Source organism: Ceratotherium simum, chromosome 25, assembly GCF_057802395.1.
Source record: "Ceratotherium simum simum isolate JZ-2026a chromosome 25, ASM5780239v1, whole genome shotgun sequence".
NCBI lineage: Eukaryota > Metazoa > Chordata > Mammalia > Perissodactyla > Rhinocerotidae > Ceratotherium > Ceratotherium simum.
This window is the reverse complement of record NC_141924.1, coordinates 12,807,613-12,877,223: the sequence shown is the minus strand read 5'-3', so window position 1 is coordinate 12,877,223 and position 69,611 is coordinate 12,807,613. Positions and strand designations below refer to the sequence as shown.

Below are 69,611 nucleotides of genomic sequence, written 5' to 3'. Positions count from 1 at the left end.
CGAGTTTTGATTAAATAATTCTCTAAGCCAAGTCCTCCTGTCCCCAGGATTGTCCCAAGCCTGCCCTGAGGGGAGAGACTTCCTGGCTATTTACCCCAACAAATGCCACGAGGTGGATTTGGGGTGGGATCCACTTCCCCTCTGGACGGGGTGCCTCTCCAACCACCTCATGCCCAACCCATTTGTCTTGTCGACTTGCTAAGTTTCTGCCGGTGTCTTTCCGATAAACTGCAGCCCCATTTCAGTTAGATTGGGGTCCAGAAGGCAGGACACGAAGCATCCTTGGCAGAATGGGAGACACCAGGAAGGGGAACTGGGTGTAAAAGAAAAAAAGATTGTGTGTTTGAACACTTGGGCTTAAGACAGGGACATAGCAATTCTCTGTAGGAAGGTCAGCGTGGTGTCTCCTTACCCTTGGGGGGGGGCATGTGGAGGTGATTCTAGGCTGAAAATAAAACGATGAGGTTTAGGTGGATTCACAGATAATGAGCTCACTACAGAAGCGTTGTTGGAAACAGGATCTGAGAAGTCATAGGAAGGAGCTGTGCTCTCTTCCCGGGTCCCAGGGCTGGAGCGTGAGCCTGGGCCGCGGGTAGCCGCCTTTGCCCCAGGAAGCCCTGCCTGGGATCAGAGCCGAGATCAGAGCTCCAGCCCGACTCAGCCTCTACCTGGCTGTGTCACTTTGCGCGTGCGACTCGCTGTCTCTGAGCCTCACTTTGAGGTCTCCTCATTTGTAAAATGTGGGTGTCAGGTGGCATTTGCCCATCTGTGCCCCGAGCCTAGCCCCCACGTGCCTGGGGTCCCCCGGCACTCTCTGCTCTGCTGACATCCCCATCAGCAGAGCCCCCGGCCCTGAGGAGGCCAAGTCAACCATCGGCGTCCTGAACAAACTTCTGGGATGTTAGAATAAATCTGAGACATTATCCACCAGAAATGGAACATTGCTGCAGTTTTATTTTTATAAATGTGAGTCTCCCAACTTTAAATGCTGACATTTTTCTGGGTAATAATAACAATTTCTCCGCACCGTTAGCACCAGATCGTGCCTGGGCTTCCTCTCCCTCACTCCTACGATGCTTAACGAACACTCCTGCTCAGCCAGCCCATTGGATAACGTGCCCCATTTTTCGGTGCACAGTAGAACATCATTCAGGTAGAGGTTTCTGACAGTACCTTTCTAGAAGGAACTCCGTCCTCAGGATTAATGGCTCAGGCAGATCCCCAAAGTCTTCATCAACTTCTGAAAATAGTTTTGTTTAAATTTTATCCTCCAAAGACTCCAAACCTAAAGGAATGGCCTTCCTAAGGCATTCTTGTCAACTCTGTTGTTTTGAGGTTTGAATAATAAGAACAAAACGTGTTTGGGGTGCTTATCTGTAACACTGTCTTCCTTTCTTCATTCTCCTCATTGTCTTTATCGTGTCTGCCTCAGAGACAACTTCTCCTGGACATTATACTCAATTTTGAACTTTTTTTCTCTTTGTGAAATCTAGATGGAGCAAAGTTGACATTTTGCTTCTTATTCTCCCAAGATGTGAACAATTCCTAAACAGAAACTTTTCTTGAGGGAACTATGGCCCAAATAGAATTAAACCACTAAAAAATAAAATAAGATTCTTAAAGGGATTCTGTTCTGTGTAAGGAATGTTACTACTCTAAAATTTCTATAGAGATTAGAATTATAATTAAATCTCTATTTTCTGCCTTTTATTATTTAAATTTTATAAGCTCAAATAGTCTATAATATTCTTCCTAAAATTATCAAGCAAATACTCTCTCTCTTAATATTTGTATTAACCATCAGTCTAGATCCCTATTCAACTATTTAAAGTTCTTAATTACTGTTTTTCTTTATAAAATTAACAGCTTTCACAATCAGTAATTAGAGCAGCATTTTACTCTTGAAATAATAAATACGTGTTTATACTTCAACGGGCTGATTCAACTTCAGCATAAAAAGTACATAAGCAAACATGGCAAGGAGAAAAAAGAGATACCTATAGGTTAAAAAAAAGCAAAACTACGGTATAGTGTTCAGAGATGCACGCTGGATGATAAAACCATAAAGAAACGTAAGAACATGACAGATGCCGCCTTAGAAGTTGGGATGCTGGTTTTGAGGGGCTGCGAGGTTTGTGTGGGAGCAGCGTGGGGAGTGTTCTGGGTGGCTGGCAATGTTCTATCTCCTGTCCTTGGGGGGACAATCACAAGGATATTCACCTTATAATAATTTATCAAGCTTAACACGTTTCATGTGGTTTGGGGTACTATGTTGTATTAAACAATAAAACCAGTTTTTAAAAAGGATAAAATTCCAATCTGGAAATTAAAAAAAAAACCCGGAATATAATATATGGCATTAAAGGCCCTCCTTTTAGAAATTCCTTTCTCCATCTTCCTGTGTTTGTTCGTATTTTTCTCTTCTCCATCTGGCCCTGGTGCACCCCTGTTCGTGTTTCAACCCTCCACTCTGGGCTCATTATATATGTGAGAAACTTGTTCTGTCTCTCCTCTTGTCTCACCTCTCCCGTCCCCGAGGCCTCCCCCTCATCCCTCTGCTGTAGCTCCCACCACGATGAGTTGAAATGCTCTTTTCGTTCATCAGTCTCTCCCGTTCCTCTGTAAGCAGTTTAAGAGCAGGAGCCTAGCATACTCAGACGTACAGTAGACCTCCAATAAATTAGGTTTAAACTTAACACCCCTCTCTGTTCCAATAAAATCTCAGGTTCCACTTCACGATCATCAATGATTATTCAAGGAGGGCAATGTATCTTTTAAGAAATAGTCAGAAAAGGGGTTTCTGTATGAAGGTGTTACAGGTTGACTTGTCAGTCCAAAAATCTACGGGGTTACACACCCAGTGTGCAATTTCTTTAGGGAATGGGATTTCAGGTGACTTTCATTTTCCCTGTTGTGAAACCTTTTGTCATTTTCCCATAATAAGTGCACATTTATGTAATAAAAGAATAAAATACAATGTTCATTTAAGATGATTGTTTCAATTAATTTGCATTCAGTGAACAGTTAAAGAATATGTAAGATATTTTCCCTGCAAATTATATCAAATGCTTGCGTATGTTTGCAAATGAATGTTCAGATATAACACAGACTCCTGATACGCGCTGTGGTCAGCTGTTTCCAAAGATGGCGTCAACGGTCCCTCCCAGCACGCACGTCTTCCTGTACTGTGACTTTCAGCTCCTCTTATTAACAGGTGGAATCTGTTTCTCCTCCCCTTGCATCTGAGCTGCCCTGTGAGTGACTTCAGCCAGTGGGATGCAGTGGGAGGGAGCTGTGTGACCCCTGGGACAGGGCCTGACAAGGCCTTACAGCTCCTCTTGCTCTCTTAGAAGTCAGCCACTGGGCAAAGTAGTCCAGGCACCAGCTGCAGAGGCCACGTGCAGATGGCCCAGTAACAGCCAGCGAGGCCAGCCCTCACGTTCCAGCCCTAGCCGGGCTCCCAGCTTAGTGCTGCCGCATGAGTGAGCCCTCCTGCTTCACGGAGCAGAAGAACCAGCCTGCTGAGCCCAGCCACCCACAGAATGATGACAACCAATCAGTGCTTGTTGTTTTCAGCCACCAAGTTTGGGGGTGGTTTGTTACACAGCAATAGGTCGTTGTTCTTTTTTTTTTTTTTTTTGTGAGGAAGATCAGCCCTGAGCTAACATCTGTGCTAATCCTCCTCTTTTTGCTGAGGAAGACCGGCTCTGAGCTAACATCTATTGCCAATCCTCCTCTTTTTTTTCCCCAAAGCCCCAGTAGATAGTTGTGTGTCATAGCTGCACATCCTTCTAGTTGCTGTATGTGGGACGCGGCCTCAGCGCGGCCGGAGAAGCAGTGCGTCAGGATCTGAACCCGGGCCGCCAGTAGCAGAGCGTGCGCACTTAACCGCTAAGCCACGGGGCCGGCCCTAGGTCGTTGTTCTTAAGACAGACATTGGTTTGCTGGTTAGACTTGGAGTAACCTCTGGGATCACATGGTTGGTCACACAGGAGCAATACCAGAAATGTCTCCGAAGACAGGCCCTTGGCCATCTGGCCTTTCCAGCCCCAACTTCAGAGCATCCTTATTTCCCAGTCACTGTCTCCCTCTTTCTATACCGTGTCAAGTATGAGCTGGAGTCCATCCTCCCGTATCCCTCACCCCATCAATTGATCCCCTCTTTGTCTTGTATCTTGTAGATTTCTGGTGTGTTTCTCAGACCTGAAAACATAATCAACTCTGTTTCTTCTTCAAAAAAATGCCCTGCCTCCTCACCCCAACCAAGTACCCATGGTAAGCTTGCATGCCACCTCCTTCCTCCCCTTCCAGCGGAGCCCTTCCAAAGAGCTGTCTTCATTTTCCCACTTCCCATCCACCACGATCTGGCTCGCGCCCCCACGACACCCCAGCATCGTCTCTGGCCAACACTGTCTAGGAGCTTCATATCGCCTCATCCAACGGACTCACCTCCGCCTTGACTTCTCAGACTCGGCGTCCAGCACTGTCACCACTCCTAGTGCCTTAAACAGCTCTCCCTTTTCATGCCTTTCACCATACTCTCAGTTTCCCACCTCCCTCTGACTGCCCCTTCTCTGTCGCTTCCCGGCCTCCGGGTCCCCAGCCTCTCCCCTCAGCACCAGTGTCCCCAGGGGTCTGGAACTCCACTCCTCATCCCACCCCCCATGAACACCCTCCTGCTTTAGGCTCTGCCTGCAGGTTCCTGGGCTCTCTTGACTTTCTCCCTGTATGTTTCTCTAGTCAATTCTCTCCTCCAACCTGAGAGCCGAGAATCCAGCTACGTGTAGGACACCTCCCCTTAGAGCTTCCACAGACACCTTGAATTCGACATGCCTGACCATGACCCCTCAACCCCCGGCTGCGTCTCCTTTTATAAATGGCCTTGCCCTGGGCCGCTGGTTCTCTAAGGCCAGAGAAGTGCCGGACACACAGCTACTCACGGGCAGGGGTGGCCTGAGCCAAAAATGGGGAACTAGAGAGGAGGCCCCAACATCCCTCCGCCAAGCCACACGCCTTTACCAAGGATGGGTCAAGGAGGCAAAGGGGACACCAGGAACTGAACTGTGGTCACAGGAAGAGAAGACCTCGTCAGCATTTGTTCTATCCAAAGACAGATAAGATGCTGTCCCCAGGTGAGGAGAGAAGGAAGAGCCAGGGGCTGGGAAACATGGCGGCCTTCCCTCTCCAGTGATGGGGCTATGCTTATGAATATCTTCCGTATGGGCCTCTTAGCCAAGAAACCTGTGATTTGCAACCTGGAACTGTGGAAAGAGTGCTAGCCTCGCAGTCACACAAGGGGTTGATTCCTGCTCTGTCACCAAGCTGTGTGACCCTAAACAAGTTGCTCTATCTTTCTGAGTCTGTTTCCTCATCTGTAAAAGAGGAACAATCATAGTTGCTTCTCTACTTCATAAAGTTATCGTGAGGATTAGTGAGATTAGGACACCCGCCCTTCTACGAGACCTTGAACTGTTCCCTGGGGGGCCTCTTGAGGGTGAGGAGAAGCCAAGGGAGAAAAGAACTTTTGTGTCTACGGACCATAGAGGGTGCAGTGGGAGCCCGGGGAAGAGGCCCCGTGTTGGGGTCTAGACACCCGGGCCTGTCCCTGAATGTGGTGCTTTGTAGGGGGTTAGGGCCACGGACTGGAGGAGGGTGTCCTACCCCTGGGCCAGCGCCCAGGAGCTGTGCTGGGTCAGGAAACACTCCAGACCCCTCCTGGGGGCGAGTCACCATGGACCTGCTAGGAGCTCAGCCTGCCTTGTGTCCCCCAACACACACACACACACACACACACACACACACACACACACAGAGTTCACTTCAGTACTCCTGATCTGTAAATGTAACTGTGTCTGTTCTGCTGCCTGAACTGGGTGTAACAACTACTTGGTTTTCTCATTGATAATGAATTACATGAAATCTTTATCAGGTGTTCATTTTGTATCTGCATGATTTTATCCTCTTTTAAGATTCATCAGCATTCGGTGGAGGACCAGACACAGAAAAACAGTGATGCAATCTGTGACATCGAGGCAAAGGCCGTGGCAGTTGATCCCCCCAGGGAAGCGGTCCCAGAGTCAGACTGGCCGGCTTTTGCCGCAGCTGAGGGTCCAGCATGCCGGCCACGGCCCCCGACCGGGAGCCCCTCCCTCCTTGGAGTACCTTGAAGAAACAAGGCAACGGGTCAGTCAGGGCTCTTCCGTCAGGAAAGAGACAGATGGGATGACGGGTATGTTCATTACCATGGTTGTAGTGATGGGGAGTCCTGTCAGCGTGGGACCCCAGGACCTGAAGGTTCCCTGCAGCCTGGATGTACTTGATTCCACCATGTTCTGAGCAAACCCCAACCCCTTATCTCTCTGGGCCCTTTCTGGTGTGAGGCAACCCTGTGTCTATACAACCTCCATCCTAATCTCTCAAGACACGTGCTTACCACTTCCTCTGCCTCATGCAAAACTATTAATTCTAAAGAATCAAATTATACAACGGAGAGGGAGCGATCAAAAGGTCTGGACTAACCACAGTCCAGGGAAAGGCAGGTTCTCACACTGGCCCCCAAGGTCTGTGCGTTTGAAGCTAGAAACTCAGGATGCAGAGGCTGGGCACCCCGTGGGACCTGGGCAGGTCCTTGCCGGTGGTGGTGACTAAGGGGATCCCCAGGAAGGAGAACGAGCCCACGTTTGCCTCGAGCTCCCTCCCATCTCTCTGCCAGCTCCCCCGACCAGGGCCAGTGCTGCAGGCTTCCCATTGCTGTGCAGGACCGCAGCTCAGCCTGGTCTCTCTGAGCCCAGCACTCCACACCCACCTCTCCCTCTCTTCCGTCGGCACCTCCACCCACCAGCCCTGGATCAGAGGCAGCTCCGTGCCTTGAGACACACTCACGGAAGCTGTCTGTCCACGTTTCTCTGTGCTCGGTGGTGACCTATCTGCCTCCTATTCCTAGGTCCTCCTCTCCCCTTGACTGAGCCACCTGTGCCCCTCCCCCACTGCCTAGCAGGAGGCTGAGATCCATCCTCAGCTGTAGGGCCCACCCCTGGGCCAAGGCAGGAGGGATGCACAGGGCCACTGCAGTTCCTAATGTCCGTGGGCCTCCGTTCTCATCCTGGATCCAATCTTATTCCCGAGAGCTGAGGCCGCCTTGAGCCAGTCTCTGACGGCTGAATTCCTGCCTTCTTCCCCGTGCCAGAGTCTCTGTCCTAAAAGACTCAAGAGAAAGACGTGCCTTATTCTGCTTCTCCCCAGCTCCCAGCGGTGCTTCCTGCCTCGCACCCTGTGTCCTGGATGTGAGACCCTCTTCCTCCTGGAGGCCTCCTCTCAGAGCCTCCATTTAACAAGTGATTACTGCTCACTTCTTCGGGGCTTCCACACCTCTACATATGTGGTTTCCAGACCTGGAGTTTTCACTGACATTTATAAGTAAAATTAAGAAAAAAAAAAAAAAAAAAAAGAACAGGAGAAGGAGAGTGCTAACTTTTTATTTTTAAATCAAGAACAACTAAAAAGAAGCTATCATTTATGACCAATATCATTTTATATTTTTTAAAAAAGCTATTTTAATACAAAGGAAGTGGAGAGAATTCTAATCCAGATAACAGGATGATCTCTTTCAAAAAAAGGCAGGTGACCATTTAGATCTCCCTCATTTTCAGTGAGAAGTTTATCCTGGACCAGTCCTGGTCTCCACGATGACTTTGGAAACTTGCCTTGGCCACAGTGTTCTATCTGCTGGCCTGACAAGTTTGACCAGAGACGCAGACCCACTCTAGCCCAGGTGACAAATGGAAACAGCATTATGACCAAGAGGTTTTACGAGGTGGCATTTATCCTGGTGACTTCACGGGCGTGATCCATATCCGGCCCCTCGCCTCCCAGGCCCAGAACACCCGTTTCCAGGGTCCTGGAGTCGACTAGACTCCAGCAAGTCAGCTCCAGTTTATGAAACTCCCAGAAAAATGTTCATCTGTCGTGAGCAATCCAATAGGCGAGCAGGACGCAGTGCCAAGCTGGCCGGCTGGCACACCCGCAGGCCGTGGGAAATCTGCTTTCTAGCAGCAGGATGTCACTCAGCCTCGAGCCGCGCAGTGAGGGCGTGGCGTGGCACCAGGCTCTGACCGGGCCAGCGGCCGGTTGCACTGAGATCAGGGGCTGGCAGAGCACACCCACGGGCCAGTATGTCCTTCCCCAGAGAGGGCTGGAGGCCAAGGCGAGCAGCCTCTGTTCTCGTGTGCCACGGGGTGGGCCGAGGTCAGGGATGCCTCCCCTCTCTGGACTTCGATTCTTTTTGATCCCCGTGAAATGCCACCAGTCGCCCACCACCAATAGATTGAGATGAGTCAAAGAATGTCCCTCTTTATTGCCTATTCGTTACTTTTCCAGACACAACCAAGACATCTGGCACTGTTTCCAGGCCTCTGCTTGGAGGTGGCATTCTTCAACCTCCTGGGCAGTCTCAGAGTCTGGCTTTATACCAGGTCGCCTTCTGATGGTGGCACCACCAGTGGGATCTGCCCCTGGCCCAAGAGGCCCCTGCAACAGCCAGATGGAGAAGTTATCAGGGCCTGCGTGACACCCAATCATGAGTTCCTTTTATCTCACTCAGGATAATGATGCAATCACTCGTCTCTAATTTTTAAGAGAAGCAGATACATACATAAACAGCAAGTAAGTGGGATTCCAACCACAGAGGGTTTTTTTAAACATAATTTTGAGAGGGCAGCTTTGAACAAAGAGCTTGTAGACATGATGTAATTCCTTCTTATTAGAGATAAGCACACTTTTCTTGGAAGGACATGGAGCCCTTGGCATAGCCTGCTTAAGAAAAATAGACAACAGTTATCAAGAAAGAGAGAGAGGAAAGAAAGGTAGGAAGGAAAGGAGGGAGGGAGGGAGGAAGGAAGGAAGGAAAGAAGGATGGAAGGAGGAAGGGAGGGAGGGAGGGAGGGAAGGAAGGGAGGGAGGAAGGAAGGAAGAAAAGAATCCTTTTGAAGTGTAGTCATCAGCGAAGATGGTATCTTTGTCTCCCAGTCACTGTGGGAGGGAAGGAGTCTAACTTCAGCAGGCGTCTTGTTCCAAGTTGTAAAACTACCTCCTGTCATAAGATCAGAGAAAGGTTACGTCTCCTTTGGGTAAAGCCAATTAGCAAACACAGATGCCCCATGATCTCCCTCTCACACTGGCACTTAAAATCTCTCCCACAATTTTGTTCCAGCAGAGTTGATTCAGGCTTGGTCCTAGTCTCTCTCTCCTATTGCGACAGCCTTGATAAAGTCTTCCTTGTCTGTTTAACTTTGCCGGGTACAATTTTTGCTTTGGCGATTCCCAGCTTGGTGACATGGAAGCCATGGTGGTGGGACAGTCCCTCGGAACCCCAAACCCACCAGGGAGACCACTGCCTGGGTTATGGGGACACTTCTAATGTCATGAGATCTACTTGTAGAGTCTCTCCTTTCATCTATTGTGCCCACTGATTTCCTCAGTTGGCACTGTTACTGCCTTGGAATGGATTTTACTCAGTCCGCTATTCCTTTAAAACTCTGCTGGCTTTGATTTTCCAATATTTTATTGATGATTTAGTGTCTACATTTATGAATAAGGTTAATCTATAGACCTCTTTTTGTGCTAGCTTTATCAGATTTTGAGACCATAGGAGAAAAAGGTAAGAATGATGATAATAAAAAAGCATTGCTTTAACATTGGGATTTCAGGATTGAAAAGCTGCCAAAACATCACGTGTTTAAAAATTCTGTTACAGTAAAAAAAGAACAGAGGGCTGTCTCTCTAAATGCTGCAATCATCCGCTGAGGCTTCATACTCTCTAAATATCACACTTATTTAAGAAATTTGCTAAGCTTGCTGCTGAATCATTTATGTATACTGACATAATTTTTGAACCGTCATCAATTTTCATGAATTATATAATTTATCCTGAGCAATGTTTCACAGGCATTTGAAATAACTAAATTATTCAAAGAGTCTTAACATGGGTAACATAGAGTAAATTAACATGTTTATTAGCATCAGAGGAACTCATTTTTCCTGAAAGACAGAAGTTTGAGTTCAGGTAAAGCAAAATGCATTGGCTTTGAGGCTTTTGCCTTAGTTTGAAACTCCAGCCTGCAAACCCGTTTCTGATCAGCTGCTGGCCGACCTTCATTCTAAAAGAGACCTTCAAAAACAACAATAAACCATCACATGGAGACAGAGATCACACTGGTGGCTACCAGAGGGGAAGGGGGGAGGGAGGAGGGCGAAAGGGGTGATTCGGCACATGTGTGTGGTGATGGATTGTAAATAGTCTTTGGGTGGTGAACGTGATGTAATCTATGCAGAAATTGAAATATAATGATGTACACATAAAATTTATATAATGATATAAACCAATGTTACTGCAATAAAAAAAAAGAATGAAGTAAAGTGTGGTAAAAAAATAAAAAATAAAATAAAAAGAATCTTCATTTTCCTGATCTTATGTTTTCTTTATAAAGAGGGCCTTATGTGCTTTCTCCCCACATTTTAGGAATGTGATAGATGCACTGAATGAATTGGGAAGTTTTCCTTCTGTCTTTACCTTTCCTCTGCGATTATTTAAATAACATGGGCATTATCTGTTGCTTAAAAATCACTTGCCTTAAAAGAACTTAGGGCCGGCCCTGTGGCTCAGCGGTTAAGTGTGCACGCTCTGCTACTGGCGGCCCAGGTTCAGATCCCGGGCTCGCACCGACTCACCACTTCTCCGGCCATGCTGAGGCCGCGTCCCACATACAGCAACTAGAAGGATGTGCAGCTATGACATACAACTATCTACTGGGGCTTTGGGGGGAAAAAAAAGGAGGAGGATTGGCAATAGATGTTAGCTCAGAGCCGGTCTTCCTCAGCAAAAAGAGGAGGATTAGCATGGATGTTAGCTCAGGGCTGATCTTCCTCACAAAAAAAAAAAAAAAAAACTTAAAAACCTGAAAGAACTTGACTGTTAAATTATCTGAGCCTGATGCATTTATAAGAGGTTATTTATTAAATATTTTTCCATTTTTCTCTATGATTATTTTGTTTTTTCATATTTTACCATTTAGAAGGAAACTTGTTGGTTTCTAAAAAATACTCTTTCTTTTTCTTCATGACAGCTAGCATTCACCTCTCAAGGATCTGTGTCCAAAGCAAAAGCCCCCTCCAGACCAGGAGCTGTGCCCATCTTCTGCGGCATAGTATTCATTTAATATGCTTCTGTGGCATATTATTAAATTGAGCATCAGATTAAAACCAACATCAGAAAAGTTCTCATCTTTTTTCTTTTTCACTAGCATTTCTGCTTCTTTTTAATTGTCTTTGGTACATTACATTCCACAGGATAATTGTGCGTTCCATCTAGGTTTTCCAAATTATTGGCATAAACTTGCACGTAATATTTCTTATAATTCTATTAATTGTCTCTATCCCTATGACAATATCTACTTTTCTCATTTGTACATTAAAAGCTTTTGTTTTCTCTTTTAAAAATTTGATGTAGGCAAGGGCAGGAGTAAGGCTTCTAAAACACAATAAAATTATTGACACAATCTATGTGTAATAGATACGATCATTAATACCCTCAATGCAAAATATTTTCTAATCTGGAAGCAGAAAGAATCCTATTAACACTCCACTTTGGTGGGTTGTTATCGAGTTCCCTTGAGAAAATTCTCTACATGGAGCCTTAGACCTCATGATTCCAAATTATCAGGACTTTCTTCTTCTGGTGGGAAGAGGGGGATCTTTTTCTTCTTCCTTCCTTCCTCCCTCCCTCCCTCCCTCTCTTCCTTTCTTCCTTTCTTTCTTTTTCTCTTTCTCTTTCTGTTAACTGTTGTCTATTCTTCTTAAGCAAGCTATGCCAAGGGCTCCATGTCCTTCCAAGAAAAGCTTGCTTATCTCTAATAAGAAGGAATTACATCATGTCTGCAAGTTCTTTGTTCAAAGCTGCCTTCTCAAAATTATGTTTAAAAAAAACCCTCTGTGGTTGGAATCCCACTTACTTGCTATTTATATATGTATGTGCTTCTCTTAAAAATTAGAGACGAGTGATTACATCCTTATCCTGAGTGAGATAAAAGGAACTTGTAAATGGAAGTCACATGGGTCCTGGGAACTTCTCCATCTGGCTGTTGCAGGGGCCTCTTGGGCCAGGGGCAGATCCCACTGGTGGTGCCACCGTCAGAAGGAGACCTGGTATCAAGCCAGACTCCGAGACTGTCCAGGAGGTTGAAGAACCCCACCTTCAAGCAGAGGCCTGGAAACGGTGCCGGATGTCTGGCTTAAAACAACACCATTTATCATCTCGTCATCTCTGGATCAGACCAGACGCAGCTCAACTGGATCCTCCAGCTCAGGGTCTCTGGCAAGGCCACAGCCAAGGTGCCAGCTGGGACCACAGTCATCTCAAGGTTCACCTGAACCAGGATTCACTTCCAAGCTCACTCAGTGACTGTGGGTGGGATTCAGTTCCTCGTGGACTGTTGAACTAAGAGCCTCAGTTCCTTTTTGACTATTGGCCAGAGCCCCGCCACCCTCAGTTTCTTAACACATGAGGCATTCCATCAGGCAGTTCACGACATGGCAGCTGACTTCACCAAACTTAGCAACTGAGAGAGAACAAGAGAACGCCATTAGGAAAAAGTCATGGCCTTCTATCAGCTCCTCTCCGAAGCGACATGCCATCCCTTGTGCAGTATTCTGTTGGTTAGAAGCAAGTCCCTAGGTCCAGCCCACACTCCAGGGGAGAGGATTACACAGCGGCATGAACACCAGCAGGCAGGGATCCTTGGGAACCATTTTAGAAGGCTGCCCACCATAAGTCTGAAATAAAACCAGATATAAGTGGGAATTTACTATAAGACAAGGACGTCATTTCAAATCACGGTGAAAGGATGAACTATACACACAAAAAAATTGTTGAGATAATTAGCTCTCATTTGGAAGTTAAGTTCCCTACCTCACACCATTAACCAAAATAATTTCCATATTCGTTAAAAAAAATCTAAAAATAAAACAATATAATACCATAATGTACTAGAAAAAAAATACAGGCAACTGTTTTTATGATCTTCAGGCGGGAATGTCCTTCTAAACATGACGAGAGTGTACAGTTCATGAGAGACGGGAATCTGTGTGGTTTTGTTATTATTGTTGTCTTCCCAGAACAAGAAACTGTATCTGGTACATTGTAGATGTTACAATAATACTTGTCGAAAAATGACTGAAGGAATGAAACCTAAAAACCCTAACAGAAAACATGACAGGCTTGACTATATACGATTTAAAACGTGTATGTGGCGGTGAACGCTAAAAGGAAAGTTAAAATGAAACCAAAAAGCAATCAACCGGGGGGGGGGAATGTTTGTGCAAGGAGTTTGGGATGGAGTTTGCTGCCCCAATCATACCACTTGCTGCTATTTTCCCCTTCCAGGTTCTTCCCACCAGAGAACAGGAAGGATTGAGCCAAGTGGCGAATAAAATGTTAGCTTTATTAATGACCGGAAACTGTTCAACAAGCCCAACTTGCAAAGCTTCTGATAAAATAGATTAGGTAAAAAGGAAAGTCTTTAAATTCCTTCCCTGAAGCTAGACTCTGTAGCCGGTAAGCAAACCCGTGGGGGAGCTGGGTCTGTGGTCCTGATTCACCAGCCTGGTTACAGGCAGAGACGCTGGAATGTGGTGGGCAGGCCCCAGAAGAGAGGGAAGAGGGGAGGGCCCACTGTGACTGATTTTAGGCGGCTCAAGAGAACTAGAGGTAGATGTGGACATGCCTGAGGGGTGGCCTCCATAGCCAAGTGTCATTTCCTCCCTGGAGAAAAAGAAAGAAAGAATGGAGGAAGAGGATGGAGAGAGCGGTTAGAATCCCTGTCCTCTATGGACCTCAGTGAGTGAGTGCGTGTGTACGTGTGTGTGTGTGTGTGTGTGTGTGTCTTGGAGGAGGAGGGATGTTCTCTCTTCCCAATATTTCACGACAAACGTGGCCCACAAAGGATCACTATCTACATTATACAAAGGATTCCCTTAAGAAAATAAAGGAGCAACACAAAATTCAAAGAGAAAAAAACAGATGAGCAGGTAATTTACAGAAGAAATACAAATGGCCAATAAAGATGAAGCAGAATGAGGGGCCGAGCCGGTGGCGCAGCGGTTAAGTTCGCATGCTCTGCCCCAGCAGCCCGGGGTCCGCCAGTTCGGATCCTGGGTGCAGACCTACTCGCCACTCATCAAGCCACACTGAGGCGGCGTCCCGCATAGAAGAGCTACAGCTCTACTGCTATGATACACAATTATGCACTGGGGCTTTGGGGAGAAAAAAGAAAAAAGAGGAAGATTGGCAAGAGATGTTAGCGCAGGGCCAAACTTCCTCAAAAAAAAAAAAAAAAAGATGAATCAGAATGAGATATTTTCCCCCTCACTTTCTTTCCCCGACCACCTCACTCTCAGTGGAGAGAAGACTTCTGGCCATTCAAAGATTATTTTTTGCATAAGAGCACATCAAAGTCATGCTATAATAGATGTTCAATGTGAGCAAGTTTATCAGCATTCAGTAAGGAAAACAGAAACCCTTCTATGCCTTTTGAGTGTGAAAGACTAAATACAGGAATGGGGGCTTACACAATTTATGTAAGAGAAGAGAGAGGAAAGATCAGAGAAGCTACACCAAAGATCCCAGCCTCAAGCACCAAGTGGATGGTTCTTGCAAGTTGGCCAGGGAGCTGTGACTTCCACACGCACTCAGAGTCTGGCTGCATCTACCTCCAAAGAATAATGATATCTCTTCCACCTTCACATCCCACAGAGTGCCTCTCACTAGCAAACTTTGATCCTGGACCACATGGGGAAAGGGATTCTGGGAATTGTAGTTCCTGCTTCTCCGCTGTAACGTACAAGGGATCTTAGACAGCGATAGTGGCGATGCCAAGGTGATTCAGATGGTCCAGCACAGTCCAGCAGGATCCACACATGCACCTCTTTACTCGTATTTAACTTTCCAAAACAGGCAGTAAGAACATCATGCTTCTGCATAACATCATCCAACCATCTCTCATTCAAATGAAGGTGTGTTCACTCTCTTTCCAAAGACATAGATCTCTCTCCAAAGTCGCATCTGTCTCTTATCCTTTCTCAGCTCAGTCACAACTTCCCTTTAATGTCCTATAACATAAATGTTGAATCAAACATACCTTGTATTAGATAGAGAGGATTGGGAAAAAGAAAAGAGTTAAAAAAAGAAAAGGAAAAAAGTCAAAGAAGAGCAAGCCAATTTTTGGAAGAGTGTTTTTATGAGCAGCTTCCCATTTAACGATGTATTTCACACTAAGATGTGTCTGAGGAATCCCTTAAAAGAACTTTATATCAATCACATACTGAAGCACAGGTAAAATTGACTTGACTTGGTGGATGCTGAGTGCGTCAGAATGCTCTGTCTCAATGTTTCAATAAAAACAAAATGAAGTATAGGTTTAACACAAAAAAGGAGAAAATACTGAATAGCACCTGCACAGTCCTTGTTCTGCAACTGGCCATGTGGACATAACTGGAATTACAACTTTTTCTCCCACCACCCATTCTGTGTTCTCCCTGCCCGCAGCCAGCACCTCCGCACTCCTGCCTCTTTACCTGGCAGGGTGACCCTAGCCGTCCTTCAAGGTGGTCCTGCCTCTCTTGGGTTGCTGTCATTTCTTACTAACTTTTACCACTGAACATGTAACATTAAGAAGCATCCCAAACAATGCCCTGGGTTCCAGACACGCTCTTCCCATCTGCACAATCTTCTTCCCCTTGATAGTCACAACCCATCCCTCCGAGAGTACACTGACTCCCTTCCTGCCTGTTGGTTCAGGGGCACGAGAAACCCCAAGAGGCCAGGCCGCAGTCTCGGCTTCCAGGACAATGGAACTCTTCTTTGATGTCCCGTGTTAGAAGCATTCCTCCCTTGGGAACTAAGATCTCTAAACCAGCAAAGCCCAAAGTTTCCGAGACAGGAACAAAATTTTTGCTAGTGGACCATTGAGAAAGGGCAGCCTCAGTTCTGGCCCTTGTTCCTGGACCAGTAGGCTTCAGAAAGTCTGGGCACTTCCCTTTCTCTGATGCACAGTCCCTTTGGAGAAGGTTACAAAAGACATTTTCCGTAGACGTTTTTGGCAGTGTAGGAGGGTCCTTCCTCGAGGGGATCATCCCATCCCCTCAATCAAGGGGCTCTGGGTCTGTGAGCTGGCTCGGATGGATGGATGAGGGGGCATAACTCCCTAGGGAGGTGACCCACGTCACACGTCTGTCCACTAGACTTAGAGCTTTTCCACTTGTACAGATTAAAACTTTAATACCCCACTGTTTCAGTCCTAAGCACACCGTGACCAATTAGCTTCTGCCAAAGTTCCCTCAGGTCACACTGTACTTGGACTACTCACCTCTGCTCCCCATCGTACTAACCAGATCCGCCTTTGAAGTTCTTTCTCTTGGCCACCACTACACCTGGATCTCATCATGCCCCACTGAATGCAAGGAACCCACTTCAAAGGGGGCATCTCCCACGATCGTCCCTGGTCTGCAAAGAAAAACCACTACAGAGCCTTTCAAGGAGGCTGGTGTTCCTCTCACCACTGAAGCAGGAATTATCATATTTCCAAAGGTCTCTATGGCATGTGGTCTATTTGATAGCAAATGATACAAATAGACTAAAGAGATTAAGGAGTCATGGTGATGCTAATGGTCCCTCAGTCAAGCGTTTGTTTCTCCTGTCTTCCCACAGTAAATTACACTTTCCCTTAATGTCTCTACAGAGGCTGCAGGTGGAAGGGTGATCACACCTGAAAGATCCAGCTAGCTTTATCAGGTACCAAGGGCTTGCCCGGCATCACGAATGATGTCCTGTTATGAACTTGTTCTAACGACGATTCACTCTGAGCAGACACCCTGGATGCTCATTAGAGAATATTTTTGTCTCGTGCAGCTGTGCATCTGCACTGCAGTGCAGCTCCCTGTCCCCGGATGACTGATGGGAACCAGGCTTCTCCGTCCTCATAGGCCTCACCACGTCTCATCACACCAACGTATTTTTATTTTTTTCCCCAGCTTTATTGAAATATGAATGACGAATAAAAGGTGTGCACGTTTAGGTTGTACAATGTGATTTTTTAAGGTGTACAAAGGGATGATTTAATATACATATACATTGTGAAATGATCACTACAATCAAGTTAATTAACACATCCATCACCTCACATAGTTAGTGGTGAGAACACTTGAGATTTACTTTCTTAGCAAATTTCAAGTCTACAATAGAGTATTATTAACTATCATCACCAGGCTGTACATTAGATCCCCAGCACTTACTCATCGTATAACCGAAAGTTTGTAACCTTTGACCAACCTCTCCCCATTTCCCCCACCCTCAGCTCCTGGCAACCCCCACTCTACTCTTTGGTTCTTTGAGTTTCCGCATAGAAGTGAGATCATACTATATTTGTCTTTCTATGTCTGGCTTATTTCACTTGGCATAATGGCCTCCAGGTTCATCCATGTGTCACAAACGGCAGGATTTCCTCCTTTTATGGCTGAAAAATATTCCATTATATATATTACATTTTCTTTACCCGTTCATCTGTTGAGGGTTACTTAGGTTGCTTCCATGTCTTGGCTATTGCGAATAACGCTGCAACGAACATGGGAGTGTAGATATCTCTTTGAGATACTGATTCCATTTCCTTTGGATATATACCAAAACGCGAGATTCCTGCATCACGTGGTAGTTCTATTTTTAATTTTTTGAGGAGCCTCCATACTGTTTTCCAAAGTGGCTGAACCAGTTTACATCCCCACCAAGAGTGCACAAGGGTTCCCTTTTCTCCACATCCTCACCAACACTTGTTAGCTCTTGTCTTTTTGATAATAGCCATTCTGACAGGTGAGAGATGCTATTTCATTGTGGTTTTGATTTGCATTCCCCTAACGATGAGTGATGTTGAGCATCTTTTCAGGTACCTATTGGCCATCTGTATGTCTTCTTTGGAAAATGTTCAGGTCCTTTGCCCACTTTTTAATCATGCTATTTGTGTTTTTGCTATTAAGTTGTATGAGTTCCTTAAATATTGTGGATATTAACCCCTCATTAGATGTGCAGTTTGCAAATATATTCTCCCATTCGTAGGTTGCCTTTTCATTTTGTCGACTGTTTCCTTCGCTGTATAGAAGCTTTTTAGTCTTACGTAGTCCCACTTCTTTATTTTTGCTTTGTTTCCTGTACTTTTGGTGTCATATCCAAGAAATCATTGCCAAGACCAATGTCAAGGAGCTTTTTCCCTATGTTTTCTTCTAGGAGTTTTACAATTTCAGGTCTTACATTTAAATCTTCAATCCATTTCAAGTTAATTATTGTATACAGTATAAGATCCATTTTCATCCATCCAAATTTAGACAAAGAGGCATCAAGGACCCCACATCTGAAAAGAATCACAAACACTGGGGGTCAGATGCCCTCTTTCGGCTCTGCAACCCCAAATCATCCACAACGTGCTCTGGCCCTCCCCCTCCCTCTATCCCAGAAGCCTGGTGGAGAGGAGGGAAGACGGTCAGAGACATGAGTGCTTGGCCATGTAGGAAGAGCTGTGGCTCTTCTCCTCCCTCCCCATGGGGAAGGGTGGGTGTTCCCCACCACCCCAAACCAGGTGGGCCTGCCTCCTGAGAATCACGAGTGGAGGCTGGGGGTGCCTGTGAGAAAGGGAGACGGACCCTTCATTCCACAGTTAGGTGACTGTGTCTGCAGAGGACCTGCTGTTCTGCCTTCAGAAACTCTGCTCAGGGAGGAAAGGGAACTGGAGAGAGATGATGGGCGGAGTGGCAGGGGCCGTGGGGCTGCCTCTGCTCCCCCATCTGATGCACAAGCATGAGCGACCTGCCAAAAGTTCAAGCGGACCCTGATGATGGTGATGAGGCTTCAGTGGCCACCCAGAGCCCACCCACGAGGGCAGCCCCCTGGGTGAGGAGACCCTAGCAGGCAGAGGCTGTGGGGTATTCCACGGAGGACGGCAGGACCTGAGGCGGGATGGGGAGGGCTGAGCCCTTGCACTCCCCCCTCATCAGGACACCGTGTAGAGGAGATGTGTCCACGGAGCATGCACCCCTTCTCCCAGAAGGGGCCCCGACAGCTGGTCAGAGCCAGCCAGAGAAGCAACAAGTAACAGAGGCTGACCACAGAGGCACTGGAAAGAGGTGCACCCTTCTCCAGCCCTCCCACCCTAACACACCAGCTGGAACCATGAGAGAGAGGGGTGAGAGAGACCAAGCGACCAAGACCTCCCCTTCCGGTTCTCTCAGCCAGGAGTCAAGCCTTAGGGGGAGGAAGAATGAGATTGAATGGGAGTGGACCTTGAAATGATTAACAGCGGCCAGAGAGCTGGGGAACTTGCCCAATGTCATTAAGGGATGTGAAGGGGAGAGTCCACATAGCCCGTGAGGATGGCACAATGGGGGATAATAAAACTGCCTAGCGTTTGCACCTGCTGAGAGCAGACCGTTCAATGAACTGGCTCCTAAGTCACGCTAAAGCCAGACTTAGGAATATTAGGTTGCAAATGTTTAAAAACTGAGATCTATCTGTACCCACAGACTTGAAAACATGACTAGGTCATATTAAGCGAACAAGTAAATTGAAGAACGTGTGTAGAATATGAGGCTATTTAAGAAGGAGATAAAGCACGTTTACACGCGTTTATACCTGTACAGAAGAAATTGCCTAGGTGCTTAAGTAGAGAAAAATATCTCACAGGGTATGTGCCAAGTCATCGGAGGAGAGGAAATACTGTCACTCCCTTTTACAGCCTTAAAAAAAAGTGTCAGGGTATGGGTGATTCGTACTTTTTTGTGTGTGCTTTTTCTAAAATAAAACGTGCTGCATTTATAATCAGAAAATTTTAAGAAATAAAAAAAGAAAACTATTAAAAATGAATGGAGAAAAATGAATTGGATGAAAATATAGGCACAGAAGAATGGATTAGATAATTCCTTGGAGACTCTGTTGCTTGAGAAATCTCCACGCTTTCTGGAAATGGGTTGATTCCGGGAGCGACTCGCGACACCCGGTTCCTCCGCCGCCCCCGCCCCCTCCTTCCGGTCCTCGCTGAGCCTCGGCTCGGCTTCGTGCTGCCACCTAGAGGTCGGAAGCAGACATTACTTCAACCCCCGTCTGTAGGGGCAGCCCCGCCAGCGGCAGTTTTCAGTTTCAAGCCTATTGGTTTCAGGGCTGAGGATGGAGCTTCGTGGGAACTTCCAGTGTGAAGACAAGACAGCAGGAAAGAGCAAGACAGAATGAGATAGAGGACACCTGTGTGTGCATTAGCAAGCATTTCCAAACCCCGACGTAGAGCATTAAACCAAGTGTGGGGCCCTCCTGAGCACAGGGCCCTGTGTGACCACGTAGGTTTCACACCCACGAAGCCAGCCCTGCTTGCATACTTGTATTTGGGTGTGTGTGTGTTGGTGATGCTTTTGTATGCCGTGCATATGTGTCTATGTGTGCAAACACGTATATTTGGGTGTATGCATCATGCCGAGGTGCACCTGTCTGTGCCTGTGTGTATACACGTTTGCTTAGTGACTGTGTATGTCCATATATGGGGTGTGTGTGAGAGACAGAGAGAGAGAGAGAGAGCAGGTTCCAGTGTTCTGGTACACAAGAGCCTCAGGTCCCTGACTCAGCCACTGGGGAATGGCAAAGGGGATGGCTTCCTCCATACTACCTAGAACAGGTGCCCCCCACTCCCCAAAACTGCAGAACTCTCGCCCATAATGACTCCGTCCAACCCGCTGCAGTAAGAGACCTGACCAAACTCCAGCCTGGCTTCTAGCAGCATGAGACTGTGTCCCTAGGATGACCTCAGCCCCTACTGAAATGCCTGCCCGAGAGAGCTCACCTGCCAGGAGAATTGACTGCTTGTTCCAGCCCACACCTGATGACAGGTCCCTGCCCTCCCCGCCTTAGAGGTCTCACTAGAAAGGACTTACCATTGTGAATCCTTCCTCTGTCCCTTTGAGACATCTATGTATCTCCTACCACGCAGGAATTGGGTCTTTCTTAAGGACCTGAAAGCCATTCCTTTGACGTGCAACCATCAGGAGGACAGGCCCCGGCCCCCCAGTCTCTGAGGGAGGACAGAACCCCAACATTGATGATTGTCAGCTGGCAGACACAGCGGACCTAATCTCGTTTGCAGTGATGGACCCTTAGTGAGTTTTCCCCTCCTCCCCTCCCTATGCCCTCATTCTCCCTAAAACCCCAGTCACCTCTGCACAGACCTGAATGCGCTCAGCTCCTTCCCCTGCTGGCAAAGTTAGAGCACAATCTGTTTCCACCACTTTAACTCGTGTCCAGCTTCGTTTACCTTTGACACAGCCGCCCTGTGAGGTGGGCTCGCTGACTGCCCGTTACCGGTGAGGAGCGGATCTCAGAGCAGGCTGGAGCGACTCGCCCAGGGTCTCAGCTATTTTGCAGCTGAGCCGGCATCTAGGGGGAGAATCCTGAGACCCCTGGCTCTGCCCACCGTGAGCTGAGTTAGCAAAGGTAATGAAGTCACTGAGAGGGCACCATTTACTCTTCACTGTGTGCCCCAGTTTCCCCGTTTGTTAAATAAGAGGGTACGGGGGTGGGTGTCTCTAAAGGCCTTCCAGCCTTTGCCCTTGTGCCCATCTTCAGGGAGGGAGCATGTGGTCTAATGAATCCAGGCCCACAGTCCAAGATGCCCTGCCCACACGGTCACCTGTAAACATCACTCAGGTTAATTTTCCTCGTGGACGGTGCCCGGCTCTTACTCTGATCAAATGTTCTGCAGCCTTCTCTCCTCCGTCAGCCAGCTTTGAAAGATCGCTGGCACTTCATTATCAGGAAGAATTTAAGGACTAAGAAATATGAAAACTTCTGTGTGAACTTCCTCCTCTGGACTCAGACTCTTTATACAGACGTTCTAGAAGCCTCGCCCCTGCCCACACTAATTTCTGAGGAAACCATTATTTACACTTCCTCAGAGCAAAGTAACCTAGTGGTTAAGGGCATGGAGTTTGGAGCTAGACCGCCTGGATTCAAATCTAAGTTCCAGCGCTTACTCGCTGTGAGACCTTGGGCAAGTCACTGGCCCTCTCTGTGCCTCAATTTCTAGATCTGTAAAATGGAGACAAATAAAAGGCCCTACCTCACAGGGGTGTTGTGACTGAGTTAACGCTTGTAAAGCTCTGTGTCAGTGCTAGCTATCATTCTTAATGGGGTCACCCTGGGTTTCGATTCCTTTAAGTCTGAGGAAACACAGTCTTTCCACAGTGACTCAACATTTCTGTGGTAGACATTAGCCAGGGGGCTGGGGAGTGGTGAGTTACCCTGAACAAAGGGGTAAGTAGACCTAACAGAAAGTAAAACAAAACCTGGGGACAGCCCCTTAGGAGTCCCAAGCTAAGATAAATGGAAGGAAGTGTTGACTGAAATAAAGCGTCTAGATGGTGTCAGTGAAGGAGTTTATTCGAGAATCAGCGTGAGGAGTTTGGCCCCGGGAGACAGTTCACAGAGCGCTCTGATGGAGCTGCTCCGAGAGGGTGAGTTCAGGCGCAGCCTCTCTCTCTTTCACAATCACTGCACATGCACAGAAGATGAAAAGAAAAAACTTACAACTAGATTTTTTTAAAAAGGGGTAGAGTCCATCTGGGCTTTCCTCTAGAAGATACATTGGAGGGTGACACAAACACGAATTTCTTGGCTGTACATCAAACAAGTTCAGAGATGCTGATGTTCTCTATGTGTGGAGGGAGGCGAGGACCGGGGTAGTTAATTAGTCCCTCAGTCTCTAAGAATGCAGCTGGGAAATGTGAGGGCAAGGTCCCTTTCACCTCTTCCTGTTGTGATCTGTCCAGCTGGCATCTTCAGTCCCGAGATGTGGGGTTGCAAGGTCATTTGATGCAGGCTGAAGACGGTCTGCAGCTGCTTCACAGGACAGCATGGAGGTTATTGTAAAGCCACGCAGGTTGCTTGCTAGATTCGCCTGTTAGAGCAGGGAGAGGGTCCCAAAAACCTGTCCACAGAAGAAACTTATAACCATGAGGGCTTGAGGGCTTAGGGCCAGCCAGAGGGGACGAGCTGTGGGAACCACCTGGGGGCAAATCAGTGGCTGTGGAACTCTTCCCTTCTGACCCCCAAAAGGCCAGCAGTCACTCACTTTCTTCCCCTAGATCTGGAATGTTCTACCCCCTGGGTCTACACCAGGACCCTGACCTGCTCCAGGGCTCCAGCAATATTCACCCTAAATTGCCTGTGGCCTGGGGCCACAGCTCCCGAATTCCTGGGGGCCCTAGAGCCCCATGCTGTGCCCTCTCTTCCCCTCCTGTGCTCACCCTCTCTCTGCCTCGTATTCTGGTCACCTATGTCCCCCGTTATCACACTCTCACCTAGGAGCCCTCTGAGCACAAGGACCACTCATCCCTGTCTCCCTCGTGGTATTCAACACCCAGCACTAGCAGGTGCTCAGTAAATGCGAGCCCACTGGGAAGAGATTCGGAATGGGAGAGGCCCAGGCTGCCTCCTAGCCATTGCCTGGGGCAGGTCATCCTCTTGCTTATAAACCAGGGAAGCCAGCAGCACAGGGCAGGATGTGGGAGCCTGGGACGGCCCTTACTCAGCCTGACTTGTGTAGTAGCAGCCATGAGACTCACCCTCGTGGTCCTGAGGCAGGCTCATGCCTTCTCTGATTACTTATCTGCTCCCCAGGTGGGATGCCTGCAGGGGTGGCCAGAGGGAGGGGGTGGCCAGCCCCTCTGGCAGGCATGGTTCTCCAGGATCCTTGATAATATGATCCTGCTTTCCACATCAGTCCATTAACCACCCCAAAAAACAAGGCTACTCTTCCTGGGCTGACTTCCCAGGCTTCTGAACTTAACAATTTTAATAAAATTGTTATTATTGTCACAGCTATTACTGCCTCATTCTGTCTATGCCAGGCACAGTGGGGAACAGTGAACACCATGCAAAAGTTTGGAGTGACTCTATGAATTTTAGCATATTTCACGTTTTAAGAAGTCTTGCACGCAAAAAAATCTGTTTAGTGTTATTTAAACCAGCATAATCCAAATTCCTTTGACAATGGGACAGTTTTTCACATAACACCTATTAACATGTTGCAGTTTTCCCTAACATGGCTGGGAAGCCTGGACCTGAAGGAGGAAAAAGATAAGCATTTATTACACCCTGTAAGAGGGCTATGCTCTGCGCCAGGTCCTGGATGTGCATTTTCTCAGGGCATCCTTACAAGCACCTCTGAGAGAAGTGTTAGTCCCCCTGCTGTAAAGGAGAACCAGGCTCTGACAGGCAAGATGGTCTTCCCGAGGACTTGAGCCCAGCTACAGAATCCCCTAGGCCTGCACAGTCTCTTGCTGCCTCTTGACTGCAAACCTGCACTTGGAACTTCCTCTGCATTCGCTGCAGCACCTGCTTGCTCCTCTTTAGCACACAGACTGTGACTCCTGCCACCCTGCACTGTCACTGACCGTTTGGATTTGCAAACCTGGCCACGTGGACTGTTCACTTCTAGATAAGCCATAAATTCACTCAGCTGGGCCTCAGCTTCCTCATCTATGAAGTGGAGCCAGGGGTGGGGGGCAGGAAAGACATGGTTAGGAAGATGTAACGAAATGGTCCCTAGGTCCCCTCCTTAGCAGGTGCATCCTGGATTTATGAGACTTAAGTACTCGGCCTGCAATTTAGAGACACTGCCACCAGGGGGCGAGCTGGACTAGGATAATAGCCATGTGGGGCGGGTCAACTGGGTCTACCTAGAGCATCCAGGTTGCTTTTAGAGGTCCCCCCTCAGATGGTACTTGGTTATAACAGAAATTATAAAGGTGGTTCTGAATCACTACGAGCAAATGAGGCCCTGCTTGAATTGAAGGCTGAACAACTTTTCCACCATGTGAATTAATGCTACTTAAGACCTGGTCCCTGTACCTCCTTGAAACTTAAGAATCACTGTGAATTCCAACATCTAAGGACCTCAGGAGCATGAAGAACAAGGAAGACTGTTGGAAACAGCACCAGCAGGATAAAGGCCTTACTTAAGTTTAAGAAATCTATGCATGTTTTATTTTACCAAGATTACAGCTTCTCTCCAAAATATTCAATGGTTAATTTAAAAGCGTTCTTCTTTTTTTTTTTTTCTAGCTGAGGAAGATTCACCCGGAGCTAACATATGTTGCCAATGTTCCCCTTTTTGCTTGAGGAAGATTCACCCTGAGCTAACATCCAATCTTCCTCTATTTTGTACATGGGTCCCCGCCACAGCATGGCCACAGACAAGTGGTGTAGGTCTACGCCCAGAAACCAAACCCAGGCCACCAAGGTGGAGCATGCCGAACTTAACCACTAGGCCACGGGGACCAGCCCCCCTAAAAGGGTTCCTCTTAATGTTCTGAGATGAAATCTTTAACTGAGGCAGAGACAAAAACCTGTTACATTTGTTCCCTTATGTCAAAATGGAAATTGCTCACTTAACTTTAAACCAGCTCCCAGCCTTCCGTTACTCGGCCCCTCTTTCTAGCACCCGAGTTCTCTTGAAGGGCATTTTGGCTGCTTTCTCGCAGTTATAGAAAGCAAAGCTATGTCTGAAAAGGGATAAATTAAATGCAATGTGAAGCTGAATTTCTGCAGTGCCCTTGCAATCCACATGTGTACTCTCGTAACTGTATCCACGAGCAATGGAGTGGTTTTGTGTGAGCCTTTTGAAGGTTCCGTAAATGGTACATTTCATACCATAGGGCCCTTTCTGCAGACTGTCATTTCCACCCACTGTGATAGACTGCGAGATCTTTCCATGTGGTGTATGTAGACACGGTTCCTTCCTTTCCACTGCCATAGATGCCCCCATTCGTCCATTCCCCTGCTCACAGAAGTGTAGGCTGTTTTGCTATTACAAACAGCGCTACACTGAATATCTTGGTGTGGGGCTCCTGTGTACATGTTTAAGAGTTTCTCTAGGCTACAAAGAAATGGAATTTCTAGGTTATAAGATGTAATTTCAATTTTGCTCAATTCTCCTTTGCTGTTCAGTGCTCATAATTCCTTTAGTGTATGAGCGTTCCCATTTCCCCCTGCTCTCCTACACTTGCATTTTAATATCTGTCAACCCAATAAATTTATGGTTTTCATTTGCATCTCTCTGATTACTGAGGGTGTTGAGCATCTTTTCAACTCTTCTAGGCCACTTCTTCAGTTATTATTAACCCTTTATGTTCTGGTCAGACTGCAAGCTCCCAGAGGGAGGGGCTGGGTCTCACATCTCAGGCCCTCACAGGGCACAGTTCCATCCAGGCACAGATTCTCTTTCTGTCTATCTTTCCCACCTGACCTCTGTGCTCCACCTTGGAGCTCTAGCCTCCAAGCTTAACAAGCCACCCGCACTTTCACACGGTGCCCTCTGTCTGGAACGCTGTGCCTCTTCCAGTCCACTTGAACATATCTACTCATGTCCCAAGATTCACCTCAAGAGCGACCTCCTCTACGAGGCCTTCTATGACCACCAGCCTCCACCCCATTCCAGGGTCTCCTTCGTGCCTCCACCAGCCCTGTATAACTTCTCACTGCATGTGTAACACTTCTGAGCACCTATTTACCGACGTGTCTGTCTCCCCACCAGACCCTGGACTCCTCGAGGACAGGCGCCATGTCTTACTCATCTCTGAACTCCCAGTCCCTCAGGCAGGGCTGGGCAGAGGGTAGATGCACAGTCCATGTTGAATGATGGATGAGCCTCAAAGCCAGCCTCCTCCACATCAGTCCTCTGTAAAGTACTTGAGGACAAGGATGGTATTGGATTCGTATCATCGTCCCCCTCAGCTCCTAACAGGGCCCAGTGTTTGTAGCACTCACTATGTATTTGTTGACATGACACTAGGATTGCTTGATCAAGGAGAAAACGGCTTTGGTCAGAAATTCCTGGACCTTCAATCCCAGCTTCCTATTATTATAACCCTGGGCAATTCACTTGGCCTCTCCAAGCCTCAGTTTCCTCATCTTCATAAAGAGGATGATGACAGCTCTGAGGACTGTGTAAAGATGAAATACGGCTGTGTGTGCAAGCATCTGGCACATGATCCTATGCACCTGGCATATTAGAATTGCTATGTCAGAACACTATGGGGTCTGCTTTAGCCACCATGCTCTGGGTGGTGGGCTCATGTTTTCAGTTGCCACATATGATAAGCAGGTAGTAGCTACTCAATAAAGATGAAGTCCGGTTTTTCCAGCACAAGAACAGTGCCTTGCAGAAATTAGGTACCCAGTAAGGAAGCTGAACCTTGCACATAGTTAAGTATTCAGTAAATATTAAATCAAGCCAAATGCACCTCCCCGTACTGCATCCTGCTCCAATTCCATGTTAGAGAAGTCATTTCCTTTTGTGGGGGAGGGGCAGTCCCTCTTCTCCTGGCAATGATCTCCACTTGATTTTTGCAAAGCGTGATGACCACTGTGGCAGACTGTTGTTGTGGGGGTCCCCAATGTACCGCTCCTGCCTATGGGAATACTCTGTGCAGGCTCCCCCCACTAAGAGTCTCGGCGTGACCACGTTCCCTTGAGCACGGGGACATCAACAAGTCAGGGCAAGGTGTGCTAAGCTCTTACACATTGAGTCTTGGCCCCTTGGCAGGCTTCTTGGAACCCAGTCACCCTGCCAGGAAGAAGCCCAAGCTAGCCACGAGGAGACGCCCCACGGAGAGAGAATGATGCCCAGCCAGACCCCAGCTGTGGAACTCATCCCTGCCGAGACATCGGGGACTTGAGAGAAGCAGCCATCTTCACAGCAGAGGGCACAGGGAGCAGAAATGAGCCAGGCTGAGCCCTGCCCAAATTGCAGAATCATAAGCAAATAAATGATTGTGGTCCTTTTAAGCCACTACGTTTGGGGGTGGTTTGGAACCCATGAGCAGAGCATGTTCTGAGAGTGTCAGTCGGTGATCCGGGGTGGGATGTGCTGCTGGCTTGGAGAGCCACCAGGTAATCAGTTTCAGGATCAGCTGATGGACATGACTGTCTAACCTGGAACCCCTTCTCTGGGGGACTCTTCCCTGGGGCCCGAATTCCCAGGTCCCTCCCATGTTGTTACCAGGGACCCTTACCAGTTAAGGGTAAGTCTGGCTGCCTAAACAATGAGGAGGTGTCCAGGCACGCAGTCTGAGAAGCCCAGAGGTGGGCTGCTTCTGGCCAGGTGGATGGAGCAGCTCAGTGAGGTGCTAGAAGACCCAGATTGTGTCTGCAGTTCCTCTGGTCACAGGGTATCTACCAAAAGCAGCCTTGGCAGCTTGGTTCCTCATTCGGTACAACAGGAGAGCCCGACACTCCCCAGCTCTCCCAGGAGAGAAAAGAATTTTCCAGAAGACTCCACACACACCTTTCCACGCATCTCATTGGCCCAAATTGTCACGTGCCAATTTCTCAACCAATCACTTTGTGTGTGTAGGGAGGGGTTAGAATTACGTGGACCAATCAAACTCCTCCTGGATAGGGGGCGGGGGGGGGGGGGGGAGGAGGTGGCCGATTTCTCTGAAGTTCATGAGCTCATGGGGAAGGAATAGGTGTCTGGAAATAATTGGAGCTTTGCTGGGGAGGGCGTGCAGGGTAAGATCCAGCAGCGTGGCTGTAGGACCCCTCCACACAGGTCACGAGGGAGAAGCCAGGTACGCTGAGCTTGAGACAGAGACGGCTCAGCTGGCGCATCCTTTCCTGCAATTATGGGGAGGGTATGGGAGTGAGTATGCGGGGTGGGGGAGGTGTGGGCGTGTGCAGGTGTGTGTGTGGGGTGCAGGTGTGTGGGTGTATGGAGGGGTGTGGGCGTGTGCAGGTGTGTGGGGGTGCAGGTGTGTGGGTGTATGGAGGGGTGTGGGCGTGTGCAGGTGTGTGGGGGGTGCAGGTGTGTGGGTGTATGGAGGGGTGCGGGCGTGTGCAGGTGTGTGGGGTGTGCAGGTGTGTGTGTGAGGGGGGTGCAGGTGTGTGGGTGTATGGAGGGGTGTGTGGGGTGTGTGCAGGTGTGTGGGGGGTGCAGGTGTGTGGGTGTATGGCGGGGTGGGGGAGTGTGCAGGTGTGTGGGGGTGGGAGGTGGGGGTGTGTCTGGGGGAAGGTCTGGGGGAGAGCTTGGGCTCTCAGGGCTTCCGTCCTCCCTCCCTGGTCTCTGCAGTACAGCCCTGTGGCGCGGCCTGACGGGAGGAGAGGCCCCAAACAGGGAGCAGAGGCTCCGACGCCGCCTTTCTTTATTGTCAGCACTCTGCTGAGTGGAGGGCATCTCTTCTGGGTCGGATCTAGTACTTCGAGCTCCTGCTCTTGCTCCTTTCTCCGTATTTCTCCTCCAGCGCTTTCTGCAAGTTCCTGTTCATAGCGTTTTTCTGGTGCCACCGTCCTGCAGGGAGCGGGGAAGGAGCCAGCACGATCACCCGGAGGACCTCTGCAGTGCCCGGGCCCCAGCGGCGACCCACCCCAGGGCTCTCGCTGCTGCTCTGGCTTCTCTCTGGACCTTGGGGCCAGCACAGCCTGCCCAGGGAGGGGAGCGCCCGCGTCCCACGCCCCCAGCTCCCCACCTACCCAGGTCATCCGTCTTCCTGCCGTGCCAGTGCTCTATGTCCCTCACCGATTTCTCGATCACCTCTGGGGTGTAGGAGGCTTTCATAAGGCTCTTCGTCTCCTGGGGGGCCCCTGTGGAACCCCATGGAGAAATCCCCAGACGCCCCAAGTCAGCGGAGGTCACGTGCTCTAGGGTGTGTAACTGGGTGCCAGTTTCCGCTAAGGATGGTGGCTGGTGGGAGGGCAGGAGTGGGAGGGGAAGGCAGCAGAAGGCAGGCCTGGCTCAAACCCCAGCTCTGTCGTTGATGGACAGTGTGGACTCAGACAAATTTTTAACCTCTCAGAGCTTTGGTCTCTTCAGCTATCCAAAGGAATAAATTATCTTGCAAGGTTGGCAAAGTTACATTATTGGACATTCATTGGAGCATCTGGCGTGTGGTAATGAATACCTGTACTTTCAAAAAACTTATCTCTATGTGTAAAGTTAAACACACACACAAGGAAATAACTTACCATGCTCAAGAGTCAGCAGAAACATCAGAGGACCAAATCTCAAAAGGCAGCAAGGATTTGAATGATCAATTGCAGAATATAAAATAAGTATATTTAATGTTTGAAGTCATGAAAGAGAGAATAAAAGGATAAGCAAAGAAGAAGACACTACCCAGAAAAAAACAGACAGATTGGTAAAAGAAGCAAATGGAATTTCAGAAATGAAACATATAATAATTGAAAGGTAAATTCAACGGAAGATAAGAAGCCTGGGATTTGCTTCAAAATAATCTGGGGCAAGGGTGGATGGGTGGGTGAGAGAAAAGATGAAACAAGATTGGCCACGTATTAATAATTGTTGAAGCTGGGTGATGAGTACAACATGTATTTATTAAACTATTCTCTCTACTTTTCTTTTTCAGTTTGAAAATTGACATCATAACATTTAAAAACAAATTTGATGGACAGCTGATTAGATATAGCTGAGAAAAAATGGTAAACTGAAAGATATATCTAAAGAAATTAACTAGAATACAGCAAGAAGAAGAAAATATGAAAAAGCTGTTAAAATGAAGGTTCAGTAAGTAGGTCTAACCTATATCTCCCAGGAGTTCTGAAGGAGAGACTAGAGAAAATGGGGAGAGGCAATATTTGAAAAGATAATGGCTGGAATCTTTCCAGAATTGATGAAATATATGAATCCTTAGATTCAAGAATCATAATTCCCCAATCAGCATAAGTCAAAAGAATTCGTTACGTAAGTATATCCAAGTAAAATTTAGATCAGCAGAGACAAAGAAATCATAGCAGTAGCCACAGAGAAAAGACAGATCACTTACAAAGAATAACGATGGGTTTGATTAACCATTAGAGCCAGAAGGAAATGAATTAATGTCATCAAAATGCTGACAGAAAGCCATCATCAATCTAGAAATGTAGACAATAATTGTTTCCAAGAATAAGGATGAAATAAAGACTTTTCTGAGCCTAAAATTTACCAATAAAAGAATCTCACCGAAAAAATCTCTAAACAACATACTTCAGAAAGAAAAAAATGATCCCAGAAGGAGGATCTCAGATACAAGAAGGAATGGTAGGCAAAAAATATGGAAAACTTGAGTGTCTAAATATATGTCAGTTATAATAACAGCATCAATGTCTAATTTCGGGGGTACAATAATGATGACAGTGATAGCTAACCATTTTTGAAGATTTGCCATGTGGTAAGCATAGTTCTCAGAGCTTTACAGAGCTTACTCATTGAATCTTCTCGGCACCCCTAAGAAGCAGTGTGATTACTATCTCCATCTTACTGTTGAAGTCACTGAAGCACAGAAAGGTTGTCACATGTTTAAAATCGCACAGCTGCTAAGTGAAAGGTCCAGGACTCAAACTAAGACCAGGTGGCTCCAGAATCCACAGCTTAAACTGCTTTGCTTATGTAGAATTAAAATTCTGTAAGATAGTCACATGGAAGCCAAGACGGGGGTGGGGAGAAGAAAGTTGAAGCCTTGCGTCATCCTTATTCTGTTCAGGAAAGCTGAAATCCCTTGATGAACTGGAGAATGTGTTAACTCTGCATGTAAAGATGTCAAAAGGTAGCCACTCAAAGAATAGGAAGAGTACGGACAAAAACTGGGGGAAAAAAGAAAGCTAACCCAAATCCAAAATAAGAAAAAAAGGAGACAAAAGCAGCATAGAAACAGCAGCACAAACAGAAAACGTAAAATAAGGTCCCAGGAATCAATCCAAATATATTAGTAATTAAAATAAATATAAATAGACCAAACCCATTGATTAAAAGAACAGAGGATCAGACAACAGAAAATATTTTCCAGATATGTAATATTCAAAGCATATTTAAAAAAAAAAAAAAAGGACACAGAGAGGATGAACGTGGAAGTACAGAAAAAAATATTTACTGACCAAAAGCAATCTGGTCCCAGCATATTAATATCAGACAAAATAGACCGTAAGGCAAAGGCACTATGAGAAATAAAAATGACTGCCATTCATTCAGGTGATGTAATAATTCTAAACTTGCTGCATTGGAATAATCTCGAAACAAGTAAAGCAAAATCGACAGAGCTGCAAGGAGAAATTGACAAATCTGCTATCCTAGGGAAAGACTTAAAGATACATCTTTTAGTAATTAATAGATTCAGCAAAGAATATTAACAAGGAATTAGAAGATTTGTATAGAAATAATTAACAAGCCTACTGTATTAGACAAACCCAGACTCCTGAACCCAAGAGATGATTTTCAAGAACGTATTGATCATCTACAAAAATTGACCGTCTGCTGGGCTAGAAAGCAAGTCGCAGCAGTTTCAACGACTGAAATCATTACAGGCTGTGTTCTCTAACGACAATGCCATTGAACTAGAAATCCACTTTTTTAAAGCAATTTTTATGGTGTTTGGTATTTATGGCTTTAAATGCTTACATCACAGAATGTTAAGTTAGAAATTTGGACTGAAGCTATAAGTGTGACAGAGATCAGATACCCAAGTGAGCTGTGAGGCAGACTCCTCTGGGTTGAAATTTAAAATAGGCATCTTAAAATGTCAGAAAAAGTTACCCACATGGAGGGTATAAGATGATCAGATTTGGGAAACTGGCTAGGAAGTTTTAAGAGGATTTCTTTGGCTTGTTATGTGCTTCCCCAAAGTGAGGTGCCCACCTCTCACATTAAATCTAATTAAAGGGGCCTCAGTGGGGTCCCTTGGGGAGCTCGATATAAAGCCTGAGAGTTTGGGGGACATCAAAGCTTGGAACAAAAGGCATTAGCCTGAGATTGATAGGGCAGAGAGAGTGCACTTGGGCCAGCCAAACTCCCACAGGTGGGAGGGAGCCCGGCTGTTTCTGTGGACCAGGTGTGGGCTAGTGGAGAGAGGATCAGCCTGGAGTCCTTTAAATCCTACCCCTGGTCTGATCCTCCTCACTCCTCTCCTGCTTTTGCATGTGCTCCACTCTGTTCTGTCCAGTCTCAACACCACAGCCAGATGGATCCTTTGAAACATAAGTCACTCCTCTGTCCACAATCCTGCAACGGCTACCAGTAAAAAGGCCAGGAAGAGCCAGTGTCCTCAACATGGTGCCTCCAGCCGTCCGCTCGTCCCCAGGCAATCCACAGGCTCACCTGCTCCCCTCCTTCAGGTCTTTACTCAAATGTCACCTGCTCTAAGAGGTCAGCCCTGACCGGTCTATTTAACGTTGCTTAGGGGTTCCTACTTGGGGTTAACACTAGAAAGAAAAGCTGAGAGATATTAACAAAAGCCAGAAGTCAGGTGATGTGGTTGGGAGAAGTACGAGAGGGGCCCCCGAGGTTCCTGTACAGCCCCACCTTAACCAGGGAGGTGGCACACGGCTACTGATTATTTATCATTCTTTAAATTGGCCATGTAGGTTCTATACACTCCTCCACGTGGACGGTAGGTTTCATAATTTAAAAAGATAGTGCATCTACACTGGTTTAAATGCAGGAATACAAGTTTGGTTTAATATTAGAAAATCAGTTAATATAATTTGCCATCAACAGAGCAAAGGAAAAAAATCACAAGATCACATAAATAACAGCTGTATAAATAGTTAACGACACTCAACAGCCATTCATATATATTCTGTGTGTGTGTGAGGAAGATTGGCCCTGAGCTAACATCTGTGCCAACCTTCCTTTATTTGGTATGTGGGATGCCGCAACAGCATGGCTTGATGAGCACTGTGGAGGTCTGCACCTGGGATCTGAACCGGCGAAACCTGGACCGCCGAAGTGGAGCGCGCAAACTTAACCACTATGCCACCAGGCCGGCCCCCATAATTTTTAAAATATAAACATGCAAACTGAAATAAAGGGAACTCTCCTTAATCTGATAAAAGATATCTGCAAAATTCTTTTTAAAATATTATATTTAATGGTGAAGTTTTAGAATCAAGATTGAAATAAAGATACCCACTTTCCCCACTTATATGCAGCATTGTCCTGGACAGGTCAGCCAGGACAGATGGTATAAAGCAGGGAAGAGCCTAGTGGTTAATAATGTGAACCATGGCCCCAGGCTGCCAGAGTTCAAATCCCAACTCTGACCATTCCTAGCTGTGTGGCTTTAAGCAAGTTATTTAACATTTCCATGCCTCAATTGTTTTCTATCAAAAAAAGGAGGGGAATTATAGCACTTACTGCATAAGGCCCTTGGGAAAATTAAAATGTATATAAAGTACTTAGAGCAGTGCCTGGGTATGTGTTACATACTATGCATAAATGTAGCCATTATTATTATTAAAAAGAAGCTCCAAAGAATCTACAGACAAATTATTGGAATTAATAGGCGAGCTGAGTAAGGCTTCCAGACACAAGGTTTATGTACAAAAATCAAAATTGCCCCTATTTATATAAGCAACAGAGTTAGAAAATGTAATTTTTAAAAAGATACCATTTGCAAGAAGCAGCAAAAAAGTAAGAGGTTCTCTTAAATAAAGCTCACAAAAAACTACATAATCTTTATAGAGAAATTTGCAAAATGTTATTGACAGATATTGAAAGAAGATTTAAATTAATGGAGCTGTATACCATATTCATGGATTGGAAAACTTGTTATCGTAAAACTGACAACTGCCCCTAAATTGAGCTGTAGATTCAATGTACTCTCATTCATAATCCCAACAGGGTTTTTCATGGAAATTGACAAGTTGATTCTAGAATTTATATGGAAGAGTGAAGGATCTAGAATAGCCATGATGTTAGCTGGTGGGGGAGGAGGAGGTATGAGGAGATTGCCCAACCCCTATCAGATGACTTATAATACCTTGGAATTAAAAGTGTAATATTAGACCAATGGGCAGAATAGAGAACCCGGAAGCTGATCCGTGCACACATGGAAACCTGATGGATAAACACAGGTACCCCTGCTGGTCACTGGGGGAAAAGATGGGACTGTTCAATGAAAGGTACTGAGACAATGGGTAATCCACATAAAGGAGGAATTGAAAATGAATCCCTGCTTCACACTAAAAACTGAAATCAACTCCAGGTGGATTAAAGACGTAAAAGCAGAACTGTGAAAAGCAGAACTAAATATTTTAGTAGACTACACAAAAGATTATCCTTATGACTCAGCATGACAAAGGATTTCTTCAGCCCACTCCTCCGGGAACCTGCTGTATCTCAGGAAATAGCAATTCCATCCTTCCAGTGGTTCGGGTCAACAACCTCGACATCAACCTTAATTCCTCTCTCACACACCCCAATCCATTCATTAGCCTATCCTGATCTCTCTACCTTACACAAATACCCAGAATCCTACTACATCAGGCCACCTTCACCATTACCTCCCTGGGCCACCATATTGCACAATGGTGCCCTCCAGAGTTGTACAGTGCACACCCTGCTCCCTAAACCAAGCCACCATCATCTGTCCTGCCTGGATTTTTGCAGTCACCTCCTCACTGGTCTCTGTTTCTGCCCCAGCTCCCTGACATCTGTTCTCAATACAGCAACTGGCGTGATCCTTTAACTAAGTCCAACAATGCCATTCTCCTGCTGAAGACTTTCCCTGGCTTCCCATCTCAGCTTGCAGTGGCCTCCCCCACCTAGCCCGCTTCCTCTCTGATTCCCGTTCAACCACAGGGGCCTCACCAACTGGAGCAGCGAGCACAAAGGCAAACCTGGGTGGGTGGGAACAGCGAGGGATGCAGGTGAGGCACGCTGACAGTACTGTGCTAAAGGTAACACTCTAGTTTGTAGGGCTCGCCAATTTCTGGAGTGCAAATACTACCGTGGCCGATTGTAAGATAGCACTGTGATGCCAATCAGTTCAGGAAAATTGAACAGTCAGCTCTTGTGAGCTGGTGGCAGCTGGGCAGAGCTGGTTCCAGCACACCTCCGGCGCAGTCGTGTTTCTCAGGCGGGATGACAGGTACAGGGTACACAGATTTTTTTTTACATTATTCTTCTACATTTTTGTAGACATTACCATATAAGGTTGTATGCAACAACTATTTGGTGGTAATTGTGAAAGAGACAAGTGGAAGGGCCAATTCCTGAGGCCCAGAACAGACAGCAATCTGAGCTGCATTCTCTCTTCCCTTCCCCAGCACCACCCCTTCTCCAGGCTCAAAGAGAAACCCAGAAAGTTCTAGCGGCTGTCTGGTTCCTCGGGTGACAGGGATCTGAGCCAGGTGAGGTTTGCCAGGCCCTGGGGACACTGGAGAAGTCCTGGACTGAGGTGGGAGGAAGGAAGGGGGCCAGAAAGACTTGACCATTTGCAATGAGGCCAAACTGGAACGTGAGGGCAGAGAGAAGCCCCCGCATGCTGGCTGTGGACTCTCATCAGAGCAATCTGTTAAACCCTTGGGAACAGGGTCACAGCTAATGAAGTGACCTGGTGCTGGGGAAAGACTCTGGGACTTTGGAGGCAGGAGAAAAACCCAGATGTGAGCTTCAGATCCACCTCCTACTTTTGAAAGGTCCTGTGAATTGGGGGGAACAGTACTTCCCCCAAACAAACAGGACTCTGGCTGACCGGCAGGACACACCGTAGAAGCCAAGGTCTCCAACCCACCCTTTCCCCAGGTGGTGCCACCACCAGGCTCTGGGACGGAAAAATAATGGCCTTCCAGCTACTGAGCTCTCACTGTGAGCCACAGGCCAGGTGCCTCCGTGCTACACTTCACAGAGTCCTGCCAATGACCCAATGAGGGCCATGATGTTATTATCCCCATTGTCCAGAAGGCTGCTGAGGCTCAGAGAGGGGAAGGGTCCTGCCTGCGGCAGCACCCAGTGAGTGGCTGAGCTGAGCTTTGAGCCCAGGAAACCTGACATTGTCACTGTTACCAAAGGTGCCCAGGCCAGGGGTGCCCGGGCCTCCTCTTGGCAGATTAGGATAGCAGTGGTGTCTGGGGGAGTGAGAGGCTGACCAGCAATTGGGATGGATGGTCTGCACGGTGGGGACAGACTTTCCAGGGGGCTGGAAATTCCCAGCACTCGGCCCAGGGCCTGGCAGAGAGGAGGCCCTGGTGGCCGTGAGATGAGTGTCCCTGGGGATGCATCTTGGGGTCTTAGATCCCACCAGGGTCCAGGAAGGGTGGACACCCCAAAGGGCTTTCCCTGCGCAATACCTTGGGGACCACGGGTGTTCGCGGCCCCCACCCTTGCCCTCCAGCCTGACCTTGAAACAAGTTTGACCGCATGTTGTAGCCTAGGTCGTAGTAGTCTGCGAAGATGGAGGAGGTTTGCACGGGACTCTGGGTCCTGCTGGGCCACAAGCTTGTCCTCTTCTGGCCCTCAAAGGCTTCGCCAATTGCCCTTTGAGCCTGAGAGGGGAGGGAAGGAGAAGAGAGAGGGAGAGAGAAGCAGGGTCAAGCCCCTATCTCCCCTCTAACTCCTCCCTCTGCCCCCGCCCTCACCACCCCCTCATACCACCCCACCTCTCATGTGGGCATCAGGGATGAGGATGACCACGAAACCTCCTCCCTGCATTGAGCACCTACTGTGTACCTCATCAGGAGAAGTCCTTATAAGGTGATATTTTTCTCGCCATTTTATAAATGAGGGAACTGGGTTGCCCCAGGTTGCCTCCTAGAATTGGGGCACCACACAAGTCAGCTCGAGGTGGCTCCTTGGATTTCATCGGGGCCAACTCCTTCCTTGTACCAATGGGGAAACTGAGACCCAGAGTGGCTGAGCCCAGGCCTAGGAGCCAGGAAACCTGGGTTGAGTCCCAATTCTGCCATATACCAGCTGCTGATGTTGGGCAAGTCTCTGCTCCTCTTTGGGCCTCAGTTTCCTTACTTGTACAATGGAGGTGGGGGCGGAACTGGATGGTCTCTGAAGTAGCTTCCAGCTCTGATATCTGCTGGCTTGATGACACATAATCTGAATCACAGTTGGATAGAAAAACCAGATCTCTTGATTCAAGCCTAGGACAATGATGACCAAAGAGAGAAACAACGCCTTCCCGAGGCCGAGAAGGACAGTGAGAGATAGTGACCAGACAGCCACTCAGGACAAGATTCTCCAAGCAGGGCACACGAGCAGGTGGGCGAGGTCACCACGCCTTAAGATGACAAAGTGGAAGGGGACCTGGCCCACAGCCTTGATGACCCTGGATCTTGCACTTGCTTAGTGTGACCCTGAGCAGATCATATCACCTCTCTGAGCCTCGGTCTTACCATCTGTTAAAAAGGAAGCAATAATTCCTGCCTGGCCTGGCACACAATGTGGTCACTATGAGGGTTGACATGGGGGCTCTGAAAATATGTCTCGGAATACCAGAGCAGGAAGAACCCTTAGCATTTGACTAGAAATGGCAGATAAGTTTTGTCTCAACTTTCAGTTGACCAGTAGTGACAGTATCCAGTGGGAAAAAGTGCTGGCATTGATTAGTGATGTCTGCCATGAACGCAGGCTACGTGAGTTATGGTATGCATGCCATGTATCTGCCAGCCTGATCTAGCCCAACTGCCTCGTTTTACAGATGTAGAGACTAAAGCCCAGAAAAGGGAAGTAACTTATCCAAAGGCACTCAGCATTCAGGGGCAGAGCGAGGATTCAAACCCAGGTCTTCTGATTCCCAGTCAATGCTGTCCATCTGCTCCATGCGGCCTTCCTTTAAGACTTGTTCAAGTTAAAAGCATCTAATTCAAGCACAATGCTTATAACTGCAAAATCATTAAGGGCCATGGCTCCAGAATCTGCTGGCCCAGTTTGGGTCCTCATCCCACACAGCTGGGTGAGTTTGGGGACCTTACTTAACCCCTCTAAGCCTTGGGCCCCTTATCCATAAGATGGGGATAATAACAGTACCTGCCTCCTTGGGAAGATTAAATGAGTCATTAAATGTGAAGACTTTAAACAGTGCACAGTGCCTGGCACACCGTAGGTGTTCAGTCAACACTACTTTCTAATGATATCATTACAGGGACTCTGTGCTCAAGAGCAGGTGCCTAGGGGGTCCTCATTATAGGTCTCCATACATAGCTTCCCCCCCCCCCCCCCCGCCCTGACACCTGCTCCTCCGAGACCAGCTGGTCCACCACGTTGCTCCCAAACTTGTGGCGAATGTTGTCAGGAATAATGCTGCTCCTCTGGCTCATGCTCCTCTGGCCCTGGGCCCCTGGGTTGGGGCCTTCCTCCAGTTCCTGGCATGGCTGAGGCCCCTCTTGGAGGGAAGCCCTGCTCTCCCTCGAGGAGGGTCTGTAGCCCCACCTCTTCAGGGACCTAGGTTGTGAGTCCATCCCGGGGGAGTCCCGGCTGACGGCCAAGGGGGGTGGGGGCCGGACCTCCTCCAGGTGGGCCTGCCCTAGGGGGCTGCCTCCCCGGTACAGGGATGTCTGCGGGGAGACTGGGGCCTGGTGCTTGAATTTGGAGGTGCCCAGGGGGCTGCGGGCAGTTCTCCAGGGGTCTGTGTCCTGCTGGCCTTCCTTGTTGTTGTTCAGATGGGCCCTGGTCAAGGTGGTTGTACCTGGACAGGGAGAGAGAGAGGGAGAGAAGGAGACAGACATACAAGCACGGAAAGTGCAGGGCAGGAAGGGAGACAGTGATGGGGGCAGGGAGGGGGAGCAGACAGACACAGAGCCCCAGAGATCCAGAGCAGAAAAGGGATGGAGACAGAAGAGGTCATGGGACCCAGAAGCACGGATGAGAAATCGTGAGAGAGACAAAGGGAGAAGGTAGTCAGCCTGCCCAGCCTCTCACGGGACATGGTCACCCACATCGTTTCTGACGATAGGAACTGCAGCCCAGGCCTGTCCAGCCTTGAGGCCTCTCTGTGTGACCTTGAGTAAAGGATTGGACCTCTCTGTGCATTAATGTCCCTGGCTCCATTTGGTTTTTTCCCCTCCCCACCCTGAACCCCCCAGCATCCCAGTGAAGAAAATCAGTAGCCGTGGAAGCTGGCAGAGGGCATTCCTTGGCTTGGCCAAGTCACACAGCTGGAAAGGACCAGAGCTGGATCTGGGCTCTAGTCTTTGTTCCCCATGCCGAGCTGCTCCCCAGCCCAACTTCCCTCCTCTATTCTCCAGGCTAATGGGTGGTGTCATCCCAGCCACTCCTGGGCTCTCACACCCTCACCTCTACCCTCCTCGCCTCCCCCCTGCATTCCTGCCCTGCCCCTGACTCCCAGTCCCAAGGGGCCTCCTTCTCCCCACCTGTGACGTCCCCCGCCCCCCATTCTCTTCACTCATCCCTGGCTCCAGCCAAACAGACTGTGGCTTCTTCCCCACCCACGTCCTGAATGTTCCACCTCCCAGTGTTTGCCCAGGCTGTCCTGCCACCTGGAAAAGGCCCTCCTCTTCCCTAAGTCAAATCCTACACTCCCTCCTCTCAACTCCACAGCTCTGTTCCCAACACGCTCCACGCATCGCTCACGACCCTGAATTTTCCCTTTCTCCATTGTTGTGAGCTACAAACCATCTCAGTTCCCCTCCTAGATGGGGGGGGATCATTAAGGGGGTCCACGACTCCGTCAGTCCTGGGCCTCCCACAGCAACTGCTAGAGAGCCCTGTGCGTCCGAGATGTGGCTGAGTCCATTGGTGGGCGAGTGAATGAGGAGGTGGCTGCAGGGGTGTCAGACCCAGAGTGACACTGCACCTCATGTATTCTAGGTGTCATTTCTTCTCATCTTGGCACCTCTGACATCAGGCTGCCTCTGACAATCAATGGCCCATCTAACCAGCAGTGTTTTCTCTTTCTTAGTGACACATGAATAATCGTGCATCTTACAACCAACTGCATGGTGACTTAAAACACACAAGCGCTATACAAATTCTTCCTTACTGTGCAAAATACAGAAGACGGTCCCCTCTCACAGCGTGCCCACCACATCCTCAACCCCAGGTTACAGCTGTAAGCGAGTTTGGTGAGCTTCCCTCCAAAGCCGTCTATATGGGTCCTCCAACCCTCTTGAAAGACGCATAGTTTTGCTCCACTTTTGTTTATGAATGAGATCAGATTCTATGTATCACTTTGTAACGCGCTGTTAGAAAAGTTAACACTGTCTGGGAGATCTACTCACAGAGGCAGGTACAGACCTAACTTCCCTTTCAGACCGTGCATGTTAGCCGCTGCCCCACGGCTGCACATTCAGATTGTTCCAGCCTTCTTTTTCAGAGGAGGCTGCTGTAAAGTGGCAGCTTGTGCCGGCCATTGGGGTTTTTATTCCACTCTCACTGGCTCCTGCTCTGCTGTCACCAAGTGGTGTTGCTCCGGGAAAGCCCCTCTGGCTCACCCATGGAGGGCTGCAGCCCCTTCCCCACGGTGGTGGACAGAGAAAGCTGAGCCCAAGCTTGCCTCCTTCCCCTGTGCCTTCCTTCCTCCCCTCCACCATCATCCCAGCGAGCTGCAATCCTACCTAGAGCTGGCTACCCTATTCTTGCCCTGTCCTCCTCCCCTACCCCACGCCTCTCCACTCCTGCCCCCACAGCTGCCTTCCCTCTCTCGCTTCCAGACCTTTGCCCGGTTGGGCCACACCACTCCCTGGGCTTGGCTCCCTCATGACCTACAGGCACCTCCCACCCACAGAGACCAGCTCCGGCTGTGCTCTCCCACAGCCCTGCCCTTCTGGTGCCCGCGAAGGGCTGCCGTTTTCCCTCTGAGCCCCCAAGGAGGGGCACTGTGGTGGGGTCCCAACCCCCAGATCTGGCAGATGGAGGGGCTCAGCCATATTCCTTTCCCTCTTTTTTTCTTCTGTCTTCAAACAGAATGCCCCGAGGAAGGTGGGGGCAGGCTACACGTGGGTCTGGAGGCCAAAGCAGGACTGACGAAGAGGGGAAGGGGCTGTTCCCTGCTGTCCCCAGGGGGTCCCCCCAGAAGCCCTGATGTGTATTCAGTGTGTTCCTGCTCAGCCCTGGTCAGCCCATCCTACCTGCTCGGTGGCCCAGCTCCATCGACTCTTGCTCCGGGACAGGTGATTCCAAGCTTAGTCCTGTAGACAGAGAAACACGCTCCATCATCTCAGATGACAGAGTCTCCGGGAAAGAGGATGAGCGAGGGCTGAACAGGGAGGCCCGTGGCCATCTGCCCAGCCCCTGACCAGAGGTCCCTGCCTGCTGCTTCCCTACTCTCTGGCACTGTCCACCCCCAAGGAGCCCCATGCCCCGTCCACCCATCACCCGTGGCACTGGGCCTGCCTCCCAGACATCTGCTGGCTCTGTCCTCTCTGGAAAGCCCTGGTCACTCCCACCACCAGGGCCTCAAAGGCCTGGGGGCCTTGGGCTCCCCTTCCTCCTTCGCAATCTTTTTTTCCATCTTCTCTCCCATCTGTACCACCCGCCACTCCCCAGGAGCCCCCAGTAGGCCCTTGGCTGTGGGGTGCATGGCCCCAAACACCCGCTTCTGGTGACTATTTTCTTCCCTGCAAATAGGATTTCATCCACTTTACCAGCTAGCCAGTCAAGGGAAGGGAACCAGCTTGGCCAACACGGGAGAGCCGAGAGCAGGACCCACGCTGGCGTAACCTCAGTCCTCCCTCTGAAGAGAGGCCGTTGGGCCAAATTTGGGGGCAGCTTTGGCATCTCCAAAAGCCTCTGCAGCTTTCAGGCTTGTGTTCCTTTTCCTAGGTGGTCTTTTTCTTATTCATATTCTCTTATTTTATCACATTTTTTAAGGTTTCTGTGAATTTTATGATTGAATAAGATAAAACAATTTCTTGTATAACGGATATTTAGTACCTAGACCTAAGTGGTAAGCGTCTTTGTAATAAGGAAAACACAGAAGCAGCAAGTCAGAGTTGGAAGGGATCTTTGAGATTAGCTAATCTAACTCTTTCATTCTACAGACATAGAAACTGAGGCCCAGAGAGGGAGAGTGACTTGGCTAAGAACACGCAGCAAGCTGGTCTGCTGGTAAGCTCAGAGCGGGTTAAGAATCAGAGAAATCTTATTCTCTTGAAAAATTGCTAAGCAAAACATCCTATTAATTTGACACTCTGACAGCAGCAGCTGCCATGTTTTGAGCTGCCCTATGGAGAGTCATGTGGCGAGGAACTGAGGGTGGCCTCTGGATAACAGCTCATAAGGAGCAGAGACCCTTAGTCCAACGGTCCTCAAAGGACTGAATAAATCCTGCCACGGGAATGCTCCTTCCCCCGTTGAGCCTTGATATGAGAACACAGCCCACCTGACACGTTAATTACAGCCGGTGCGAGATGCTGAACCAGAGGACCCAGCTGAGCCACACCCAGGATCCTGACCCATAGAAATGTGAGATAATAAATTTATACTTTTTTTAAGCACACAATTTCAAGCTGCTAAGCTTTTCGGTAATCTGTTAGCAGCAATAGACAACTAATATCTATTTTGGTACCAAGAGTGGGATGCTGCGGTAACAAACACCTAAAAATGAGGGAGTGGCTTTGGAACCAAGCAGTAGCTGGAGCCTGGAAGGATTTCAAGGAACATGATAGAAAAAGCCTCAATTGTCTTAAACAGACAGTAAGTAGAAATCTGGACTTGGAGGATGCTTCCAGCAAAGGCACAGAAGGAAGTGAGGAACACGTTATTAGAACCTGGAGGAAGAAACATCCTTGTTATGTAGTGGCAGCAACTTAGCGACACTGTCATCTGTGGCATGTGGAAGGCAGAACACGTGATTAATGAGCTGGGTGATCTAGTGAAGGAGATTTCCAAGGAAAGTATTGAAGGTGGCCCCTGGTATCTTCTTGCTGCTTGAAGTGAAGAGGAGAGAGAGAAATTGCAGGAAGGACTATTAAGCACCAAGGAGGCAGGACTCAATGGTTTTGGAAATTCTCAACCTCTCCAGATGCCAAAGGCGTTAAAATTAGGAAATGGCTTCAGAGCGGCGAGGAAAACGTAGCCAAAGGCATGACTGTGCAACCTTTTGTTAAAACTTTAGAAAGATGAAAGGATCAGAGTATTATTCAGTCACATGAAGGGCCTTTAAAGAGCTAAGGATATGCTTGCAGATGCTCTTAATGGAATGACAGGGCCTCTAGGAAGCTGAAGGGTGTGTCTCTCAACAGAAGCCCCAGTGTCTAGTGGAGTGAACTCCTATAATTTTTGAGAAAACTCTATCAGCAAAAGTACTACCAGCTTGGAGTGAAAGGGACAGAGACACTACAAAATGACAGACACAGTACCAGTGGACTCCCAAATTCTACTGGAAGAAAATAATCTGAGAGAACTACTCAGCTGCAAACACATGCTACCTTTGGTTTAAAATAAAATAAAAATACTTAGAGAGTGGAAGCAAGGGTTCATAAGTCAGAGCTGAGAGCCACGGAGAATTATTTCCAGGCCTTGAAACCAAATCAAGGAAAGTCCAACACTTGCCTGGCTGGATTTCAGAATTGCTATGGACCAGTGGCTCCTTCCTGTCTGCATTTTCCTCAGTTTGGAATAGGAATGTCTACAGCTCTTATCCCATGTCAGCCACACCGTTGTATGTGGGGTGTCTTCAGGGCAGAGAGCTTAGTTTCACAGATCTACTGATTCTCTAGTTGAGCTTTGAGACGACTGACACCCCAGGCAGCTCCTCGCTGTGAGAGTCCCTGAGACAGAGGACACACTGAAGCGGCATCGGTACTCCTGACCCATAGGAACCGTGAGACAATAGATGTCGTTCTTAAGCCACTAAGTTTGGGGGTGATTTGTTACGCAGCAAGAGATAACTAATACAGCTCATATGTTAAGTGTTCTAACATCTGGTAGATTAGTCTATCCTCACAAGGACTCAGGTGTTCAGAGAAAGTACTAACTCTCCCTCTTTCACAGATGGAGAAACTGAGGCTCAGAAAAGAAATAGGACCTCCCCAACTGGTGCTGAAACCAAGCCCCACATCTTGTATCTCCTTCAAGTGAGCTTTCTGCTCCTGTCCCCATTCCCCACCCCCAGTCCAGAGCAGCCTGGACTGGCCTGAACAGACGTGTGGACTCACTGCCAGTTTCTGACCTGGAGACAAAGGTCCTGAGAGACGTCAGTCAGGGAGGGAGGGAAAGGAGGTCCAGCTACAGTCTGGGTACTCTTCGCTCACAAGCAACTCTGAGTGGGGAGAGGGCAGATGAAATCCCGTGTCCTGGCGGACCCCTGGCCCACCTCACACGTCTCTGCCTCACCCCTCCACTCTCTTTCATAACTTCAGAAAACCCGTGAACCACTCTGGCGTGTGCTGAAGCCCAGGAACGCAGATCCACACTGCAGAACCGCGGGTGGAGACCACTGGGTGGTTGCTAGGAGCAGCCCTCCCCCTCTGTTCATTGGAATCGCCATGGCAATCACGATACAAAGGGCTCTGTTACCTCAGGGCTGATAGGCCCACCAGCCAAAGGAACAGAGGCCAGCGCAAGCCAGCACTGAGGGGGCAAGAGGGGCCTTCAGGTGTTGTTCACTCTCTCATCCACTCAAAATGTCCCCTGGCCACTCACCCCGTCCCAGGCTGTGTGCCAGACCCAGAGGGCTCAGATGCCATCAAGTGGGAAGGAAGTGCTTGGGATTACAAAGGATTAAGTAAAGAGAGTGATTAGTTCTGTGTAGGGAAAAGGAGGCAGAGCTCACGGAAGGGCCATTTGAGCTGGCTTTTGAAGGATGTGTAGGAGTTTAACAGTTTAGAAGGGACTCAAATATTAAAGGCATGGATGTGTTTATGGGTATAAATATAGGTCAAGGGGAGTGGGGAGGGGAGGGAAAGATGCACCTGGAGCCGTCCCCAGAGTCTGGGCCTGCCACTTATTAGAAGAGTGACTTTGGCCACGTTCTTTAGCTGAACTTTCCTCATATGTGAAACAGATATAACCCATCTCCCAGGGTAAGAGTGAGGATTGGATGGAGTCATTTTTGTGAAATGCCTAGCACAGAGAGATGTCACCTGTAACTCCAAGCTGACCCCATAAGTGACCCATCAGCAAGTCCTTAAAGTACCCTAGACTGGACCCCTTCATCCACCTCCACATCTCCCCCAGCGCCTGGTCCAAACCACTGCCACGTCTTGCCTGGGTTAACACACTCGCCTCCTCACTGGTCTCCTGTTTTTGCTCTCTCCTCTCTGTTGCTGCATAACAGTACTGCCACACACTTAGTAGTTTAACACACAGTTGTTACCACACAGTTTCTGTGAGTATGGCTTAGCTGGATTCTCCGCTTTGGGGCCACAGAAGGCTGTAATCCCGGGGTTGCTGGTGCTGCACTCTCTGAGGCTCGACGGGGAAGGGACCTGCTTCCAAGCTCCTGTGGTTGCTGGCAGGACGCGGCTCCTCATGGTCTGCTGGACAGAGGGCCTCAGTTTCTCACTGGCTGTCAGCCAGAGGCCACCCACACAAGACGGGCGTTACAATCTTGTGTATTGTAATCACAGAAGTGTCGTCTACTACGGACTGAATGTCTGTGCCCCCCTCAAAATTCATATGCTGAAGCTCCAACCCCCAAAGGGATGGTATTTGGAGGTGGGGCCTTTGGGGGGCAATTAGGTTTAGATGAGGTCATGAGGGTGAGGTTTCCATGACGGGATTTGTGTCCTCATAAGGAGAGAAAGAGGGACCAGAGCTCTCTCTCTCTCTCTTCATCGTGTGAGGACACAGTGAGAAGGCAGCTGTCTGTAAGCTAGGAAGAGAGCTCTCGCTGGAACCAAATCTGCTGGCACTTTGATCTCGGACATTCCGGCCTCCAGGACTCTAGAACTTAACACGTCATTTAAGCCACTCATCTTGTTACAGCAGCCTGAGGTAAGACAGCATCCCATCACCTCTGCCACATTTTGTTGGTTAAAAGCAAGTCGCAGGTCCCATCCACACTCAAGGGAGGGGACCACACAGGGTGTGGACGTCAAGAAGTGGATATCATGGGGATTGCCCTGGAGTCTGTCCATCAAATCCCCTTACAGTCTTTGCTCACCTCAGCAGCCAAGTGACCCTGTTAAACCTATGTTGGACCATGTCACCCCTCAAATCAAAACTTTCCAGTAGCTTCCCACCTCAACCAGAGTAAACCTGAAGTCCCTCCATTTATCTGCAAGGCCCTGCTGACACACCGCCCCCTTCCCTGACCTCAGCTCCTCCCACTCTCCTGATGGCTCTTTTGGCCCCAGCCACGCTGGCCTCCTCTGTTTCATGACCACAACAAGCACAGTCCTGCCTCAGGGCCTTTGCGTGGCTGTTCCCTCTGCTGCAACTTTCCTTCCCCATGACTTGCCTTTTCACCTCCTTCAGGACTCTGCTCACCTTCACAGACCATACTTTATAAAAGCATCCTAACCCACCCCTCGCTCTTCATTCCCTGGTCTTTCCTCCTGTAGTACTTGTCACCACCTGACACACTAGATACGCATTTATTCTTTCCTCCAGTAGGACGCAAACCACATGTGAGAAGGGAGGTGACTTGTGTTCACTGCCGTGTCCCCAACACCTGGGCCCAACTCACAGCAGGTGCTCGATAAACAAAGGTGCTGACTGAAGGAGCTCTGGGATTGGAGGAGCAGGAAGAGGAGGAGGAGGGGTCGTCATCACCCTGAGGCTGGCCCTTTGGCCCCTCAAAGCTCCAACAGGGGACCTAAAGCTGGCATGAGGACTGCATGGAGGGGAGAGGGGACAGCTGTCCAGACTGCTCTAGCCCTCTTCCACTGAAGACCCCACGGGCCATCAGCCCCCCACCCAAGCCGCCAGCCCCTAAGCCAGCCTCCTCAGCATTTACTGAGCCCCTAATTGCCCTGATGCCAGGCTAGAGGCTGGGGCACAGCACCGCCAGACTTGGCCCCTGCCATCCAGGACCCTGTCTTCACCCAGGAAGGCTGGACAGCGGGGAGCAGGGAATGCCAGTAGGTGGGGCCTGGAATCGTCTTGCAGCCCCAAAGGAGGGTTTAGAGAGCCTGTTTCTGGGAAACTTGAAGTCCAGCCACGTGGGCCCAGTCTACCAGCTTACTTTCTTCTACTGTGGCTTCCTCGTTCACACAGCCAGAGCTCTAAGACCTTCCCCGGGGGCTGAAGCTGCATCTCCAGCCCCTCCCTGCATCGGTCCCCAGAGGGGCTTATTCTGAGCCAGGAAGGGCACCCAACACGGAGGCCACCTTCCTTTGGCCTGCTTCTGAAAGGCCCCCGGGCCTGCGCTCTGTGACACCTCTTTGAACACGCATTTGGAAGACCAGCTGCCCCCTGTCCTATTCCCCCCACCCAGAGGGCTGCGCCTACCGCAGAGGGCTCGGTGCCTGGCTACCCTTGGTTTCACCTCTCTCTGGCTTCCCCGGCCCCCTTCCAGGTAGCTCCCAGCACGCTCCTCCTGACATGGGACAACAGGTGGCTTCCTTTGTCATAACTAAATAATCAAGTGGTGTCCACAGTGCAGCTTCTCCAGCTGGGGGTTACTACAGAGGTTTCTTCCCTCGGTAGGTTCTAAGGAATCAGAAGACGACGGAAGTATGGGGCAAGGATGGACCCAGGGAGAGGCAGACAGACACAGCCCCTCAGAAAAGGCCGATTTTATTCCAGTGCTGCTGGGAAAAGGGGGGCTTTACACAGCAATTCTAAAACTTGTCACCCTCCTCTGCTGAAGAGGTGTGAACCAGCTGCAGGTCACGCCGGGGGCACTACGCCGGCGGGAGTGGGGGCGAGCGGAGGAGAGCTGACTGCTCAGGCCTTCCCACCCTTCCACTGGGACACACGGGTCTCTGGGGGCGCCCGGCGGAACCACTCGGACCAGGAGCCATCATAGACGGCCACGTCGGGCTTGCCGCAGAGGTAGGCGGCCAGGGCAATGTGGCAGGCGGTGACACCCTTCCGGCAGGTGGCGATGAGGGGCTGCTCGAGGTCTACCTTCTTGGCCTCGAACATAGCACGGAGCTCCTCTGGACTCTTCTCGAAGCCGTCCTCCGTCAGGAAGTCCATGAACGGCATGTTGACCGAGCCTCGGATGTGGCCCGGGTCCAGTCCTGGGCGAGGGCAGAGGACAAAGGGCAGGACAGGGTTAGGAAGGGCACGCGGGTGTGGGCGACCGGGGCCTGGAGGGAGCTTCGCAAATAACAAGAACGTCTGTGCCCTTCTCGGAGCTCCATGTATTCCCGGCCCTACCTACATTTAGTGCTCACGACTTCAGACAAAGTGTCCCCTCCCCCAAAACCGGCCTTGAAGTAGGACTGTCCAAAATCACAGCTGCTTGAGAGGACAGGGCAGGAGCCTCAGCTCTACCATTTACTGACCTGTCTACTAACATTTACCCTAGGCAAATCGCTTCACCTCTGACCTCAGTGTTCTCATCTGTACAATGGGCTCCGTGGTGCACACCTATCTCACAGGGTTGTTGAGAAGAGGAAATGAGACGATTAACGCCAATACTCTGTGTTGTGCCCACTGCTGAGAAGGCAGGGGTGAAAGGGAGACACAGCCCAGGCTCGCAGGGGGTTCCAGTCCAGCAAGGAAGACAGGTGTGAAACAGACAACCACGTAATTCATTACATATAATGTTGCTCCATTTCACAGATGAATACACTGAGGCTCGGCAGAAGGAAACGGCTCACCTAAGGCCACACGGAGAGGCAAAGACAGACCCAGGATCACACCAAGTCCCCTGATTGTCCGGTTAAGCACACAGTTGTGAAAGAGCATGTGGCCTGGTGTTAGAAGACAGACGTTCAAATCCCAGCCCTGCCACTTACCAGCAGGGTGACCTATAGCAAGTCACATCACCTCTCAGAGCCTGTTTCCCCCTGGCTAAAATGGAGTAGCCATGCGTGTCAGAGCTGCGTAAGAGGCAGAGCACCGAGTCCTGAGGCCACCCCCCCCCCACGCTCAATGCTGTTGCCCCCACCACTCCACCACCTACCCTGGGGGGCAGGTGAGAATGGGGGCAGTGTGGGCCCTTCAGGCCCCTCCTAGCAACCCTGAGAGGCTTGGATGGAAGCGGAATAGGGGTCTGGGCTGGCTCAGTGTGCAGCCAGGCAGGCCCCGCACCTGTGAGCCTCAGTTTCCCCATCTGTGAAATGGGGAGATAACCCCCCCTACCTCACAGGCCTGTAGGGAAGTTAGCCACTGAAGGGAAAAGCCCCTAATGACCCTGGGGACACTGTAGATGCGCAATCATGCCAGCAATGTCCCTCTCCCCTCACCCCAAATTCAAAGAGGATTCCGAAATTCACTGGCATGACTCGAGTTCCTTTGATGGAACAGACGTCCCAACTTATAAAATTATAGCAATTTCTCCAAATCCTGTTGGGATTTCATCTTTTTGTCTGGAAACTTTTATCTGAGACCAGATGTGTGCTGACCCTACCAATGAGGAACAATTGATCTGTTGCCTTCAAGGGTGTTCTTTGCCAAGAAGCCCAGCCTTAAACTGTTTTGGCATCCAGCAGTGCGCTGGATTTAAGTGCATTTAAAAGCACAAGGGTTTGCTGAGTTCTGAATGCTGTTCTGTTTCTTTCCCCCCATCCCCGATGAAACAGCTCATCTGATTACATCAAAGGCACCTCTTCTGAGGGAAGAAGTCAGGGGTCTCTGCAGACTCCGGCCTTCCACACTGGGCCAGCATCGGGAGGTGGAGCCCTCCTGTTCACCCAGCGAGGGCTCGGGGCCTGTCTGAAGAATTTAAATGAGCAGAAACTGACCGCCTGTGCGCGGGGCGGGCCTGGATGAACCTGGCCTGGAGAACCTTGGAGAAGAGCCACTGGAGGAAAGACACAACGGGCCAGAAGCAGAGGCTCCTGCTACTCCTCCCCCAAGCCCAGCTTCAGCTGCAAGCTCGCGGCTTTCCCTCCCCCAGCAGGTGTGCCACTGTGCTCATAACCTCTGGCACCAGGCACCCAGACAATGGGTCATCTCAAGAACTTGATCTTCCTCAATCCTCATAAAGCCACGGAGATTCTCCTCCTGGCACTAATGGGGAGCCCAGGCTCAGAGAGGTGAGGTAACTTGCCCCAGGACACACAGCATAGGTGTGTGAAGTGAAGTCAGGTCTGTCTGACCCCGAGGACTGTGTTCTTTGGCCCCCCTGAGCCTTCGTGGGAAAGGGGGCTGAGGCCGGGGATGGATCAGATGACCTCTCCTGTTCCTCAACTGCTCAGAGGTCTGGGACTTTGTGTTCCAGCTTTGGCCAAGTAGATGCCAGTCAAGTTGGCGAGTTAACATCCCTGAGGTCACTAACAGGTGGGGTCTACAAGTAAGGCCAGGAAAATCTGTTTCCTGCTTTCCTCCTAAAGACACCAGGGAATCCAGTGCAGGTGGCCCCAGTGGGCAGCCCCCAACCCCGGCCCCTGGAGGCAGCTCGCACTCTGCTGCTCCACTCCTACCCCCACCCCAAGCCCTGGGAGGAAGAGACAGGCAGAGCGGCCACATGACCCCAGGAGTCAACACCAAGGCCGTGGAGCTGTGACCCTTCCCCAGGCCCCGTGTTTGCTCACAACAGTGGCCTTGAGAAACAGCCCCACTTTGATGCCAGCCGACTGGGGTCAAATGTTGACCCTCTGCCTCGATGGAGAAGTCTCTGCTTTCTTCCCCACCTGCAGAGCGGGCCCAATTCCAACCTCCCCGTGCAGCCGCTGTAGGTGTCAAGGAGAATGTGTATAAAGGATTCTGCAAATGAGAGTGCTCATTAGGGGTCAATATCCTCCCTCTTCACCCTCACTGACCCCAAGGGGGGAGGAAGAGAGAAAAAGGCTGATAAAGACACAAGCTGGATCAACTTCCACCTCTGTTTTCTCCTTTCCCCCAAAGCTCCTGTAAGGTGAGCAGTGTTCCTTTTATTGAGGAGGATGAGGGTTCAGAGGTGAAGGGACTTGCCCGAGGCCACACATCAGTGCCACAGCAGGACATGGACTCAGGTCTGCTCTCCCACCTTGCGTCCCTCATGCACATGACCGCAGGCCCTGGAGGCACGAAACGGAGGCCCGAGGGGAAGCTGCTTGCCTAAGAAACCCTACGGGTTTCTAAGGCCCTGCTTCCAGCTCCTCTTGGGGGTCACTCCCTCCAGGGATGCCCAGGGCCTGCCACCCACACTCCCACACATCTGGACCAGAGAGCCCACACAGAGCCTCCCAGATGCCACCCCAACCTGGGGACCGTGACTCAGCAGAGCCTCACGTGCTTTGCGTCCCCCAAATGTCCTGTGGGGGAGGCCAGCAGAGCCTCTCAGAGAATGAGGGAGGGAATGCCACGTCCTCCAGGCCTTTCTAGACCACCCTGGCCTTTGCACAGGTCCTCACCCTTCTCGAAACACCCCTCTAGCCACTGCTGCCCTGAAATACACACAGCCAGGTGGGTGGGGCGGCCCTTACTCTTCTCGTTTTACAATAAGGGAACCCAGAGAGGCCGAGCAATTAGATTGAGGTCCCACCATAAAGGAGGGGCTGAGCTCAAATCAGGATCCTTGCTCCTGGTGCTTCTGATGGGAACTGGAGGAGGTGGGTGGAGGACCACGGGAGGGGGAGGGGCTTTAGAATTGCGGGCTTCCACCGGGCATTCCCCACAGCAGGCTGTTTCCCCTTCTCTGAGCCTCAGTGTGCTCATCTCTAAAATGGGAGTGAGGAGACTGGCCCTGGCACCTGCAAACCCTCCCTTGTCTTATTCTCAGGCTGCTGCCGGGTAAGCTGGGAAGCAGCTAGAAAAACAAGTCCATCATTCCTCCCCCCAGTGGCTGCCCAAGTCCCAAGGAGAGAAGGTGTCTTGAACCAAGGCCAGGAGGGCGCTGCTGGAGTTCAGTGCCAGGAGTCTCTGGAAGGTGCCAAATGAACTTGAATCTTCAACTCCAGAGCTTCAGAAAGCAAGCCCGGCAAGGAAAACACGGGGCCGGGAAAAAGCCTCAATGGGGAGGGTAGAGCCCAGCACATTCCTGGCTCTGCTGCTAACTGGCCGTGTGGCCTTGACCCGAGCCTTCCTCCCCTCTGTGCGATGAGGCGACCTTTCAGGCCCTCCAGCTCTAAGTGTTGGAAACAGCTTTCACAGAGTTCTTTCCCTCGAGGCAGAGGAAGGAAGAGACATTTTTCAACAAGTTAGGAAAATCTTGCACAGGAGTTAGATTCCCCAGAGGGGCCCCGACTGAGGACAGAGCCACTGCCCCAGGAGGTGCCGGCCACCCTGAGGGCTCAGGCCAGCCTAGGCCACCAGCGGCCCCGAGAGCAGTGAGGTCTCGGCCACCAGCAGTGTCCAGGCAGGGGCTGGAGGGCGACCAGCAGGAGCAATGGTGAGACCTCTATGGTCCTCTGTTAGGAGATTCTAGAACTCAGCATTTCCTCTCCTGAGATTCCTCCCACCTCCAGCAGTGTAGAAACTTCCTGGCCCCCGCTTCGTCCCCAGGAGAGGACTCAGGAGCCATCTCCCTGTGGATGCCTAGTGGAGGGGGCTTCCTCCTGGCCCTGGGAGCTGGAGGCGGGGCAGAATGGTGGTGCATCCTGGTTTAGAGCACTCGTTTGAAACTAGGCAGCGCTGGGTTCAAACCCCAACTCTGCCACTTGACTGCGCAAGTAACTTGATGTCCTGGCGCCTCAGTTTTCACCCCTCTAAAATGGGGATATTAAGCTTCATTAGATGAGACAGAGCAGTGTCAAGGGCTTAGCATGAAATGGCAGCTGCTGTGACAGCTGAGGCAGGCGGCAGCTGTTTGGAACGATCAGCGGGCCCCAGGAGAGCTGCAGAGGGAGGGGTGCTGGGGGAGGGGCACTGTTGATGTCTATAAGGGTTTCTGGGGAACTGGAGAGGCCCTGAGAAGCTAGCTGTCCTTCTGTTCAGCAATGCACATGTTGGCTCATGGACAGAGCCTTGGGCATGTGGGGGAGCTAGTGCCTGGGCATGGATGTGGGTGGCTATGTCACCAGTCACCTCTGCAGATGCCACCCCATACAGATGCTAGGTGCTTGTTAGCACGTAGCTATGGGAACACATACGTAGGTCCTCATGCATCAGAGCTGAAAAAGCCTTTAGACTTGGCTCTACTCTCACATTTTACAGATGGAAAGACTGAGGCCCACATGGGGGGACTGAGGGCAAAACAGGAAAGGGTCCCAGCCATCCTTACTCCCCATCCTTCCATTGAGCATTACTCCCCAGGGACCACCTACCCACTGGGACACCTACCTACTGCATCGGGCTCTGGCTCAGTGCCCAGGTACCGCCCCTGGGAACGAGAATCCACCAGCTGGAACCTCTTAGATTCCAGGTTCTCCAGCACCTGCTCGTAGGTCTTGAGCAGGGAGCGGTCCAGTGTGGCTTTGAAGACGGCGGGCTCTGGGCATGAGGGCTCAGATGTCACCGGGTGGCCTTCCTTCAGCCAGTTCCGGAAGCCGCCATTGAGCACCGACACGGTGCGGTGGCCAAACACACGGAACATCCACCAGACCCGCGGCGCGTAGAAGCTGCCCAGGTGGTCACCATCATACACGACCACGTGCGTGTCGTTGCTGACGCCCAGGCGGCCCACGTAGTCAGCGAAGCCCGCCTCGCTGGGCAGCATCATCTCGTAGGGCGACGCCGTGTTCCGGCACTCCTCTATGTCAAAAAAGGAGGCGCCCGGCACATGGCGCTCCAGGTACTCCTTGCGGGCCTCGCGGGTGCCCGGGGAGTACCAGGACGCGTCCAGCACCCGCAGGCTGGGCCCCAGCTTGCCAGCCCGGACCGACTCCGCCAGCCACTTGGAGGACACCAGCGCCCGGTAGAGCACCTGATGAACCATGGTTTCAGCTCTGCGCGTCACCTGGCGCGGACGGGAACCGGGAAAGAGACGGGCATGAAGACTGTGTGTGCAGCGAAGTGGGGCCTGGAGGAGGAGCTTCTTTCCTACCGCACTTGTTTACAGCAACCCCGCGGGGCTGGGGGGTGCAGTGGGGTAGGGTCAAAGATTCCCCAAGAAAAGCCTGCTCCGCCCCTCCCTGGGGCCCTCCCGCGCAGAAGGGGGTGGGGCATGCGCTTCTGAGGGTTTTAGTCCGGGAGCTGGCTGGGAGGGCGGCTGGCCCTAGAAGCTACAATATTCGCCCTCGGGATCCTGCCAGAAAAGAGCAGCGAAAAGATGCCCAAGATGGGGGGAGATGGCTTCTTGGGCCTAGAGCCCCCTTTCCTGGGAGAGCAGGGGAAGGGGCGCATGGGGGAGGGTCCGCGCCTCTCGCAAACCCTCCTGCCGCCTCGTAGCAGCATGCGCTCGCCCCTCCAGAATGCCCAAGTCCAGCCCCGGCGCGGTGCCCTCTGCCCCAGTTGGGTCCGGGGTTCCCGGGACACCCCGCCCCGCTGTCGTTACGGGGACCCCGCCCTGGGTCGCAGGTGGCCCGGCCGGCGGCCCAATCCCGAGCGGCCCGGAGCCTGGCCGCCGCCCCCACCCCGCCGCACTCACTCGCCCTCGCCGCCGCCCTGGCGCTCGCCCTGCCCGCTGGAGAAGTTGGCCAGTTCAAAGCCAGAGCCAGCAACAACCCGGCCGGCCCACACCATCGCGCCGCCGCCCGAGGGGGGACCGCGCGCCGCCCGCCGCGCGCCCGCGCCGCCCCTGCCCCGCCGCGCCCGCGCCCGGCCGCCCCCCGGCGCGCGGCGCCTCTCAGACCCCCGGGGACCCGCCGGGGGCGCGGGGCGGCAGGGGGCGGCGCGCGGCAGGGCTCGGCGGTGCGGGCGTCCCCCCGGCCCGGCCAATGGAAGGCGCGGGCAGCGGCGGCTCCGAGTGGCCGCGGCGGTGGGCTGTGCCGAAGTCTCCTCCCTTTGGCCCGCCGCAGGTTGGTGGCGGGAGGAGGGGACGGCCGCGGGCGCGGGGAGGGGGCGCCTGCTGCGGGGGCCATGGCCGAGCCCGGAAGCCGGGAGCCCGAGACCTGGGTAACTGCTGCGGCGTCGCGCTTGCCTGTCTTTAGGGGGCGGTCGATCTTTGGGGTGCGCGGCGAGGGGCTGAGCGGAGGAGGCGGCTGCAGTCTAGGAGGAAAGGCGCGCCCCTGCGTTCGCCCTGAGGCTGGCTGTGCGCAGCAGCTTGGGGCGGCCTGCAGGGGGAGGTCGGGGTGAATGGTGGGTGGGGAGCCGTGGGTGGGCGTGGGGGTCATCAGGTGCCGCCAGAGTGGGCAGGAGGGAGCGAGGAGGGCGAATACAGTCCCACAGAGAGGCCAAGGCCAGCTGACCCAGAGGCTCCAGGAGGAAAAACTGGCAGAGAACTTCCGGGAGTGAAACGAAACTAACATGTGTCAAGGCCTGCTCCGTGAGGCGCTCTGCTGGGCGCTCCCACGGGTGCTACCTGCTGCCCACAAGAACCCCGCGGGGTCGGCCGGAAACTTATTTAAAGACCCGAGAGAGAGAGGCCGGCCCACGCGTTGCCAGGGGCGCGCGGTGGAGTTGAGTTAATCCCGGATCTGAAGCCCACATGTCGCGGGCTGCCTTGGTTTACCGTGCTCATTGCCAAAGCCTCATGCTTTAAAAAAAACTGCCTTTGTTTTTAATTTAACCTATTTAATTGTAAGTGTATATAATTTAACTTTTAACAGTCTCTGTTTAAACAACCATTTGGCATAATTCCTGAAACTCTAACAACTAGTTCTTGCAAGCTGGTGGGACCCCCTGCCCCTGCTCAGCTTTTGCATATGCTGTTACATGTGCCTAGAGCTTTCTCATCCCCCTTTTAAAAATTCTTTTTATTCTGGAGCCGGCTTGGTGGCGTAGTGGTTAACTTCTCGGGCTCCACTTCGGTGGCCCGGGGTTTGGATCCCAGGTGCGGACCTATACACAGCTTATTAAGCCATGCTGTGGCAAGCGTCCCACATATAAAATAGAAGAAGATGGGCACAGATGTTAGCTCAGGGCCAATCTTCCTCAGCAAAAAAAAAAAAAAATCTTTTTATTCTGAAATAACTATATTCTTACAGAAAGTTGAAAAAATTTACACTTTGAGAAGCATTTACCCTGTAAATCCTCTGAGCTTTGTGCTTTGCAGTGGGGGACAGAGGGGATAGAAGGACAAGGATGGGGAAGTCATTGAGGAATGCCAGTCTGACTGGAGCCCTCTCTGCCACGGCCAAACCCCAGCTGATGGCCTGGGACTCACACTTCCCCTAGTGCTGTGTATTCACTCCTGAGATGGGCCTGGGGCTGTCCCCTATGTCCTGGAGTCCTTCAGTCCTCCCAGAGCATCTCCACCCACAGTGATCCAGGCCTGCCAAGCACACAGGGACCTGGTCCCTGCCCTTCAGTGACACACACAGCCTGCTCTCCCAGACCCTCTTCCACCTCCCACAGTCCTTTGTGAGAACTGCCAATCCAGCAGGGAGGGTGGGGCAGGATGACCTCCGACCTCTGAAGTCCCCCCATTCCTGAAATTCTAATTCTGCATTGGCTGCTGTCAGTTCAAAGGCCACCTATGAGAGTGACTTGGAAGAAATAATGAGATTTTATTAAATAGTTTTTAATGATTATTAAAAGCAGCCATGTGCAGTGCATCATGATGGCCCCTCTACATTCATGATTTAATTTTCGCTCTAAGAGGTGAGGGTTGGAAGCTTCATTATAAGAAATGGAAACAGCTCGGGGAGCCTAACTTGTCGGCCCTCACACAGCTCATTAAGCAGTGGACTCGCAGTGGGATTTGCACCGACTTTGGGGGGCTCTGACTCCCACACCAGGGTTCTTTCCACTCTAAATGGATCATTAGGGGAAAAAAATCAAGGAGCCCCAAGAATGGTGGGGAGCAGGGGCTATTGTGGCTCACAATGGGTTCTTCAAGAAGAGGCACACGGCATCCCCCAGCATTATCTAGCTGTGGGGTAACCCACAGAGACTGGGATCGCCCCTTAGCCAAAGCCCCCTTGGCAGCCTCCTCATCTTGAAGGTCAAGCTTCAGTTTCCTGGGCCCCTGAAAAGGTCAGATCAGTCTGGCCTTCCCCCTCCTCCAGGAGGCCTTCCCACCCCCTTCTGCCCCCATCTCAGGCTGAGGTAGCAGCCCCTCTGCTCACACTGAGCTCCAGACTTTCCTCAATTACCTTGTCTCTTGAGCAGGCCTGTGGCCTGTCTTTACCCTCAGGGCCTAGCAAAGTCGAGGGTGTCTCAGTGTCCAGCACAGGGCCTGGCCGTGTGCGCGAAGTGGGTTCCTAAAAGCCAGCCTGTGATGGGACTGTGGGAGGGGGCTGGGCACAGGGTGTCCCACTGTGGACTCATTAGGCCCTGGTCATCATTGACCCGGGGCTGGGGAAGAAGTGCAGCCTCGGGAGGTGAAATCCGCCTTGGAATCCTGAAGTGGCCCCTGACCAGCTCTGTGACCAAGCGCAAGGAGCTTCTTACATGTCTAACTGCCAATCGCCTCATTCACAAAACAGGCATCTTAATACACCCACTACTAAAGCCGGGCCCACTGGCACACGCCACAAAACGCTTGTTCTCTAGTACCTACCCTCTTCCCCTTGGTGGCAGGACTGACTGGTATGGATGTAGAGGTTGTGCCCTGCACAGGGGGTACACAGCTGGGCGGGCAAGCGGGGCTGACCCACTCATCCAGCCATGTGCTCTGGTGGGGGTCTGCCTTTCTCTGACCTGCACAAAGGCACCTAGCGGACCAGGGGCTGCCTGCACAGTGGCTCAGTGCATTTGGAGCATCCCGGCCCTAGAAGGCTGTGGGCTGACATGCCACAGTGTGCTGACGGGCTGGTGAGCTGCTGGCCCACAGAGGAGGGGAGGGGAGAGGGAGTGAGGTGCCAAGTCACTGTAGCTGCTCCTACAAGAAGGTCCAGAGAGAAAGTTCAGGTTCAAGGGGCAGAATCTGACCTTGCGGGACTCCAGCGCCTGCACAGCGCATGTCGGTGAGAAGTCTGGATTCTGGTGTGCGACCGCCTAGTGGGAAGCCGGGCGCCACCACTTCTTAGCTGGTGACCTTGGTCCACTCAGTGCACTTCTGTGAGCCTCAGTGGTGCCCTCTGGGAAACAAAGAGAATAATACCAAACCTCTTGAGGCAACTCAGCAAATAATTGGGAACCTACTCTGTCCTGCAGTGTCCTAAGGTATTGTGAGAATTAAATGGCACAGAGCAAGGACTCAGTAAATTCCAGCTACTGTTCCTATGAGGCCGCTTATGTAAATGTTTGATGAACGAGTGAGTGAATTCTGCCAGGGCCCTTGCTTGGTTGCAGGTGAAGCTGGGCTGCGTCTTAGGGAGGGGCTGAGACTTCGCCCCTACTTGCCTTAAAGCGCCAGCAGGGCCTTCAGGTCCGGCCTACCCCTCCCCAGTAAGCAGCGGTGAGGAGCCCCCACCCTGGCCCTCTCCAAAGCGTCATGGTCATTTGGTCACTCTCCGCTGTGTATATATCCAAGGTCTGGCGGGGGAGGGCAGGGGAGACCCGGGTGACGTAAGTCTGCACCTGGGTTCACCAGCACTGCTTTTCTGCGTTCCCTGGACTCTGCCCTCCCCAGGCTCCACCGCCCCATCCCCAGCCCCAGCAGCGGTTCTCGCCCCGGGCGGCCTCTTCCTCCATTCCCTCCTCACACCCCCCCTTGTCGCCCAGGCCTGCAGCCCCAGTGTCGCCGCCGCCATGGCCCCGCAGCAGCTCTTCCGCGCGCTCGTGTCGGCGCAGTGGGTGGCCGAGGCGCTGCGGGCCCCGCGCGCCGGGCAGCCCCTGCAGCTGCTCGACGCCTCCTGGTACCTGCCCAAGCTGGGCCGCGACGCGCGCCGCGAGTTCGAGGAGCGCCACATCCCGGGCGCCGCCTTCTTTGACATCGACCAGTGCAGCGACCGCACGTCGCCCTACGACCACATGCTGCCCAGCGCGGCGCACTTCGCCGAGTACGCGGGCCGCCTGGGCGTGGGCCCCGCCACCCACGTCGTGGTCTACGACGCCAGCGACCAGGGCCTCTACGCGGCGCCGCGCGTCTGGTGGATGTTCCGCGCCTTCGGCCACCGCGCCGTGTCGCTGCTGGACGGCGGCTTCCGCCACTGGCTGCGCCGGGGCCTCCCGCTGAGCTCGGGCAAGAGCCGGCCCGCGCCCGCAGAGTTCCAGGCCGCGCTGGACCCCGCCTTCGTGAAGACGTACGAGGACGTCAAGGAGAACCTCGAATCACGGCGCTTCCAGGTGGTGGACGCCCGCGCCGCCGGCCGGTTCCGGGGCACCGAGCCCGAGCCCAGAGACGGTAACAGCGCTGCGCCGAGGGGCCCGGACATCGGGTTTCCAGTCGCCTCACTCTCTAAGCCTCGCTGGCTTTATTCCTCAAGTGGGGCAATAATACTTGCTCCAGCCCCATCCTTGGGGTTGTGCTTGGGGCAGTGGCTACTCCACATTTGTTGGGCACCCAGGGTGCCCTGTATAAGTGTGAGAACCCAGATAGCCCCACCCCAATACTACGGGTGTAGAGGTCACTGCGGAATGGGAGGGGTCGCGGGCAGGCCCAGTTTGGGTAAAGCCTCAAAGGGATGGGGCCTGATCAGGTCTACACCATCCTTGAGGGTGATGGAGGCAGGGAGAAGAGGTGTCTGGGGTGGGGAACTGTCCCTCAGAGGGAAAGGAAAGTCCCTCAGAGGGGCCAAGGCTTGCAGAGGGCAAGACAGAGGGGCACTAAGTAGAGAGAGAGGTTGCTGCCCCAGGTGAGAGCAGAAACTGAATGGAGGGTGGTTGGGCTGGGGCAAGGCCTTCTGCTGTGGGCCGGATGTCCCCAGGCAGGGAGCCTGCAGGACAGCCCTATATGAGGTGGGGAAGGGTCCCCACAATGCAGGCTGGTCAGTGGCCACGTTGGTGTGAGCCTTTCAGTGATCCCAAGGCGGGGTGGGGTGGTCATTGTACAGAGGAGGAAATGGAGCCTTAGGATGGCTGCCTTGCCGAGGTCCCAGGAAGCAGTCCAGCCAGGTGCTGAACTCCGGGCAGTCCATTTAACTGCAGGGAGCAGCCAGTAATTCCCCAGCAATTTCTCTCCTGCCTGCTTCGGGGAGGGTGCAGGGAACTGCCGCTTCCTCTGGGAAGCTCTCCCTGAATGGCATCCCCCATACCCCTGGGTTGGGGCATGAGGGTTGGAACCTCTGTCCTGTGGTTTCAGAGCAGCTTGGCCTCACCCTGTCTTAGCACTGTTTCGGGTGGCCCGAGGGCAAGGGCCGTCCATGCTCCCAGTGCATCCTGAAGACGAACCCAGTAGCTGGCACGGAGTGAATGCCTCAGAGAGGTTTGGTGAATTCAGAAGGTACCTGCCACATGCAACTGTGCAGAGCAATGTTGACATTAGGTCAAACTATATGAAACTGCTCATCTCCAACCGTTTTTGAACCTACATAGCTGGCAATTTTGTATGGTCCAGCCTAATAAGGACGCCACCTTGAACCTGTTGGGTCCTGCAGCTCAGCCCCTGGTGGGAGGGGGTGGAGCAACACAGGGCAGGGAGCCAGAGCCAGATCTGGGTTCAGAGCACTGCCCCCGGCTGCACTGGCTGAGTGTCACCTGGCAGGTCACCTAATCTCTGAGCACAGCTTCTGCGTGTGTCAAGTGGAGCAGAACACGGAAGATAAAGGATGTGGTGAGAGTCAGACATCTAATGAGAGCAAGTGTGTAAAGCACTCAGCTCCGTGTTTGCACACGCAGGATGCATTCAAGAAATGGGAAGTGATGTAATTAACGTCTGCTTCTCTGGCTATGGCTCTTTATAGAGGTACTTAATGCTTACCTCAGTCTCGCTTGCTCATCTGTAAAATGGGAGATAACAGTGTACACCTGGCAGGCCTGTTGTCAAGGTTGACCTAGCTGATATGCGTGCAGGCTCCATGTAAATCGGTGGAGAATACCACTGTCCCCCTCATTCCCACTCCACAGCCTGAGACCTGGCCAGTGCACCTATAGTTTGCCACATTGGTCCAGCATGGGGGGAAGCATGCTTTGCTTGGTGGGCTTCAAGGCGTGGAGACAGCCCTGCTCTGACAGTGGCCATCCTGGGTTGAGAGCTCGCTCTTCTTCCTTGCTCCAGGCTAGTCTCCACGTAATGTCTCTGACTGAGCCCAGTTTCTGCATCCGTTAAGTGGGGGCCTCTGTGCCCCAGTGACATGGGCATGTGAGTCTGTGTGCCTTGTCTCCTCATCTGTAGCAAAGAGAAGGTAGTAATTTCCTTCCCATAGAATTGGAGAGGATGGAAGAAGAAAATACAGCTGCGAGGCTCAGAACTGTGGCCAGCACAAAGTAAGCACTCAATAATGTCAGCTGGTATTATGACTATTATCTTTTATGATATGCCCCCATGCCACCCCTACGGCTTTTGGTAACACTCATCATACATGTAATTATTCAGTGGTTGCCTGTCTTCCCTGCCAGATCAAAATGCCTTGGCTGCAAGAGGTCTTGTTTATCTTTGTTGTCCCCATGCGCATGGTCGGTCATCAGAAAACCTGGGGCAGAGTGTGGCTCTGCTGGGCTCCGAGTCTTAGGTTCGGATTCCAGCCAGCAGTTTGCCAGATGCACGACCTTGGGCAGTACTACCCTCAGCATCTCCGTCTGTAAAATGGAAATGCTGTGAATGGCGCCTGGGTCTCCTGGTTGTGAGGACCACATGACACGATGCATATAGAAGGTTTGGGGCTGTGGCTGCGTGGGAGGCTCTCAGGGCCGCGGGGGCCATTCATGCCGCCCTTCTCTTTGTTCCTGCCCCCCTGCCGCAGACATCGAACCTGGCCACATCCCCGGCACTGTGAACATCCCCTTCACGGACTTCCTGACCGAGGAGGGCCTGGAGAAGAGCCCCGAGGAGATCCGCCGCCTGTTCCAGGACAAGAAGGTGGACCTGTCCCAGCCACTGGTGGCCACATGCGGCTCTGGTGTCACAGCCTGCCATGTGGCACTGGGAGCCTACCTCTGCGGCAAGCCTGACGTGGCCATCTACGATGGCTCCTGGGTCGAGTGGTACATGCGTGCCCAGCCCGAGGATGTCATCTCAGAGGGCCGGGGGAAGACCCACTGAGGCTGGGCAGGACACAGGAAGCTCGGGTGACACTCAGCCACCAGCTGTGCGCAGCCTGGTTGTTCTGACTCTGCTTTGACCTGGAGAGGTTTCTTCCTCCAACTCAAATGGCACATGGGGCGACATCTCAGAGGCCAGGAATTCCGTTGACTTGTGGGCACCGAGTGGAGGCAGGAGATAAGGTGGCAGCGGGCACAGGGGGCCGGGAGCTGCCCACCAGGTGCTAATCTGGGGCCCCACCTCCCTTCTGTCTTGCTGTGAGGAAATAAAACAGCCAAGTGCTAAATCCTTCTACCTGTGGGGCTGCCTCCGTTTCCCTCAGGAGCCAGAGGCTCCAGCCCACCCAGCGAAGGGAGCTCCATGGAGCCTGAAGGTCTTGGGGATCCTGTCCCTGCCTTCTGAGCTGAGCTGGGCCCCAGAGCCCTTCCATTCCTGTGCCCAGAATGCCCCCAGCAAACCGTCCTGCACCCTGTAACGCTGGGGCTCCCTTCTGGCTGCTGGGCTATTTAAGGTGAATCTTGCTGTGATGTGTGTGGAGTCCCACCCAAAGCCCCCCACAGGTAAGCAGTGCATCTCATTTCAAGACAGCTGGGTCCAGAACTTAATAGGAGGCTGTACCACGCTGAGGAGGCCTGTCCCAGCCCAGCCGGGATGTTCTGGAGAAGGGCTGAGTTTAGCCCAACTGGAAGAGAATCTAGTTCTAGACTCTAGGAGCCCTCACTTGCAGGCTAGCCTCGAGCTTGCAGGGGGTGGGCGGCCCTGGGGGTTTGATCCTTTCTGCTCAGAGACCCCCCAGGTAGACACAGGTGTCTGAGAAGGCCCTAGATGCCCCTGTCAGAACCCAGGTCACCCTTCCCCATCTTCAAGCCCCCAAGGCACCTCTTGCTACCAAAGGGCCAGTGTCAGCCGGTACTGGAGGGGACCCTAGAAGGAAAAAACAACAGAGAGGGGCCGTGACTTACCCAAGGTCACACGATGGAGTTACGACAGAGCTGGGAACAGACCCAGATTTCCTGACTCTGAATTCACTCTTCTTTTCACCCACAACCCCCATCACATTTCCTCTGATGCTGAGTCATCTTCAAGTCCACAAGGATGGGGGAGCTCACAGGGCAGAATCCTGGTTTTCCAAATAAGAGCTCTAAAGTAAGTCTCCACCTTTCCGAGCCTCAGCTTCGTCATCTGTAAAATGGGAATAATACGCACTTCAGAAGAAAGGATTCAGACAAGGACCTGGCCGAGAGCCCACTGCAGAGTCCCGTCCTTCTAGCTCAGGGTCTCCACCCCAGCATGCTGACATTGGGGCCGGATAATTTGTTGTGGGGGCTGTCCTGTGCATTGTAGGCTGTTTAGCAGCATTTCTGGCCTCTACCCACTGGATACCGGTGGCACTGCCTAGCAGTGACAGCCAAAAAACATCTCCAGATGTGACCAAATACCCCCTGGGGGCAAAAATCACCCCCAGGTGAGAACCACTGCTGTAGGAGTGAATAACACAGCTGACCACAGCAGTCAGGAACAGTGTAGACAGGGATCCCAGTGTGGAGGGGTCCCCTCCCCCAGAGACTGAGTTTAGCAGTTTAGAAACTGTCCTCGCATGCTGGTCTCGGACAAGCCTCGGTTTCTCTCCCGGGAATGTCCCTGCCTCTTTGGGGAGAGAGGTTTGTCTGCAAACACATGTGAGGTTCTGATCTGGCTTCTGTCTCAGCTACCCCATACGGGGCTGCCTGACTTTGGACACGCTGCCGAGCCTCTCTGAACCTCGGTTTCTTCATCTTTAAAATGGGAGCAGTAGTACCTTCCTTGAGCAATATGGGGATTAAATGAGAGAATCCATAGAAACTGTTTAGCTTGGCGCCAGACACAGAGTAAATGTCATGTTATTGTTATTTTTTAAAGGACTTTTACTTACTCAGCGTGTTGAGTGCCTCCTGTATTTCTGGCATTGGGGGAGAGAGAAGAACAGATATGAGAATTGTGTTCCTGCCCTGGAAAAGCTTCCCAGCCAGGGAGGAAAAACAAGCCCATCATACTGTACTTCCAGAGAGAAGGGAGTACTGTGAGGTGATCTATTTTGCAAGCTGAGAGGTTGAGCGGTGTGCCTAAGGGCACACTGCTAGTTCAGGAGAGGACCCCAACTGGAGTTAGAATGTCTAGGGCAGGAGCCGCTCCAATGTTGTCTTGCTTGGAGGCTAGGTGGGTGGTCCAATTTCAGGATCAAGGGGAGAATGGAATGGAACTCAAGGTTTGGAAACTCATGTGACAAGTTCATGGAAAATGACCAAGGGTTTCTCCAGCTCCATGAGGAGACCCCTTGAGCCATGAAATTTAACCAGGAGGTTTGGTTAGGCTCCCTTGCCCCATCTCAGTCCACCCCACAGCAAGGAACCCAGGCTGACCGGAGCCGGGGCTTTTTCCTCCCGGGAGGGTCAGAGGAGACCTGCCCTCTGGGTCTGTCTTTATCCTCCATGCCCCCAGATGGCGGAGAAAGGAGATGGAGGCGGGCCTTCCTTGAGCAGCGGGTTAACTTTGCAGGAGTTTGCTAGGCACGACCCAGGTTCACCCTGCCTCCTGCGAGCCTGAACTCCCAGGATAATAAGCCACTCTGCAGGGGCCCGCCCATCCCGCCCACCCTGTGTGTTCCAGGCAGCAACTTGCAACACCGGATGAGATGATGAAATTTTTGTCCACTTGGCAAATATTTGCTGAGTACCCTACCCCTCTGTGTCAGGGACCGTCAGGAGTCTCCCAGCATTGTCTGACCAGCTGCACTGGAATGTGTCCATTCCCTGGACCGTTGCCTCGAGGGATCATGGCTCAAAGGCCCCACCCCATCCAGTGGACCAGATAATGAATCCATGTGCTGATTTGGTCCTGGTACCATGGAATCGACTCTGCACAAGGCCCCAGAAGGTCTGCCTTCCAGACCCTTCCGGTCAGAGCCTCAGTCTTGTCTGAAAAATGAGAGCAAACTGCCCTGCCTCACACAGAGTGGGTGTGATGTCAGATAAGGGAAAGCTCAAAACAGTATAAGGTGTCACTCCTGTTGGAGTAACCGCAGCTATATAAGCAGAATGGAGCTTTATTATCCTTAACTCGCGGAGAATGAGTCATTCAGGGAGAGATGAAATTTTTAGGTTAACTGAAGCTTTATAATTTTCTGCACCAAAATTTTTAACATATTAACCTATTGGGGGTGGAACGTGGTATCCTGAGGGTCCCTGAACTCTCAGTGGTTGTTTGCCCACTTCACTGCACAGTGACATCTTCAGGGGCTGTGTGCCCCCAAGCTAAATGGCCCCAACTGGTGTGCCCTTCCAGGACTCCCAGCCTTGCAACTCCAAGTTGCCCTTGCTGACTGTCCTTCCTGGTTACTCCCCATCTTCTCCAGAGTCTCCACCTGCCGCTAGGGGCGCCCACTCTCTGCATGATGCCACGGTTCCAGTGGCTTAAACCACTGTGTTGAGCCAGGGACTCTTGACTCCGGGCGTCCAGCAGCTCGCTGGACTCAGATCCCTGTGTCACTGCCTGCCGGGGCCTGACCCTGCTCCTCTGTCCACCTTCCCTGTCCCAGTGCATGGCCACCACCCAGGGGTCCCCTGTGCCCAGACCTGGCAGCAAGTTCTCCAGACTCCATCCCCCTTACCCATAGCCAGTCAGCACCGGGGCCGGTAGGTTTCCCCCTCTATTCCCCCTGCCTCGGTCCAGGTCCCCCACCACCCATGCCCAAGACACACACAGACACAGCCTGTCCCCTCTGTTAATGCCAGCACGCGCCCTCAGGGACAGGCCTTGTACAAGGATCTGGGGACATGGAGGATAAAGACAGACCCTCAGAGGGGGAATTGGCCTAGGGGGGAGGGGCAGACAGACAGACAGACCATGACCAGTGTGGTGAGGACAGACAGACAGACCACAGCAGGTGTGGTGAGGACAGACAGACCACGGCCGGTGTGGTGAGGAGTATCTGAGAGACGGAACACAGAACAGAAGAGGATGGAGCGTGGTTCTGGGTCTGAGAGGCCCCTCCACAGGGGCCAGCAGCCCCTTCACAAATACCCTGGACGGTGCCCCCATGCCCCATGTAGAGAAGCAGCAGGGGACGGGGTTCAAAGCACAGCCTTGGAGGCATCAGGACCTCCTGCTCCCTGGCTCTGAGTGTGCCTCAGTTTCCTCATCTGTGAGGTGGGGAGAGTCCAGTACCCGCCTCATAGGAACAGATCCATACAAAGCACTAAGAACAGAGCCTGGCACGGTAAGCACCACATACACGTGTGTATTGTGGGAGATCAAGATTTGGCCACCCTGAAATCTCTTTACCTTGATTGTTTTCTCTGAGGGACATTTGACCTCCCCCACTAACTGCCTAAAGAATTTGACATGGTGGCTCCTTCCTGGAACAGATCTTCTATCATGATGGCTATAAAGATAATGTAGGATAAATGTTACAATAGGACAGGCACGGGGGGGGGGGGGATGGCCTCATTTCTAGAGGCTTATCAATGTGGAAGGTGAGGCCTTAAATCTGCATAATAACCTTACTCTTGTTTACTGTGCTTTAGTGGTAATCTCCTGTAACTGACTCCCCCCCCCCAACATCCTCCTTTGTCATTGGCTGAACATGGTATTTAAGAGGAGAATCTCTGCTATTGTGTTGAGAAACGCAGTGTCCCTGCTTTCTCCCATGTATACATGTTATTAAACTTGGTATTATTTTCTCCTGCTAACCTGTCTTGTTAATTATTTGGCCAGCCATAAGAACCTTAAGGAAAAGGGCAGAGGGAGATTCTCCCTCTTCCCCAGACAGTTTCATTACTATTACTAATGTTCTGTCCTACTCCTCACTCCTGCCTCCCTGTGCTGCCAGCCTGTATGCCCCTGAGGGTGACACGTCTTATTCATGCTTCTCTTCCTGGCCTAGCACAATAACTGACATGGATGGGGCTTAATGAATGTTTGACGTATACATATAAGTACCCCGATGGGGCTGAGAGAGACCCTAACAGCCCCTCCTATTTAGCCAGCTCTTTCCAAGTCCCGGGAGGATGCTAAGTGTTTTGTATCCATTTACTCGAACAACTCTGAGAAATAGGAGTTCTTATCCCCTATTTTACAGGGAGGGAAGGTCGGGGTTTAGAGAGGCCAGGGGACTCGCCTGAGGTCACAGGCAGGTTAGGGCTGGGATTGGATATGTGGATGGAATGACTACCGGGCACTCATCCACTGCAAGACAGAATGGGGAGGGGTCACAGAAAAGGAGTGGGGGTTTTCTCTGGGGGGGGCCGGGTCATAAGCCCCCAACAAACTCACTCACACATGCTCACACCTTTGCTCCCAGGTGAGGAATAAGGGACCCGGAGGCTGACTGCCCCCCCCCGGGCTAGATGTGCGGCATCTAACTCTGTGAGGGTTTCTCCAGGACTCGTAGAAAAGATGTACTGCTTCTCCTGACAGAACATAGTAGCAATCGGCAGAGAAAAATGCAAGGAAGGAGGCAATCATCGGTGCTAAAAACCAGGCACAGTAATTAGCTGAAAGCATGTGATAAACTGCAGAATTGTGTGGCCCAGAACGAGACGGGAGGGGCCTCCTGGAGTTCCCAGGTGAGCTGCGTATCAGAGCCTTCATGGAGCTGGTGCAGTGGGGAGTAAATACCCAGATGAGGCTGGCGCTGTGCACGTCCACTCTTCCTTCCCAGCCTTGTCCCCTGCCCGCCTCTGTTCCCTCTCACTCCTGCCTCTCAAAGCCTTTCCTCATTTCTGAACCACGAAAGGCTTGAAAATCACAAGCACCTACTGACAGATACACTTACCCTGCGACCCAGCAAGCCCACATCCAAGAACTTACCCAGAAGATACATCTCCAACAATACAAAAATGCTTATGCAGAATTGAGTAACTTGTTATGGCATTATTTGTAATCGTAAAATATTAGAAACAACCTAAATATATTTAAGTGTAAATATATAGAAGAATGGTTGAATAAACGATGGTCATTCACACAATGGAGTGCTGGGCAGATGTAAAAAGATTGAGGAAGATCCCCATGAAATGCTGTGGACTGATTTCTGGATATTTTGTTAAGTGAAAAAAGCAAAGTGCAAAAGAGTATCCATAGTGTGTTACCTTTGTGTAAGAAAGAAGGGGAAATAAGAAAGTATATATGTATGTATTCATTCCTGCAAAAAGAAACAGTAAGAATAAACTAGAAATTGACTACCTATGGGGATGAATGGGAATAGAGTGGGACAGATGGGGACACTTGTCTACTTTTCTGTATGTGACTTCTTGCATAGTTTTGACTTTTGGAAGTGTGTTATGTTTTGCATATTCAAAAAATCAAATTAACAAAGATGGGGGAATGAAATGTTAACACAAATGGAAACAAATAAACTTAACTCTACCTCAAATGGGTAACATAACCGCACTGAACAGGCAAGATAGGAACCAACCCAGTTACCGCCCCCTTCTCTCTCTCTGCACCAGGTAACTCTTGAACATGGTATTTTGGCTATGTTGACTATAATCCTCAGTCAAAAGATAAAAGGCAAAACAAAACAGAACAAAACCGCTGCAAATAAATATTGAACTTTTGTTCATAGGTTTGTTTTTCACAGCGTTGTGGGTTACCAATTATGAAACCAGGACTGAGCAAATAAGTAAATATATTGCAGATACTGGGAACCGAGATTTTTCCCTAAACAAACATTGAAAGGAAGAAGGTTAGAATATGGATTCTGTGGTGCTGGGTTGGAATTG

General features: G+C 50.9%; 3 protein-coding genes across 5 annotated transcripts; 1 reads left to right on the top strand and 2 right to left on the bottom strand.

Moving 5' to 3' along the window:
* Positions 1–29,319: 29,319 nt before the first annotated feature.
* CIMIP4 (ciliary microtubule inner protein 4) lies at positions 29,320–41,996 on the bottom strand. The gene is made up of 5 exons (XM_004418103.3): positions 41,933–41,996; positions 39,077–39,531; positions 37,237–37,381; positions 29,600–29,710; positions 29,320–29,417 (listed from the first exon to the last, which is right to left on the bottom strand). Exons 1-5 carry the CDS (start codon positions 41,952–41,954, stop codon positions 29,320–29,322), a joined length of 831 nt encoding a protein of 276 aa, XP_004418160.3. The 5' UTR covers positions 41,955–41,996.
* Positions 41,997–48,472: 6,476 nt separating this feature from the next.
* Positions 48,473–55,424, bottom strand: TST (thiosulfate sulfurtransferase). 2 transcript variants are annotated; one of them, XM_087448951.1, is made up of 3 exons: positions 55,315–55,424; positions 54,069–54,724; positions 48,473–48,937 (listed from the first exon to the last, which is right to left on the bottom strand). In XM_087448951.1, exons 1-3 carry the CDS (start codon positions 55,407–55,409, stop codon positions 48,639–48,641), a joined length of 1,050 nt encoding a protein of 349 aa, XP_087305077.1. In that variant the 5' UTR covers positions 55,410–55,424; the 3' UTR covers positions 48,473–48,638. The 2 variants fall into 2 exon arrangements, with proteins under 2 accessions (XP_087305077.1, XP_087305076.1); XM_087448950.1 differs by having other exon boundaries at positions 54,069–54,684; positions 55,315–55,396.
* Positions 55,425–55,633: 209 nt separating this feature from the next.
* On the top strand, positions 55,634–63,147 carry MPST (mercaptopyruvate sulfurtransferase). 2 transcript variants are annotated; one of them, XM_004418106.2, is made up of 3 exons: positions 55,634–55,684; positions 59,436–60,057; positions 62,555–63,147. In XM_004418106.2, exons 2-3 carry the CDS (start codon positions 59,463–59,465, stop codon positions 62,851–62,853), a joined length of 894 nt encoding a protein of 297 aa, XP_004418163.1. In that variant the 5' UTR covers positions 55,634–55,684; positions 59,436–59,462; the 3' UTR covers positions 62,854–63,147. The 2 variants fall into 2 exon arrangements, with proteins under 2 accessions (XP_004418163.1, XP_004418162.1); XM_004418105.3 differs by lacking the exon at positions 55,634–55,684 and adding an exon at positions 55,694–55,781.
* The last annotated feature ends 6,464 nt before the right edge of the window (positions 63,148–69,611 follow it).

Excerpts from the sequence above, each read along its gene's own strand:
- CIMIP4 (XM_004418103.3), bottom strand. The coding sequence starts at position 41,954 with ATGGAGCTGGGCCACCGAGCAG. Across the intron at positions 39,532-41,932 it reads GGAGCTGGGCCACCGAGCAG|GTACAACCACCTTGACCAGG; the intron begins GTAGGATGGGCT and ends CTCCCTGTCCAG. Across the intron at positions 29,711-37,236 it reads GCGGTCAAACTTGTTTCAAG|GGGCCCCCCAGGAGACGAAG; the intron begins GTCAGGCTGGAG and ends GGGGTTCCACAG.
- TST (XM_087448951.1), bottom strand. The coding sequence starts at position 55,409 with ATGGTGTGGGCCGGCCGGGTTGTTGCTGGCTCTGGCTTTGAACTGGCC. Across the intron at positions 54,725-55,314 it reads CAGGGCGGCGGCGAGGGCGA|TCTTCATGCCCGTCTCTTTC; the intron begins GTGAGTGCGGCG and ends CTGCACACACAG. Across the intron at positions 48,938-54,068 it reads GCCAGAGCCCGATGCAGTAG|GACTGGACCCGGGCCACATC; the intron begins GTAGGTGTCCCA and ends GCCCTCGCCCAG.
- MPST (XM_004418105.3), top strand. The coding sequence starts at position 55,746 with ATGGCCGAGCCCGGAAGCCGGGAGCCCGAGACCTGG. Across the intron at positions 55,782-59,435 it reads GCCGGGAGCCCGAGACCTGG|GCCTGCAGCCCCAGTGTCGC; the intron begins GTAACTGCTGCG and ends CTTGTCGCCCAG. Across the intron at positions 60,058-62,554 it reads CGAGCCCGAGCCCAGAGACG|ACATCGAACCTGGCCACATC; the intron begins GTAACAGCGCTG and ends CCCCTGCCGCAG.